The sequence below is a fragment of the Sturnira hondurensis genome, unplaced genomic scaffold, assembly GCF_014824575.4.
Source record: "Sturnira hondurensis isolate 20B ecotype Veracruz unplaced genomic scaffold, ASM1482457v3 Scaffold0014745, whole genome shotgun sequence".
Taxonomy (NCBI): domain Eukaryota; kingdom Metazoa; phylum Chordata; class Mammalia; order Chiroptera; family Phyllostomidae; genus Sturnira; species Sturnira hondurensis.
Genome location: NW_028087376.1, coordinates 5,356,487 through 5,428,575, shown reverse-complemented (window position 1 = coordinate 5,428,575; position 72,089 = coordinate 5,356,487). Strand labels below are relative to the sequence as shown.

General features: G+C 37.0%; 1 pseudogene; it reads right to left on the bottom strand.

The window, feature by feature from the left end:
• Nucleotides 1-21,703: 21,703 nt before the first annotated feature.
• LOC118999274 (60S ribosomal protein L15-like) lies at nt 21,704-33,669 on the bottom strand (annotated as a pseudogene).
• Between the last annotated feature and the right edge of the window lie 38,420 nt (nt 33,670-72,089).

Here is a 72,089-nt window from a genome sequence, read left to right as displayed (position 1 = left end):
CGTCTCTGTCTGAAAGAGGAATGGATTAAATAGAGGCAGCTATTCCAGGGGAGAATTGGAACCTTTCAAGAAGAGGCACTGAAATGCATGTAACTGATGCACAGATAAATACGAGACAACGGAATTCCCAAACAGTTTAATTGCAGGTTTCCTGGACTTCAGTGGGGAGGTCCCACTTTCTGCTGACCAGGAGAAAAGTGTTTGGAGATATTGTGAAGGCTTAGTTTAAGGTGTGTTAAAAATGATCAAGTGACAAATGATCATTTCAATAGATCAGCTTCAATGGGCACAATACGCCACCTTTCTTGTGTAGAAATTCATAAATACTGAAAAAATTATATGGCTTTTGTTTATGGAAAAATGGAAAAATGAGTAAAACACTCCTTAAAACACAATAACTAATATAGGGGAAAATGCTTAGAAACTTATGTCTTGGGAATATTACAGGAATCTGCAGCTCACACCGATTTTCACGGCGTGAATGCAAGTTTGGAAATACCTTTGAGAATTTCTTTTGCTGCTTGCCTGACTATTTACTTGCCAGCATTTTCTCAGTTCCTTTTATAAAGCAGTTTGAAAAATGTGATTTTGTGTCAAGATGCTTTCTGAAGTGCAACTTATTTATATGCTTCTCACCACATATGTTTTTATTAATGTGCAATTACTATTTAGCAAGATAACACCAGCACAAAATTTATTGTCTTAAATGAAGGGGAGGGGCTGTAAGTGGTTTAATTTTGAAACATATTTTTGGAGCTGGCTCTCAAATCATGCTTTTTTGTAGTCCGCGATTTATGACTGCTGTGGTCGAGCCAGGTGGAGCAAAAGCTGCAAAATGGCAGGACAATTACTATAAGGGAAGATCATGGAGGAGTCTTGTCAGTTTCCAATGTGAAATTCAATCAGGTTACATAGAGTGATGTGATGTATATTGTTAGCTCATATGAACTATTTTGAAAATGTAAATTATGAACCTCTCGAAATTTAAAACAGAGAGATTCAGCACTGCATAGGTTATCATCCAGATGTTTATTTTACTGCCATGAAGTTTTATATTAGCAAATTTACTTAATCAAGTCCATTCCATATTGTGTTGATATTGTACATGCAATTATGGTTGTTAGTTTTGTCCACTTATAAAGAATTTTATTTTAGCAAGTTTATTATGGTCAAATACTCTAGTCTCTATTGATATTTTTCTATCCTATCATAGTTGCCAAGGCCAACAACATATAATTATTCTTTTCCAGAACTAAAAAGCAAGTATAAAATGTTTATATACAACAAAGAAGCTCATCTTTGAGGGATATTTTGCCCTGTGCTATGAAAATTGCTATGCCCTTAATCTAAGCAAATCTTACAAAGCTATTTTTGTTGTGTCCTTTTGTTTTAAATGAACACTATTTACAAATCCTTGAATATTAAAAATTAAATATGATAACAAAATATATAAAGTACCCTTGAGCCTTCCAGATATTTAGAGGATTACAGTATTGGGTAGATTGGCTATTTTTCACTAGAAATTGAAGACTTTCAACCTGTGAAATTTGTGTCACAAATACTGATACAATTTAAAAGAATGATACTCTTTCTCTCTTCATTCTCACACACATACCCCCCATATGCATATATAAAATACATAACACCCTTTTTTACAAAAATATGTGTACTTTATTCCATGGCTTGTGAGGTATCCCTAATCAACTATTTATAAATTAGTACCTTTCCAAAATATGTTAACTTTTATGGTCTGTCAATTGCATCATTAATGCTATAAAAATCACATAGTTTGATTTGCCTTGTTCCTTCTAACACCTCGGGAACAATGCTTACAGAAAAAAGGGTGTGTGGCTTTTACATGATTGGAAATATCAAGTAATATTCCAATGTGTATATGTATGTACTATTAAGTAATCTTAATGCTTTGAGTTTCTAAATGACTCTCTTAGAATTTTTTAAGTATACATTGAATTATGAAAAAGTGTACTAAATATTTTTTTCTGTCATCTCGAGAAAACTCGATGTAACCAACTTCCACATTTGATTTGAAAAGCAGAAGCATTCAGTGCTGTGGTTACTCCTGTGTCTTGAGTCTGCATTGTACTGTTTTCTTGCCACCATACACAGCTGAGTGCAAAAAAAAACCCACAGTGTGAATGAACCCTGGTTTGTCAGCCATTCTGTATCTTTGTTGCTGTTAGTTAGAGTCTTAATTCTGCTTGAGTTTATAATATTAGCGTTTGCTCTTGTTACACCAAAAGAAATTCCTTGGAATGCATATTCACTTTCTCCCCATTCCTTTCATTTGCAGATGAAAGGCAAATGCAGATTTAAAAAAAATAAATAAATACGATGTGGTTAGGACCATTCATCACACTCCCTGTCTGCTGGGTCTTTGTTTCTGTTTCATGCTGCGTGCATTACATTACATTTCTGAACCTGTTGTGAGTTTTTTCCCCAGCATTTTTCTTTTGTAGTTTATTAAAATAAAAATATTTTCAGTCAGCAGAAATCCCATTGGTTCTTCTGTAAATCTTGCCCCACAGGCCTTTGCAGGGCAAGAACAGATTGTCTGGGGCCTAATTCTGAGCATTGTTTTTTATGAGGAAATCAAAAGTATAATTGTTAAGACCCAGTGTGTCCTTTTATGTCTGAAAAGGAGAATTAAATTGCTGGTGGCAAAGCAACAGGGGATAGAGAGAGAATGGATGTGAGGCAGGCCCTCTGGAATTGGGGGTTTGTTGTTGAAAGTAAAGGAAGAATACACTTCAGAGTGTACCCAAGCAAGTGTGCATTTGGCAAGTAGATCATGGGACCCACTGAGTATAATGCAATGGGGATTGAAAAGGAATAAATGTAATAAAATGGTCTCTTTGACCATTCAGTTTGCTGCTGTCAAATTCTTTCTTAAAACTCCCAATTTGCAAATGGTGGAGAAAACATTTTGATTGAAACTTAGACCACAGACTATCAAATACCAATTTTGGTTCTTTCTGGGATAAAAATCTTTATTTATTTTTTTAGAGCTTTTTACTTAGGCATGCACTTTTTCAGCATTATTCATAACTACTACTCTTGCTCTTTGACTTATGCTTTCATTTTTAATTCCAAGGAGACATAGGTTGAAATTTCTATTTCATTTGAGCAAATTTCACTTTCTGGATCTCATCATTTAATTCTATGTCTCGATTTGGGGTTTGTGGCCTAACTGTTCTAGATTCTTAAATTTTGTGAAGTTCTGAGACCATCATCCCCAGAGGTCTGTCTTTCATCGGAATATTCACACAATTTCAAGTGACATATAGCATGTCTGCATAGTTTAGGGTACACATGCAAGACAAAAGATTCCTTGAAAGTACTTTATTTTCCAAGTTTAATTGGGATGTAACAAAGTAGATTTTTAAAAAGAGTGCTGTGAATCCTGGCGAAGCCTTAGTGATACACTGTGGTGGACAAATGGTTAAAATGTACACTCATTGGAGTATGAAGGCAGTTCTTCTTGGCTGTCAGACAGTTTGACCAGTGTCAGGCTATCCTGACGCGTGCAGCATACCTTCATTGCATCATAAATAAAACAGACAAATTACTTTTTTTCTCCCTAGGATGGAATAAGGACCAGGAGAGGGGAGGGAAAAGGATTAAGGGGGGGGGGGTGTTTGGAAGGTCTGTGGTGGGGGGAGGTGAAGAATTAGAAGGGAAAGGAAAAAAGAGAGATCCTTTCAGCCCCTCTATGAATCTCAGAATGGCAGCCGAGAACAATGAGAAAACCAGGCAATTACCTAGAATCCTGTTCCCTTATCCAGACATAGAAAATATATTCTTGCACCAGCCTTCCTTCCATCCCCCACTCTCCCACTCCCTCCTCCCTTTCCCCGTCTATCTAATTCAGTTCTTTAGTAGAAGGCCCAGCAGATGTAACAAAGGGAAGGTTTTCTGATGATGGGCCACTCAGGACTCTAGGGCTCAGCCTTCCAGGTCTGCAGTGGGAAACATTTTTTTATATTCTGTGCCCTTACAGACTTTTGTAACCTCTGAAGCTGCAGCAGTGAAAAATGAACAGAAAGGTATTTTATAGCTTGAACTCTTTTCCTGATTCCCAGAAAATCAAGTGGTCAGGATGCTAAATCACCTGGCTCAAACACACCAAGTTGGCCACATCCCTTTGGCCTGTGGAAATTCAGCCCTAAAGTGTACTAGGAATTCTCGGCTCTGAAACAGTTCTACCAGAAACCTTCCTGAAATCCACTGAGGGGTCCTGCTTTATTTCTTATTTAAATCATTGTAGTCCTATAAGCAGTTGTTCATCCCCACTCCCCAACTTTTTCACTTCAATTGGTGCTTGTAATATTGGTGATGTAGGTGCTTGTAATATTGGTGATTTGAGAGGTTTTTGCCAAGAGTGACTAGAAAGTCTGCCCTTTCTTCACTCCCGTGCTTCCTTGGCCAGAGCTCTGAGGATATGGGTGGAGGGGTGAACTGTAAATGATTGCTCTCTCTCTCAGGCTTTTACAGTTGGAATATGTGGGTCCCATTATATGCTGAACAGGAACTTTAATGAGAATGTGCCTGAACCCCTGTCGTTTAGATTCCAAGATGTCATCTACAAGTTCCAAGACATATGTATGATTTTCTGTGTCCTCCATCCACCTTCTCCCACAATTGGCAAGACTTAGTTTGCATTGTTTTGAATGATGATAGTTTATATAATGCACCATCCACACATCTTGTCAAGACCAGCCCTTCATAAAGCTAGACAGCTGCCTGGAGTTAGGGTGTGGTTGGCAGCTGCTTACAAAAATTCCTCTATGCACTCTTTACAGTAGCTGTGCAATCACTATAAAAAATGGAATACCCAGACTTTCCCATGACAATGCTTACTTAAGATAGTGTCTGAAGGAGACTTAAGTATCTTCTTGGAAAAACAATTATCGAAATCTCAGAGGCCAGGAGATTGCCAAGACCACCTCTCTATATTAGCTAAATAACACTTGTTGGTATTCACTGGCTTGTTTAACCTTTTCCTTTAAGTAAAATTGCTTTACTGGAAATGCCATTGTTTCCAATGAAGTGGTGTTTAGTTTCAAAGTGGATGTAAAGTGCTTTTGTACCTCTTGTGCCTTAAAGTGTGACTTTATCTTATATTATGTAGTTTTCACTGTATTTATTTTTACAACTTGGTAGTGAGTTAGGAAGGGCTGGAACCCTGATTTAGACTTCCCTGCGTCATTCCATAGGACTGAAGGCTTCCAGTTGGAGTCTGGTATTCAGAATCCAGTTTTGCTTCTTGCTTGGTACGATGTCAGGAAAATTGATGACTCTTACTTAGGTTCAGACCCAACTTCCGTAGAAGACCAAAATTCACCAGCATTCTGGTGAGGTTTAATAAAATAAAGATATATCATATCACCTGGTAAACTACCACATGCCTAGAAGTGTTGGTTTTGACCACTCCAACATGTACTCATAAATATTTGTTAATTGAGGCTCCAGTTAAATAAAGATAAGCTTAGACTAAGCAGCTGCTTTCTTAAGAGTGTTGTATTGTTCAGGACAAACTCCTAAAAATAAAAGTCCTTTTGGGGAAATAGTAGAAAATATGTTGGAAGATGACAGTGTTCAACTTTTAAAAATATGTTACCAGAAACAGCTATATATTGCCAGATACAACTTTTCTTTTTCTTCTTAGAATTCACATCTGAATTTAACATAAGTTCTAAAACTCAGTGCTGAGACAAACCATAAAATAATCCAATTAGTGGGTCCCTAGTGCAATTTGTAAGCTCATAGCAGATTCATCATTAAAGAAAAAACTCTTGATATTCTTTATGAGTGATTTTTCTGATATTTAGACCAATTTAATTGGACCCTGTTGAATGCTTCTTTAGTGTCATCTTTCCAAGATTTATCTGCTGCTGTCTATTACAGATAATCCTTCAATAGGTGAGATGACCTAGTATCTCCAAATTTAATTTCTATAAACTTTGTGTTTTAATAAAAATTTACTGCAGTTGAGGTTTTTACTTGTTGAGATAATTGTTTACAACTTCACTGGTATTTTAATTCCACAATCCAATTCACTTGTATTATAGTCACTTTCACTCCCCGTTGTTGAAAGTGGGGGTGGCTGTGCATGTTGTGTAATACATCATAGTAGATAGAGCCCGCAGAGCTGATCAGAATGGCTTTTGTGTACAGAACTCATGTGTGAATAAAAATGTATGAAATCCTGAGAAATTCCACAAGTCCGATAGAATAAGACAAAATCTGGGTGATTTGTTGTACTCAAATGGCTCTCATCCACTTATTTGTGCCAGGGATAGAAGATGCCCTGGGGGGATTCCAGCCCACCAAAGACAGCTCAAGTCCTTAATTATGTGAGCTTAAATGATTATAAGACACTGATTTGGGTGAATAATTAAAAATATCTAAAACTATTAACCCATTTTTAAAAACAGTTATAGCATTTTTGTTTTTTAAAAAGGCATTTGACAAATCAAAGTTTTTTTGAAAGTATGGCTTTCACCTTGGGAGAAGTGCAGAAGCAGAAGGAAAGAATTAAAGATCACACATTATGTAAATATATATTACTCTCTTTAAGATGCTCCTTGGATGTTGAGATTTATTTTTTAAATGTTGGAGAATGAGAAGTAATTTTAGAGGAATATCAAGAAATACAGGATGCTATATCATATTAAGATCACAGTTTGGTGAATCTGCAGGACTTTTCTTTAATCTAATGTAAAAGGTTTGTAAGAACCTGTCATCTCACTGCTGCTCCTTGGCTACATTTTATGTAATGCTCTTCAGCATCATTGATACCAAGCTTGATGGCATTATTATTATTGCTATTTACAGTTGTAAGCTAGCAATGTTAAACACAAATGGAATTAATAAAGTAAATTGTGTGATAAAGATTTGAATGATATTAACAATCAGTAATACTTCTTGACAGCACCAGAAAAGGCATAGCATGCCATTAGCCATCCAAGATAGACTCTAAAGTCGATTTGTAAACATAAAGATTTTTGGTAATTCATGTTGATAAAGCTTACTTTCTTCAAGTGGCTTTCCACTTTGCTTTTATATTCTTTTCCTCCCTTTGCTTCCTTCTTCCATTCTTTCCCTTCCTCCTTCTTTTCCTTTCCCTTCTCTGACTTTGTCATTTCTTTGTGTATTCCTCATGATCTCCCATTTTACTGTATTGTGGTTATTAGTGTCTGGAAATTGACCATTGCCTAGCAATTGTGTGTGTGACTTGTGCCAATAAACCTGCTGGCTCATCCTGCTTTCCTCCCAGCTCTCTTTGCCTTCCTTAGCTAGTGCTTTCCTCACTCCCACTGTCTTCCAGCTTCTGCCTCAACACTCTTCATCCTCCCACAGATGCTTCCTGGGGTTCTTTTTGAAATGGATGCTAGTCTTTTGTTCCAGTCCCACTTTGAGCCGATAGGGTCAGGCAGCTAGCAGCCTCCCTGGGGCAGTGCTATGATGAATTTTGGCATGGCCAGGCTGTTTAACAACTCCATCGCAGAGTGCCAGCTTCCTCAAAGATTGAAAGGAGCTGTGATGAGCTTTTTCCAAAGGCTCCACTCATGTTTTGAAATGCCAAAGATTCCCGTGGATCTCTAAATTATGTGGTAATGTTTTGAACCACACCTTCCCAATAAAAATGAATTTTCTTTTCCAAGAAACATAGTTACTCTGTGATCTTATTAGTTAAGCACTCATTTTTTTTTCTTCTGGAATCTGTGTTGTTTGGATTTAGTAATTTTCTTCTCTAAAAATATTCAAGTCCTGCCAATCTTTTTATTGCTGATTGCCAATTATGTCTCTTCTTTGCTATCATTCACATGTTTTGCTTCTTTTTAAAGCCGTGATTGTTATAAATGACTCCTTCAAATAATTTTAAAAACCTTGGTCATTTTAGAAACATTTAGAAAGTTGTCCTAATTGAGTACAATTTTTAAACCAGGTAGAAACAGTGATTTCAGCCCAAATCATTTATCTAGTTCTGCATGTATATGAAAAAATTATTTAAATTAGAATACATTTTACTTTCTTTCATTGTATCAAAAGTTTACCTTTCAATTTAAAAAAATCTTTTAGTATTGACATGTTTGGACTGACCACTAAAGAGGCAAATAGTGATCTTTAATTGGGACTGCTTAAGCAATCAGATAAGGAGATACTGCTGGAGACCTTCTGATGTTAGCCATGAATGAAAACAAAGCTTGTGTACCCAAAGCAAGCCCACCACATGGCCTCTCTGCAAATCAGGTGTGCCTTTCAGTAGTACTCCGTTGTGATGACCACCCCCTGGTCCTATCCCCCACCTCCAGCCTTTTTTGGAACCAAGAATAGGGAAAAAAGTGCTTCAAGGTGTGTGTGTGTGTTTCCACTGAATGTGATGAGTGTTCTCAGGAAGGATAACTTGGGCTGAGTTAACAGCTCTGTGCCTGCCCTCCTTCTTATCCTTACTGGTATTCATTAAGTTAATATACTGTTGCCTGCATGAGACACCTTCTTTGATGGTGAGTACAGTTAAATGCCTATTTAGACATGTCATGGACTAACCAATCCAAGAAGGTGCTTGAGTGTGGCAGAGAGAGAGGGGGGCGGGGAGAGAGAGAGAGAGAGAGAGAGAGAGAGATGGGAGAGAAGCATTGCTATATATTTTTTAACTTAAAAATGCTTCTTCTTAACAATCCTTTGCAGCTGGCAGAAGGCTAAGGTTTCTCACACTATGAAAGGAAGTCAAACCATAAATAAGCCAGTCAAGCACACCTGGAATGAATAAAACGCCTTTCTAGACTTTGCACTGTGCTCAGAATGGATGCCAGCCTGATGAGTGCGTTCAAACAGTATGGAAGAATGTGTAAATGCCACATTAGTATAAAGCTAGGGAAATGTTTCCATTTTTAATTCTAACTTTAAAGTAATGGCTTATGGGAGAAAATATGGAAAGGCATTTTTCAAACTTTGATATCTTGCTGTCATGTTTGGGGCAATGGACCTCTTTCAAAAAGTAGTGACAGCATGAGACAGAAAGGGTATAGTACATTCAGAGGCAGATAGAGACTAACAAACATTGCAGAAGTTGTTACAGTCTTCACACTTATGGATCTAATTCAAAGAGCCATGATAAGTGATACATTTCTCATCTGATGTGCATAAAAGACCTAATGTGATCAAGTGATTATTAGCTCTTTTTACCTTATCCCCTTTCAGCTCATTACACAAGATTTTTTTTTATTGCTGCACTGTTTAGACATATAGTGGGACTGTACTTGGATTGGACATCGTGGATGCTTCTGCTTAGTCATTTGCTGTCAGTACTGCCTTTAAGTTGTATTTCTTCTGGCTTAAGTGTTTTCCAAATTTTGAGATAGGGTACTCAACCTCCCTAGAAGCTGGTCACAGATGAAACAAGTTAGCAAACTTATGGCTGTGTTACTTTTGTCTGAAAAGTGTGCTTTTGTGGCCTCCCTGATCTGTACAATAAATGGGATTCATGTCTAGGCCATGGGATGGAAGGGAAGAGGGAAGGGCATCAGTTGCCAGGCTGTGGGATAGATACTTCCTAGGTTAAAAAAAGAAAGTAAGATGGGCTTGTACAACCATTTCTTAATTCTACTAACTTTGTCTTCAGATTCTAAAGTCTAGATGGGAAAGAAAGCTTTCTCTTTGTTTGGTCTGTGTCAACTTTTACAGATTGATGCCAATAGCAAGTTGATTTTTAAATACATTTTGAAACATTTATGGCTATAGCAGCAAAGTATAAACAAGTATGTCTTCCCTTTTCCCCAAATTTATCTATCATTGCCTCCTTTTAATGTCAGACACATTGTTCGTGTGTCCCTTGCCTGTTCACTTCATTAGCACCCCCTGGTACAGAGGGAAACAGTGAGCAGAGGAGGGCTTCTGAGAGCCAGCAGAGTGGTTCCCTTGGAGAATATATTAATCTTCTTTACCTAGGTAGCTTCTTCCCAAAACATGGACTCTGCCTCCCACAGTGCAGCCAGAGGGGATGGGAAGAAATGAATAATTATTAAGTGCCTGTTATTTGACATGCATTGCCAGAACCAGATGGCATTCAGTTTTTCTTGAATCACTGTGATTGTGTGAAGGGTTTTCCTTGCTGGCTTTCAGACTTTTCGGGGAGTCCACATCTTTCTGAACCTTCATGAACTAAGACTTCTGATGACTGCCTTGTGCCAATGTCAAAGAATAGAATATCACATTAAATTATACAATTTGATATATTTGAGTGGTGGGAAGTCTTAACATGTGACTTTTAAAATATTAACTTAGCCCTTCAAAAAGAAGAGTAGGGAGGAAATAAATGATGAAAAGAGCTTATTGTCAGTTTATTTATTCTGTGGAAAAAAGTAGTTGCATGTTTTGATTTTTTATTCATTTTTTTCATTCAATAACTATGTACTGGGCAACTCCTTTTTCAAGACATTGTTCATGGTGCAATGGTGGAATGAAAGAACCATATGAGTCATGGTCCTTATCCTAGAAAATATGTGCCTTAATTGCATCATTTACAGGGGTGTCTTGTAAATATAAGTTAACCATTGAAATTTCTGAGTCAAGATTTTATTTTGACAAAGGAGTCAAGAAACAAATGAAAATACTTGTTTCCTTTTTTTCAGAGTAATGATAATTCTTGCTGATCTTAAGTTTTAAAAAAGGCCTTTTACTTTGAATTTTTTAGAATGTTTTTGTTCCATTAATTTAAAAATAAAATTGGTGTGTTGAATATGCTTAGAAAGATTCTAAAAGAATAGATATCTTAGCTGTAAGACTAGAAACTTAACTCGATAATTTACATGAATAGTAATTGAAGTCCAAGGTCCATTTTAATACAAGTTTGTAGGTCAAATGCTGAGAAGATGGAATTCACTCTTCATAAAGTTACTATATTTTAAAAAAAGAGTAGTATTTTTATAGTAATGTGCTGCTAATATCTGAAGTGTTGCTTTTCTGATATTATTGCTTAAAATTTCCAGTGGTGTAAATTAGATCCTCTAATCCTTGTCTCTGCAGTAAGCAATAATTGAGGATATTTGATGGTTTTTATCCACATGGGAGAATGTACCACATAATTCACAGGCAACAAATCTCTGCATTCAGTTTATTTATATTGCATTTTTTAATTTCAATATTTTGAAGAAAGAAGGAATGGTTAAATAATAATAATATTTTCTTAGGTGACCAATAACAGATATAAATTTAATAAAAAATAAATGGGGATTATCTACATTAATTTACATTTCTTGTATGTGAGGTCAGTATATGTTCTCTTTCAGCAACTGTTTTTCTGCTCTTTATAAGACTCTTGGTTGATTTTGGAAGCATGTGTTATCTTCCTGAATTTATGATCTATTTACTTCTATGTTTTTTAATATTGAAGCATTTTTGTTTATCATCTTTTAGTTCTTTTTTTGGTTTAGAGTTTTATGGAGAAGCCAAATATGAGAGTAAAGTGGGAAATATTCAATATTATTAGTTAGGAACGTCACCTATCACATGTGGGTAGTATATATGTTGGTGTTATATATAAATCTTTTTACTGTGTTTATAACTTGACTATCAGAATTAACCTGAGGCTGACACTCTGTAGGTAAATCTTAACTGAAGGGAGATTTACAAAACCCAACCTTAAAGAAAACACCAGACAGTATTTTTAATTTTTCTTAGCACATTTTTTATGTTTGTATTCCTTCTAATATGGCATTATGATTTTTAATACTAAATTTGACAGGCAGTAAAGCTAATTGTTACTGAGCAATGAAGAAATGTATATAAGAGAGCTGGCATCTAAATATTTTACTTTCACATTCATGGATTATTTGTTAACAAAGTTTCATAAGGATTTAAAAATTATTACATATCACAGTTATACCTCTAATAAACTAATTATATATGTTGTTTCTACTCTGTAATTAGGTATAATTACACTAATTGCATAAACAGATCATAATCAACCTGAAATTACTTTATAAAACAAGAACATTTACACAACAATAATGTCATTAAAAAACATAAGCCCCCAAGAATGAGACAAAGCTAGCACCACCAGGAAATTCAGTCAGGGATTAAGTGTCTAGCACTGTAGGTATAATAGGGACGCTGTCACCTTCCCATTACCCTAATGCACTCCATTCCTCTTAGATATAGTATGTTTAAATCCTGAGCTGTGAATTTCTAGGCCTTTGTGCCTTTGTCTCACCACCTTAACATTTTTAATGTAGTTTTTGTTGTGTAAATCTATATAAGTGCCATCACCCGTCAGCAGTGACATTTGATGGCATGAGGCCGACCCAGTCTGCATGTATTAGGGCTTTTTGTGTTTGTGCAGTGGAACCCACTTAAACAAATTCCAGTTGAAGGAATAAACCTGTAAAAGGAATACATTTTCTCTGATCTGAAACAATAGCTCAGTGTTGAATGGATGCCCATGAAAAGAATAAATCACGTAGAAGGATAAAGTTCTTTTCCTCCAAAAGGCGAGAGGAAGGTAATGATGATTTTGACCTACTGAAGAAATAAATCTCTCGATTTATCAGTTTAATGTGGAGACCAATCTAGAACGTATACCGGGAAGCCTCCTTGAAATTATTGCTCAATTTTGGATTATCCTAAAAGAATTTCAAATAACAAAAACAACATCATGAATTCAACATTTTCACAGAAAAATGTTGAAAACTCAGACTGGGCAGGGGCACTTCTGACATTCCTTGAATAACTTTTCAATATTTAGTAATTCTATCAGTGCTAGACACCAGTAAACCGAATACCTGAAGTGCTGTGGTTAGAGGTAAAATCAGCCTCCCTTAAAATGTGGCGTTCACATCACAACTGACCTTCTGTGTTATCTGTGAATGATACTTTAGGAACTCTAGATCTGTTATTATATATACTTTGGGTAGAATTTTCTGTGAATTTGTGCTTTCAAAATGTGTAGATTCTTGAGCCTTCATCTCCTAATATTTGAGGTATCCATGCCATGTAAAAATTCAGTTCCCATTATTACCTTAATTTGTAGCAGAGTGATTGGAGTATTGTTAAGAGGATTTAGGACTTGAGATGCCAACTCAGGTTCAATTTGAGACCTTGAGGTGCTAATTTATATTTTGGTTTCTCTGGCAATTAAAATATGTGGTTGGCAAAATAATATAATTTTCACAACTGCCAGGTGCTGATAAAAAGTAAACAAATACTCAATAACTATTTACTGAACAAATACATGAATATAAGGAAAAAAAGAAAATATAATATTTGGTGGTTTTCTCCAAGAGAAAAGATAGAATGTGAGCTGTGTTTTGCCTGAAAGCTTGGGAATGTTACTTACATTTTTAAATAATAACACTTTGTATTCTGTGATTACGAGATAATGTTTACTATAAAAACTTTGGAAACTACAGATAGATACAAAAGAAGTTATGGAAAGGCTTTGAGGTCTGTGCTGCCTTATTGATCTCCAGAAAGCTTCCATTCCTGCTAGAATAGGTATAAGAATGCCGTTTCCCCATATCTTACCAGTATTTGGTGTTTTAATTTTAAAATCTATTAATTTTATGCACAAAGTATTATTTTTATGCATCATTTTCAATTCTAGAAAACTTCTGTTGGTTTCTGTTTCCATTTGGTTCTCTTGGATATAGTTGGTGTTTTGACAAATATTTGAATTCCTTTTCTGTCTTAGAAGAATATGCAATGTTTTGAGTCATAAGGACCGCCTGCTGTCCACCATAAAAACTATCAAGTTCTAAATTTTTCTTACTATGAGAATACAGGTCTGTCTAACAGGTTCTAACTTATTGATTCAGAGGTAACTATGAGGAATGCTTCTTTGTGACAGTTCCTAGGGAGTAGTGGTAACTGTGCTGGTATTTATATTCAGTGTCCACAGATGGGACCATCTGCAGTAGGTTTGCACTGTCTGGTGCTCAGCAGGGGCATCAGTGATGTCTGCCCAAAACTCCACCGCTGGGCTTGTCAGCATTTTACCTCTAGCTCTATGACTCTGAACCCCTACCTTCACTACAACTTTCACTACAATTCTGTGAGCCAGACAATATTCTTTCAATAAGCATCATTTTTCGTAAATAAGACAACATGGGTTTTTATTACTTGTGACACAAGATATTAATTGGTGGATAAAAGGATGCTAGGACTGGTTGCTTCTAATATGTTTACAGTTTGAAGAAAAGAACAATAAACCCAAAGTTCTAAATTCTTGATTCTAGAAAGGGATTTTCTATTACAAAACAAATATCTTCCCTCTTGTAGCCACAGAGCTGAGGTAATTCAGTGGAAAGGATGATTGACCCCTATGGTTGTTGAATTACTAAGTCAGTTGAAATCACTCTTGGTGTAGAAGTGTGTTGATGGAAAGGACTGAAACCTCAGAATTGAGGTAGAGATATAGGGAAGGATTTAAATGATTCAGAATATGATGTGCTCCCAACCCCATGACTTTTTCATTGTGGGCTGAGGCAGCCTTCTTGCCCTGTCTTGCTTGAAAATCCTGGAATCACCTCCTTGCAAAGGGAATCCAGTTGTCCTTATGGTCTGTTCTCAACATAATACACCATCCCCAACCCTGTATCTAGAGACAGATCCCTGTATGCCCTGGGATACCAATTACAGAGTCAAAACTGCAAGATTTTATTATTTTTTATTTGCAAAATCTGATGTATATAAATGGATTGTGAAGGTACAAGAACAAGAAAGAAGGAATATAATTTTAAATTTGGCTGAGTTAATTGATATGGATATATTCCATACAGATTCTGGACTAGAGATAGTAGCTTAAGTGAAAATGCTCAATATCAACACTAGGTATTCAGCTGCTCAGGATGTTAAAAATGTTGAATTGGATTTATCATGTTCACCTAACTCTAAACACGTCCTCTAAGTGGATTCAGAAGATAGTGTCTTTAGGCATTTAGACATAGATTAATGAGAGCATTCCGGGTCTTGGAAGAGTACAAAAATGGCTGTTCTCTATAAGGCAAGGATACTGGTGGGAGACACAGTAGGGTTCCATGAATTCATTGAGGTTACATGGAACCCAGGGTGACAGAGACTAAGTAGCAGCTCAAAACCATTAGAGACAAGGTTTCTATTGTTATCATAATATGCATCAGAGCTAGTATGATAATAGTTTGACCAACTATAGTGTTTGGTAGTAACTAGGATTAGAAGAGATGGGTGACCCAATTGAGTTTTATTTAATATACATAACAGAACAAATGCATACTTGAAACTAAGGCCTGACTTGAACCACCAAACCTGTATAAGTTTACAGTTTCAGAATTCTTAAATGAGGGGGAGACCAGATACCCTTGAGAGGGAGACATCTACAGTTACATCTCAATTAGGGTATATAAATCTTCTTAACCTTTTCACAAATGGATCTGAGCCATCCACCAGGGTAATGGGGCACTTGCAGCAAAGGCAAATACCTAGATCTTTCAGAAAGTATTAGATAACACTAAGTCCCAGGGCCAGAAAACAATGTGGTTATTCTGTTAGAATATGGAATTTATGGAATTGAGATGATAGAAATTTGAGCCAACTGTTTCATAGCAGGCCCAGTGGGACCCTAAATGCATCCCTCATATTTACTTATTTAATTCATTAATTTGTTGTTGGAATGTACATCATCAGCTATAGAAGAATCCTGCAATGGCCTCTGATATGTTAGAAAGGACCAAATGAAAACCACTGGAATTCATCTCACAAACAAGAGAATAAATGAAAAACAATACCACATCCCTAGGAACTTCAGAGATAAATGTCATCATCAAAAGGCTAGGATGTTGAGTCTTATTTCTTATTTATTTATTTATTAAAGATTTTATTTATTTATCTTTAGAGGGGAAGGGAAGGAGAGAGGGAGAAAAATATCAATGTATGGTTGCCTCTTGTGCATCCCCTGCTGGGAACTTGCCTGCAACCCAGGCATGTGCCCTGACTGGAAATCGAATCGCAATTGTTTGGTCCATAGGCCCATGCTCAATCTACTGAGCTACACCAGCCAGGGCTTTTTTTTCTTTTTCTTTTTTTAAACTTTTTGTTTATTGTTGACACTGCTACAAATGTCGCTGCACCCTTCCCCCCTTTGCCCACCTCCACCTATCTCCCACCCCCTCTTCCCTGTGGCCATCACCACATTGTTGTCTGTGCCTATGTGTCATGCATATATGTTTGGCTAATCCCTCTACCTTCTTCATCCAGTCCCCCCACCATGAACCAAATCTGTCTTCTTGACATAGTACTCTGTAGTATAGATAATCTTGGTGAATGCTAGCAAATTATCATCATAGCTTAAAAGATGGTAACTTCAGTTAAATCAAGAACTCCAGATGTGGTATCTTTACTGACGTAAGTGAATACAGTCCTAACTACTAACCTTCTGATTTTTTTCTATTTCAATATATGTGGAACACCAATAACATATTTCTTACACTTAGCATGATTAGCAATATACTTATACTTTTACTACTTTGCCCCTAAGTTATATAAACTCTCTGATCTTGAGCCATAACTTAATCTCTGGCAAACTTGATCATCTCATTATCCCAAAGGACATCAAGCTAGGCCATGACAATGATTTTATTCTGATATGATCTGATATGAAGTAGTAGACACTCTTTATTCTACTTCTGATATGAAGTAGTAGACACTCTAGATACATGCATACCAGGAAGTGGGCATGATATCCATAAAAATACTAGGACTGAGTTGCTCAATGAAGTGTGTTGAGGGTCCAGTGGTTTGAAAATATAAGAATATCTACTGAAGTTTGAATCCTTTACCATCAAGAAAGAAACACTGAACTTAGTGGGTCTGTTTTCATTTTAAAGTCAATATATAGCATACTTGCTATATAATTGGTCTGAAGCCACTTACTAGTTGTAGCAGATGCTGGGAGGACCTCACCCATGTTCCCTTATTTTTACCCTCATCATTGCTTTAAGAAAACTTAAAACTGCCAGCACCTGCATTCTTTTTTCCTGAGGGATTTCTCCGGCTGCCAGAGCATTCCTTCTTGCCCATTACTAAAAGTGTGTGACAACTTGGGATACTATGTGAAGACTGTATTATTTCTCATTAGGGGAAGCATAGCAAATGCCTTTGGGGCTTGTGATTAAGACCATGCTTTCCTAGTCAAGTAACTAGTCTTGAGAAATAGCTCTCACTTTGCTTTAAGGCACTTATAAAGACTCAGTGTTTTACATTGGCATACCAGATAACTATTCAGCCTGAGCTGCCCATGATGTGTGTTATAATTCACCTACATTTATAAGCACACCTATATATTGGGGTGTGCTAAGCTGCAATACGTTTTCATATGGTGGTGGTATACAGTGGATCTAACTCAGATAGGTTTTTCTCAGACTTATGGTCTCAGGGAGAGGTTCTTGTGGCCACTTGATTAAGGGGGAAAGAAAAATGGAGGCTTAATTACCACCGATTCTGCATAAGTTAATACCAACCAGAAGTAGACTGTTTTAGTTTTACAAATATACCTAGGGAGAGCCTGGACTCAGTTCTTAAACTTCATCTCATCAAGGCTGACTCGATTACTGTCATTGCTGAATGCCCAATGTGCGAGCTGCAGCCCACAAACAGTACCATACTCAAGAGAGATTAGCCAGACACCTAAATGTATTAGACATTTGTATGATACCATCATGGAGCAAAAATAATTTTAAATTTATATTTTCTTTCATTAACTGTCATGTATTAGCCAGCCCCACCATCCTTAGATTCACTCAGGCTTTACTTTGTATCATGGTGTCCTACACCACATAGTTTCTGAACATGAATTCACATCAAAAGAAGTGAGGCAGTATATGTAGCATATCAGATTCATACAATGTCATAGAAACTGCAATGGAGTTTGTGAAATATAATTTTTTGATTTCCAGCTTCTGGAGTTCAGGGAAGCACATAGAAAGTAAAAATGAATGCTAAGGATCAATCAACCATTTTTTAAAATGTATGCTATTATCTAGAAAGCTGCAATAGCCTATTGAAGACTCTGTTAGAGCTTCAGCTCAGACACTACTTTGTGAGGTCCTGTGGGATACGATGTATGCTTTGAACTGGTGATCAGAATGTGATTCTGTGTCTCGTGTGTGTGTGTGTGTGTGTGTGTGTGTGTGTGTGTGTGATTCTTATATATATGAGAATATATAAGTTTGGGAACCAATGGGAAGGAAAAGGGAATGGTACATCTCAGAGGTACAGCTAATGACCAACTCAAGTGTTTTACTTCCCGTATCACTCAGGGTTCAGTGCAGCAAACAAAAATCGCTTCAGGTATTTTAGGCAGAAAGGGCTTTAATATAGGGAATTAGGTACTTATGGAAACATTGGAAGGCTGGAGGAGTGAGAATTAGGAGTCACTTTAGGAACATTAAAGTTTTAGAAACCCCCCTGTAGCCACAATTCTGCAGTTCTTGAAATGAAGAATTGGTCGGAATGGTGAATGCCAATCAACTGTAGCAGGTCCTCAAATACGTTTGTTTCAGCCTTCAAGGTTTTGTTAGAACATTGATGAGATGCCATAGGAACTTAGCTCTTATTTATATCAATTAGCCAACAGTAAAAGTGGTTTTGTTATACATTGTGTCACTGCAGACCAACAACTCAACAACATTAAGTGAGGACTTAATGTATATCTGGAACATTTCTCATCTCAGAAACTCTGGTATCTTCCACTTTAGAGGCTTTGTACCCAAAGAAAGATGGCTTCCATCAGGGGAACAGCAGTTAACTCTACTGAACTCAGGCTGATTCAATCACCCAGGCATTTCAGACTTCTCATGACATTTGACAGATATGTGAAAAAGGGTTTTCAGTGTTGGCATGGGAGGTTGTTCCTGTCAATATGGTTACTGCTAATATGATAACAGCATGAGGAGTTGGGAACCCAGGGGATGCTCTGGGGTAGATTCTTATACTGCTCTAGTGATAAGACTTAATAAAAGACTAGATCAGTATCTTGAATCTCCATGAACAAAGGTTTAGGTCCTCACACTGGGCAAAGAAACCTGGCACAGAATGAAACTGAACCTGGAAGGAGGTGTGGAGGAGGGAAGCCAAAAGTACCAGTGATAACATCATGTCCATTTTCATACAACTGTAGCATCTGCCCATGGTTTTGTACCTGCTATGATACCTCATGAATGTTTATATATTTTAAAATTTCTTCTCTTTTTCTTTCCCTTCTCCCTATGATCATTCATATTTATATATATTTCTATACCTATGTCTTATATTTTGTATGCTAGTGATTATTAACTTTATAGTTTAGTCCATAGATTTGAGAGTATTGAATAGTGGCAGTACTAAAGGAGATTGTGGACTTGGAGCTGGATGCATTAACTAAAAGGTCTTTGGGTTGTCCACTATTGGAGGAGAGAAGTCATGCTTTTAGATTAGATAAGGATGCTTGTATTTGGGGAAGAAAAAAATATGAGGAAGAAAAATGTATCTCAATGTGGAGCAAAGTGGTCTTTCACGGAACATGTATCATCTGCTTTGGCCACTCAATATCTAAACCTCCTTTCCATGTCTTGGGTTCTTGCTCATTCTATGAGCTTTGTTGCAGGCACTACCTACCTCTGACTGAGAAAGCTGAAAATGCCAGTTATTGGGTTTTCTTCCCCCACATCCTCTTTGGCTGTCTTGCAGCAGGAGTGCATGCACATAATCTAGACTCCAGGAACAACTATCTTAGAGTGACAGGAAAGGTACACCCTCAGGATATCTTCCTGGTAGGGGCAGTGGCTGAAGAAGGATTGAATTCCTGGGACAGCAGTGGTGCTGCATCATGAGAGCATCCTGTGTTCCGTTCTGCTTGTATTCAGCAGTGACAGTAGTATCTTCTCTGTCTACTTGTTCTGATGATGTCATTTCAGGAGTCTTTTCGTCTCTGTGTCCCAAATGTAGCTCTCCAGCCTTTCTGGGAGTTCTGTGCATTAGCCACTATCCCTTCTCTATTTTTCATCATCATGTTTGATTTCTGTTTCTTGCCACGGAGAAAACCAACCTATTCAATGACATAATAGAAGGAGCTCTAGATTTGTGGGCAAGAACCTGGATTGGGCACATGGGGGCTGACACCTTGTGGCCATGTTGCCTGGGGCATTGTATTTAATTCCTTGGAGCCACAGTGTCCTTATCTATAAAATGGGAGTAAAAATGCCCACCTCAACTGTTTGGCACAAAAACCACATGAGCGAATATTTGCAAAGGTTCTTAGACATGTGCCTGTCACATCTTGATTTTATTATTGTTGGTGTTTTTAAACAAGCAATGCAATGGAAAGATCCAGTGTTGAGCATAGAGCATCTGTGCTCTTATTACAGTATATGACTATATTTAATATTGCTTTTATTAAAATGTCCTGGAAAAATATGTTTTCTTGCTTGCTCCTGAGAGTGAACAAGTAATGAAGTTGTGGTTGCCAGTTCTGAATGCAAGTGTTTTTTACTTTTTTTTTAAGTTCTGCCATATGACATAGTTCAAATTTCTGAGGGTCATCTTGGGAACTGCAGAATAGCAAGATGTACTTTTATATCTATTACTGTAAGAAAGTTCAATAAAGTTGGTGAATATATTAATAAGTATGACATTTTTAGTGAAAGAAGTTTGTTTATTGTCAATTAAATTTTTTTCCTCTTACAAAGGAATAGAATATAGAGAAAGTATAAATAATAATTAAATCAACAACTTTATACCCACCACTCAACTGAGGCCTCTAGTGTAATTCTTCTTTTCTTTGCCTTCCTTCTAGTAGTAGGTACAATAAACTGTTAGCAGAAGCAGGAACATGGGGTGCTTTCCCTTTCTTATTTCTTTGTCATTTGTATTTTTTAAGGACGGGGTATTTCTTCATTTAGGAAAATAATACATTAAAAAAAAAGAAAAAGAACAACCATATTAATTGTATTGGAACAATAGAAATTAGCTAAACATAAATACACTAGGCTTGCTGAAATAAATACGTGGAATTTCAAAAGCATATTAGCAATGTTTATTTATAATTTTGGACTGTTTTAAATTGTTTACTAGGTAGGAATTTTATAAACATTACTTATATTAGCAGTGACAGTGGAGCTAGAGAGTGTAGGAGACCGTTCTGTGTGGCATGGGCCCAGCTCCCACTCAGAGATGCATAGGACACATACCCATGGATAGGTTCTCCCGTAGGGAATCAGGCCTGCACTGTACCTAGACTGCTACGAAACTCGCTTTTGCTAAAACTCTTTCACCCTGAATTGAGGTAGAAACACTCACTGCAAAGTAACTTCCTAAAATTCATGCTAAACCTTCCAAGGATGAGTGTAACCTGTTCAATTACTTTCCCCTTTTCATTTGCAAATATCCTTCTTCCGTAATGTGATTAGTGGCATCTGCTTCTTTGTTTTCTGTAAAAAATAACCACCTAAAGTGAACCTGTGTATAATAAATAAGGACCATCATATAATGTGCTAAGAAAAAAAGAAATAAAGGCCTGTCATGGCAGAGGCCGAGGCTTTTTCTCCCCTTGAGAGAAAAGCCATGCCGTTCCTTTTCCTCCACAGAACTCGGTAGTCCGTGTGAATTTCTTGTGCCTCATCCACCATGTGGCAGACCCCACGAGCTGGGGTCCACACTGGGATAGTATTGTGTCTTATCCCTGCTTGGGGGCAAGAGCCACTAATATTATGGGGGGACTGTGGCCCTTTCCAAGGCCACAGCTCCCAGCCTGCAGGTGTCAGCCCTCACATCTCCTTGTGCTTGTGGACTGGTTTGGTGATGCGTTGGGTGTCAGGATTCCTTCTGATAGCCTTATGGAATGGATTGATGAGGGTAACCTCAAAGAATTTGTATGTGGAATCTTCACCAAGCCAGTAAGAACCCAGTTCACTCCTGGGCAACAGACTAAAGGCTTCCAGCGAACTTTAGCTGGTTAACATCATGATGGACATGTTTGCAGTAGGACACACCTTTAAGGAACAGGGTGTTTGCAGCCACCATGGCACACAAATCTGACATATGACATAATATTGCTTGGCTTTGTATCCCAGCCTGAGTGCTTTGTTGGGCCAGATGGGGCAGGAGACCCCTGTGGAGTGCAGAGAGCTGTTGGTACTACCAGCAGCACACCCTGAGAAGGAAGCACATTACTTTGGACTGCTTCTTTCTCCACAGCTTTTGGATGTACTTGTAGAGCCCATCTTGGCTTACATATTGGCTGCAGACGGATGGAAAGGAAGAGCCTAGGTAACAATTATTTAGACAATAATTTATTTTTCTGGTTTAATTGCTCCTTGAAATTTGTAGTAATTAGAAGGGTAGACCCTGGAGTCAGTGTGTGTAGTTTCAAACTCAGCTCCAACATTTACAAATTGTGTGGCCTTGAGCAAGCCACTAATGTATAAATTCTTTGTGCCTCAGTTTCCTCACCTATAAACTGTGGATAGTTATCGAATTATTCTCATAAGATGATTGTGAGGATTAGATGAATAATTAGAACAGTGATACATAAATAGTATGTATATATGTGTATACATATGTGTGTGGCTATATAGATGGCTGTTTACACACACACACACACACACACACACACACACAAGAAATGGAATTCTGGGAAATGTAGTTCAGCCTAGTCAAATTGAGACATTGCAAAGCCATCACACTCCTCTATTTTCTCCGTTTGCTCTTTTAAACTCTTAGGAGGCGGAGAATTTTTCCTGGCCTCCTTATTTTCTCATTCAGTTTTCAGTAATTTATATTCAGCTCTTCACTGACTTTACTGAACACCCCACCCTCTTTACTTCCTCTCTCCCTTTCTCCTTCAATCTTTCTCTCATCCCCTCTCCTTTTCTTTCTCTAAATTTCAAAGAATTCATTCTTGTTCTCGGGTAGTTTTCTTTCCATCCCTGCCCCACCCTCCTCCTTCCTTTTTTATATTTTATTCTTGTTTCATTGATGAAATAGCTTCTTTAATCCCCTTGAGGCTACAAGTGAAATATCTTCTACTGTTTCCTGAATTAACATTAGGTCTACTTCCTCTGACTTCTCAGTTGTTTCCCCTCTTCAGTTTGCTCATAATCTCCATGTGTTTAGTGACTTTTCATTATTGTTCATTACTTAAAAATTAAGATATATATCTAGTAGTTCCCAGAAGTGTCTATACCTTAAACTCACCAGAAGGCTTTACCAAAAATACAGACTCCAAAATCTTATCACTGGGGATTCTTATTTGGATGATCTGGGGCAAGACCCAGGAATTCTGGTTTAAAAAATAAACTTCAAATACTCTGACACTACTAGTTTGTAAAGATCAGTGTTTGGGAACCCTTCATCTAGATTGCTCAGATTTATAGCTATTACAATTTCTTGCTGACTGCAGTTGTATATTCTGTTTAATTTTTTTGTAGAGTTGTCTCTAGACATGTAAGTTGGTACATTATTGATGGGCCAGGTCTTCCTTTCCCAACCCACAAAGAGTACACAGGAGCCAAAATCTGTGAGCATTTCTCTGTGAGTATAGAAGTTAATTATAATGGCCTTCTTTAATAGTATAGCATATACATGAAATGCTGTTTTTATTCATTATTGTTTAATAAGCTAAGAGTTAAGGCTATTGATTTGCCTGTGGACATAGCTTTATGTACACCTGATAAGTGTGGCTGTAGTAGTATTATCATTGTAGTTATTTTCTAAATAATCTGTGAGTGCTTTTATTTGGTGTTCAAGGTGTTGAAGGTTTTCATTTTATTTTGTTTATGCTTAAAGATTTGTTATATTATGGACAGATAATAAAATATAATGCATCCTTTTTAGAATTTGGAGTTTAATCAGCATTTCTTTGTTGGTGATATATGGTAAAATAATATTAATATTCTTTGGGTACTTTGGGTTTGCTTTGTGTGGAGGTAATCATGGATTGTTAATTATATTTTGACTAATCTGTCTAACTTACACTCTGCTATTTCCTGTATTTTTGTTACTTTTTCCTTTGCTGCTTCTAGTTTTATTTCTCTGTTTCAAGGCAATGTTATTCTATGTATAAAAGTTAGTGATTGGCCCTGGCTGGTGTAGCTCAGTGGATTGAGCATGGGCCTGTGAACCAGGCAATCACGGTTCAATTCCCAGTCAGGGCACATGCCTGGGTTGCAGGCCAGTTCCCCGCTGGGGCCAGTTCCCATCAGGGGATGCAGGAGAAGCAACCATGCATTGATGTTTCTCTTCCTCCCTCCTTCCATTCCCCTCTAAAGACAAATAAATAAAATATTTTTAAAAAAGTTAGTGATTGTTATAGATTTATTATATATTGTACCTTTTATCAATTTAATAATATCTTCTTTTTTCATATAATGCTTTGTCATTATTTATGCTTTTACTGATACTAATACTAATATAGGTACTAATTACCACTTTCTTTTGGTTTATGTTAGTCAGTCTATTATTATATCTTTGTCTACCCTTTTACTTTTCAACTTTCTGTGTCACATTGTAAGTGCTTAAGCAAATTTTGTTGCTTTTAGAAATCCAATCTAAGAATTTTTGCCCTTAATAAGCATGGTATACTCATTTATATTTATTATTATAACTAGGAGGCTGATCTATATTACTCTTGTTGCTTTCAAAGCTTCCTTCTTATAATTTACTTTTGTTGTCTTCTCTTTTTTTAAACCATGAACTGTGTATTCTTTGCATCTATTTTTGTCAGTAGAAGTTATATATCTAGACTTTAATCCAAGAAATGGTAACTGTGTTCTTTAAAAAATATTTATTACTAAATATGTTACTTTAAAATATTTTTCAAAGCTGAACGAAATAATAGCTTAAACAAAACTCTAATTGGCAGCATTCTCTGGCTCCTATTACTAAGACGTTAATGAGTAAAAGAAAGGAAACTTTCCCCATCTTGACTCTTGCCAGTTAATACAGGAGCCAGCAGAAAAAACAACACCCACTGCTGCTGCTGAGAATAGTGGCAGGAAACAATTTGAGTTTTTGTGCAGATGTGTACATAGGACTTGTCATACTTTTTAGCATATGAGAATATATCTATTTTAAGATCATAATGTATCTGCTCCTAGAATAGCCATCTCATGTTGTTTTGCTGTAATGAAATAAAAATGTATGGAGCTAGAAAATATTCAGGGAAAGAAAATGAAAATTAAAAGCAGTTGAGAAGCTTCTATATGAAGAGGAATTTTAAAATAATAGATTTATAGTTCTAATGACAGAACTCTGAACAAAGAAAGCTGCCTCAGCATGAAATTTTAATTGTTTTTAATGTAATAATTTTCTTTTCAGAATGTTGTTAATTTTTCAAGAAATCATTACATGCATATCTCTTTGACCCCTAGAAAAATGGGATATAGAGATTATTATTGCTTCTTTGACCAGAGAGACAAAGATGAGCTGAAGTCATTTTTTATTGTTGTTTGCTTTGAATCATGCCTGGCTAAATACCTGATTTAGAGATAGTTCTTTGAGTTAGAAGTAATCAGAAATGGTTCAGTCTTCACCAAACCTATCATCATTTGAGTTTAATACACTTTAAAGTTTTGAGATTATTGTTTATGTGTTTCTCAGATATTCAAAGTCCACATTTCTGCCTTGGAGGTGCTATGGAATAACACAAATAAAGACATAGAGCAAAAGAGAGAAAAAATTTTAAAGGAACTCACTGAAAAAAGCAAAAGAAATGAAGAACTGATTAGCTAACAATAGGACTGTTGGTCATTTTGGTATGGCTTATTGTGGGAATTCTATAGGTGACAGTCATTTTTCTGTAACTTTTCAGTAAGCCAGAGAGATAAGTGATAGGGTTGACTTGCTGGTTTTGGTAAGCAAAATGTGTAATATCAAAATGTATGTTTAAGCCCTGGCTGGTGTGGCTCAGTGAATTGAGTGCTGGCCTGTGAACCAAAGGGTCACAGGTTCGATTCCCAGTCATGGGCACATGCCTGGGTTCCAGGCCAGGTCCCCGATATGAGGTGTGGTAGAGGCAACCACACATTAGTGTTTCTCTCCCTCTCTTTCTCCCTCCCTTCTTCCCCTCTCTAAAAATAAATAAATAAAATGTTTAAACAAATGAATGTTTGAAGCCCTGGCTGGTGTAGCTCAGTGGATTGAGCACAGGCCTGTGAACCACACAATTGCGGTTCGATTCCCAGTCAGGGCACAGGCCTGGGTTACAGGCCAATTCCCAGCAGGGAACTCACAAGAGGCAACCATACATTGATATTTCTCTCCTTCTCTCCTTCCCTTCCTCTCTAAAGATAAATAAATAAAATCTTTAAAGAAATGAATGTTTATTGCAGGGCCATAATTTACCATGATTTTTTGCATCTAGATCAGTGATTTTCAACCAGTGTGCCACAGCATACTGATGTGTCATGAGAACTTTTAATTTTTAATTTTTTATTGTCACCCAAGGACATGCTTGTTGATTTTAGAGAGAGAGGGGAAGGGAGGGAAAATGAGGTGAGAAACATCAATGATAGAAACATCGATTGGTTGCCTTTTCTAGGAGCCCCAGCTAAGACCAAACCAGGACCAAATCCAGAACCTAGGTATGTGCCCTGGTCAGGAATGAAACCCAGGACTTTTTGGTTTTTGAGACAACACCCAACCAAGTTAGCCATGCCAGTCAGGGCTATTGCAAGAAATTTTAAAACATGCAATACCTGGCTATTTATTTAGTCAGGGGCACTGACCTCTTTTCCCTTAGACTGTCAAACAAAAAAATGACAACAGCCAACACAACAGTAGTTGGCCAGTGTGAATGCCTTGTCTTTCTTTTTCTTTTTAAAAAGGTTTTATTTGTTTATTTTTAGAGAGAGAGAGTGGGAGAAAGTGGGAGAGAAACTGATGTGCAAGAGAGATTTTGATCAGTTGCCTTTTGTATATCCCCAAGTGGGGACCTGGCCTGCAACCCAGGCATGTGCCCTGACTGGGGATTGGGCCCATGACCTTTCAGTTCCCAGGCTGGCACCCAATCCACTGAGCCACACCAGCCAGGAGAATGCCTTTTCATGAACCATAAATATATAGATTATATAATTGAGTTGTATCTTATTGGTCACATTGTATAATAAGGTTGTGTCTGATTGGTTAATTCTTTGTACCAGAAATCCTTATATATACAAGTATAGTCACCTGAATTTTTTGAAAGATTTTTAAAAAAGATTTTCTTTATTTCTTTTTAGAGAGAGGAAGGGAGGGAGAAACAGAGAAACAGCAGTGTGGGGTTGCCTTTTGAGCGCCCCCCTACTGGGGACCTGTCCTACAACCTGGCATGTGCCCTGACTGTGAATTGAATCTGTGACCCTTGGATTCACAGGTTGGCACTCAATCCACTGAGCCATGCCAGCCAGGGCTGACTTTTTAAAAAAAGTTACTTTGAGCCTGGCTGGTGTAGCTCAGTGGATTGAAAGTGGGCTGCAAACCAAAGGGTCGCTAGTTCCATTCCCAGTCAGGGCACATGCCTGGGTTGCGGGCCTGGTCCCTGGTTTGGGGCATGCGAGAGGCAACCACACATTGATGTTTCTCTCCTTCTCTTTCTCCTTCCCTTCTCCTCTCTAAAAATAAATAAATAAAATCTTTTTAAAAAAGTTAGTTTGAAGCAAATAGGGTAGATAATTACTATTATTATTATAAATTAATCAGAATTACACCTATTTTTGTCAGATCAGCAAAAATATAACGTTTTTTGGTGTGCTGCAGAATTTTAGTAATTAGTCTATGTGTGCTATGAAATGAAAAAGGTTGAAAATTACTGGTCTAGTTCATGACCTAGTGGAAGGCCTCGATTCTGTAATTTACTCACATTTTTCACCCTCAAGGGAATATTTTATGAGTTTATTAAAAAGGAAGTTTATGTCAAGCATTTTGTCAATAGTACAATATTTGTAGCTGTGGGACAATGTTACTAGATTGTTTTTATTGTTAAGTGGTGTATTCTTTAAAAAGTGCTTGTTTTCCAACACCAGTAGGTGGAAATATTCTGATGAGAGTGACTCTTCAAAGTACATCTTAAATCAGAAATTTCCTGGCCATGGAATTCAGAATATTGATGAATTCATTTGAAAGCAATTATTTGAAGCATATGCACATTAGTCACTGTGAAGAAAACCATTTACAAAAGGTACTCAGCAATAGTTTTTCATATTTTAAAGAAAAACATGGAACTGCTTTGGAATGTAGCCCAGTAGAAGGAAAGCAGACATATGGAAGACAGTTTCAGTACATTTATTTATTCCCCGTTCACAAACAACACATTTTTCCAAGTTAAAAAGGTCTGAATATGTCTTTGTATTTTTTGGCATCTTCAACTTTTTCCTAGTAGTCGACGAGTTATATAATTTCCTTCTGCTCTGGTTCTGTAACAGGAAGGGTGTAGCATGAACATGGGATTGTCGTTCCCAGATATGGATATCAGTTCCTGAGGGAAACAACCACATGCCAGGCAGCTTTGAAGGTTAAGTTGTACTATGTCCATTCTTTCTTTTTTTCTTGCCCAGTTGGCTACCTATTTATAAAGACAAATAGGTTTTGTGGTAACTTACCATGGTTGTCATTGGTGTACTGTGTTTTGTTCAGTCTTAAGATAATCAAGAAAGCCACTCCAACAGAATTCAACAATTTAGAAAAGACTAATATATTTTTAAAAATTGAATTGTGATTTTTCTGGGGGCTGTAATAGCAAGAGATACCTGTTCCTGAAAAAATATTGAGAGACAAAGAGGGTTTTTAAGCAACAAAATGAGCGTGAATTTAAAGTAAATGAAAAGAGGGAAAACCAAAATGACTGCTAGTGTTTTGCTTGTCTCAGAACATGCACACTTATTAGGTTCCATTGTTTGTGACATAGCATGTGATGTCACCCAGTACTGGTCCCTGGAGGGGGGCCTAAGTGTGTCCAATGTTAACCATAGAGCAGTGGACTTTGCCAAAAGTTTAAAGAGAAACACATGATTTCTGGATTGCTGCAATATCTAATTAGATACTGAGTAGTGGGAGAATGTTGAATAATAAGAACAGGAAAAAAATCTGGCATGTCTTTTGTTGAAATTCAATCCCCTTGTTCCCCCCACCCCACACATTCTCTGCAACAGTCTGAAAACTTTTCAATCACTTTTTTTAAGGATGCAGTGAATTTTATCACAATTTTGTCTATCAAAACCACATGTGCTTGCTCCACTGATGACAGAGAATAACAAAATCATATTTGTTAAGACCAAAACTCAGGTAATAAATAACTGGAATGAAATGTGAAATCTAATGTTCTTTAAAAGAAACAATGAACGTTGCCGAAAAATTTAATTCAGAGAATAAAATTAACTTTTTGAAGAGAAAACCATATGAAAGGTCACCATAAGAAAGTGACCTTTCTTTCCCGATCAGACTAATTCTGTTTTTCTGTCTTGAGAACATAATAAGAACTCTCCTGCCAACTGCCCAGTGTTAGTGTGCTCTAGATTGAGCTCTGTAAGTGTAGGTTATAGTGATGACCATGTTTTAGAGCAGAGATGAGCAAAGATTTGCAAGATCTTCAGGCAAATCTTGTCCAATGTTTGTTTTGTGTGTGTGAATAAAGATTTATTAGAACACATCCACATCCATTCATTGACATGCCATCTGTGACTGTCTTCATGGTACAATGGTGGTGTTGAGTAGCTGCAAGAGACTGAATGGCCCACAGAACCTAAGAGTATTTACTATTTTACCTTTTACCAACATAGTGTATTAGTCCTGTCTTTTTTTAAGTGATCAAGAATATTCAGACAGAGTACAATGAAAACAGCTGACTTCTAGGGAGCAAGGATTGAGAAGGGTTGTGGTAATTTAAGAAAATTTTCCTGCTGATTCTTGGGCTATGACATCATTTTATTTTGTTTTGTTTTGTTAGTAGTATAAGGAAGACTAATCCTATGTACGTGACAAAGGCCATCAGCAGCCACTCAAAAACCTCTATTCTGTAATAGTGAAATTATTTGCTCTTGGGTTTGGCTTTGGCAAGTAACCAGAACTTCTTGGTCTACCCCCTTAGTGAGGAGGGCCTGGCTATAATCTAAATGCATAGTAGCTGCTTTAGGAGTGTGGAAGCTTCAAGTTCCTCCTTTGGCATCACCACCATAGAATGATTTGTCCTAGCATGTGTGTCCTAGAATAGTTAAGAGCCAGTCATAGACTTGCCTTTACAAAGTGATGAATGTTAGGGTGTCATTTGTCTGTTTTTATTTTTAGCTTTGGAACCCATTTGATTTTAGGAATGCTATCAATTTTAATATGATTGTGCAGAGAGAACAAAAGAATGTAATCATATCTTGAACAAGATCTTTGATCACTTAATTGATGAATTAAAGACTCTCAAAGGCCGTGCACCAGGCGGAATGCTTCGGATTTACCAGTAATTTTAGAAGCACTTTGTTATTAGTTCCGTATTTCCAGCCATCCTGCAAAAGGTATTTCAAAATGTATATTAAAGTCAAAGCCAAGCTGCCTCTCTTCTTCAACAGCTACAGAGCTCCAGGGACTTTTCTAGGAAGGCAATGTCAGGATATTTGGAAAGGTTAATTCATCTCTAGGTGATAGGAACCAGGTTTTGTCCATTTAGAGGAAAAGAATAGAAAGGGGAGGGGGATAAAAAGAGACACTAGGAAAAATAATAAAGGCTACATAACTAGAAAAAGTAACCATGAAATGTGTAAGGCCTGTGGGCGTTTGATTAAAATAAATCAGGCTGATGGCAGTTAAGAATTTGAATGGTAATAGAAAAGGTCTCACTCTCATTTGGTATTTTTAGGTGGTTAATGCTCTCTGCTGTCTACTGCATCATTGTTGGTAAGTATGAAGATGGTAACAGACTCTTTTGATTTTATGTGTTGCTTATCTAACATAGCAGAGATAGCAAGTGAGTCCTGAACTGCGTCTTCTAGCTCTTTCTTGTATACTTGAATTGTAGAACATCTTTCCAACTTACCCCTGCCACTCAGAAAACAAGCTAGTGTGTTTTGTCCAGGGAAATCCCCGGACCATGGGGACTCCTGGTACCTTTGTGTTTTGAAACTCAAAGAATGAAGAGGAAATAAACTAGTGAGCCATCATGCATCTTGGAGGCAGGATAATAAAAATAGTTTTGCATAGTGTGTATAGTATAGTCCCCCTTTATCTGTGGTTTTGCTTTCAGTGGTTTAAGTTATCTGTGGTCAACTGCAGTTTGAAAATATTAACTATAAAGTTCCAGCAGTAAACAATTCATAAGTTTTAAATTGCTCACCATTGTGAGTAGCATGATGAAATTTTGTTGCACCCAGGAAGTGAATCATCCGTTTTCCAGCATACCCACATTGTATATGCTACCCACCCAGTAGTCATTCAGTAACTGTGTCAGTTGTCATGTTAACTGTCATGGTATTGAAGTGCTATGCTCAAGTAACCCTAATTTTATTTAATAATGGTTCCAGAGCACAAGAGTAGTGAAGCTGGCAATCAGATATGCCAAAGTACTTCCTTTAAGTGAAAAGGTACATATGTATAGGGAAAAAAACATAGTACACATAGGGTTTGGTACTATTTGCAGGCATCATTGGAAGTCTTAGAACATATCCCCCGTAAGGGGGTACTACTGTATTCCCTATGGCTGACATGTTGAAATATTTTCTACTTGGGGACCAAAGTTTAACCGGGGACATCACCTGATTTTAGGGAGGAAATAAAAAGAGCACTGAATAGTGAGCCGGAGACTAATATAAGTCCATATTCAGAAACTGTCTTTAATTGTTGATATACCGTGTAAATTAATTTACCAGTGGCAGAGACAGTGATTATTAGACCACTTTCTCAGGAAATTTTGTGAATAGGCTATTTTGATATTGAAAAGGAGAGAATTGGGTAAATGTGGCATGCCTAGACCTCTCTGAAAGGGTTAGGCCTCATCTGGAAATTTGATTTTAGTTTTTGGGACTACATCTTAAAAGGTATATTACACATTAGAATATGCCCAGGATGGTGAGAGAACTTGAAACCACATATTCATTCTAGCAAATTTTTTTCTTGATACATGAGTATTTATCATGTACCAAGTACTGTACCAGCCACTAGAAATATAACAGTTAACAGACAAGTATGGAATCCACCTTTATAGAGCTCACAGCTAAAGGGGAGACTAGAATAAAGAAACACACACACATCAGCTAGCTAGCTAACAAGTTATGAGTGAACTGTGATAAATTGGGAGTGGGGAGTAAATCTGAACTTGAAAGATTGTCAGTGACAGTATCTCTAAGGAAATAATATTTAAACTGATGACTAAAGGATGAGAAGGAACAGAATGAAGAGCATTCTGGAAGAGTGCAATGGTCTGGAGATGGGAAAAAATTTAATGTGTGCCAGGAAATAAAAACAGGTAGTTGCCATTCTAATGCAATGAATGAGGGGAAGGGGGAACATGAGGTAGCATCAGAGAGGAGGAGTTGGGTCAGATCCCCCAAGGTCTTAAGGAGCATGTATGGGAGATTGGAATTTTTTCTGGCTGTCATAGGAAGCCATGGACAGTTTCAGGCAAGAGGGTAACATGATCTAGTTCATATTCTAGAAAACTGCTCTTGGCTCCCATATGAAGAATGGCACAAAGAGGGCTAAGCATGGAAGGGGGAACACAGGAATTAGGAGACAGCATTAGCTCAGGCTTGAAATGATTATAGCAGCCAAAGTGAAGAAACATGTATGGATTCATGTACATTTAAAAGAAAAATTAGCAGCTTTTGTTGGGTTGGAGGCGAGCACAAGGGATAGTGAGGAATCAAACATGATTGTTACGTGACTACCATTTGATTAGATGGGGGAATGCAGGGTGAAATCAAGAGGCATGACTGGTGATGTTTAGTTTGGAGGGGTTAAAACTCTGAGAGAAAAGACATGCTTCATAGTCACCTTTAAGGCAATGGTTCTTTAAAATATGGGAAGCCACAGATTATCTTGGAATCTAATGACAGCTAAGGACCCTTTCTACAAAAGAAAGAATTATATATCTAATACTGAATGCATTTTTAAGAGCTCCATGGACCAATAGTTGATCCATGGATTGTTTATGGACCCCAGCCTAAGAACTCTTCCTTTAAATATATAAAGGGTTGCCTATGGAAAAGAAATCGGCATAGTATCATCATTGTTCATTAGACAGTCTGGATTAAAGTCTAAATTTGCTGAGTCTCAGCTTCCCAATTGTTAGATGAGATTTAAAAAAATTTTTTTTCTAGATTTTATTTATTTATCTTTAGAGGGGAAAGGAAGGAGAGAGAGAGAGAAATATCAATGTATGGTTGCCTCTGGTGTGTCCCCTACCCAGAACTGGCCCGCAACCCAGGCATGTGCCCTGACTGGGAATCGAACCACGATCGTGTGGTTCGCAGGCCCGCACTCAATCCAGATGAGATTAATAGTATTTATTTTATCAATTTGGATAGCTATTCTGAGGTTTAAATGAGATGGCATGTTCTTTTACATTTTTAAAACAATCTTTTATTGTTGTTCAATTACAGTTGTCCCAATTTTTCCCCCAATACTCTCCCCTGACCTATCTACCCCCACCTCTCACATCCAGTCCTCCTCCATGTTGTCTTTGTCCATGGTTCTTTATACAGGTCCCTTGACCCTTCCCCTTCTCTTTCTCCTGTTATCCTCCTCCCCCTTCCCCTCTGGTCACCATCAGTTTGTTCTTTATTTCCATGTCTTTGGTTCTGTTTTGCTCACTGGTTTGTTTTGTTGATTAGGTTCCACTTACAGGTGAGATCATATGGTATCTGTCTTTTACCACCTGGCTTATTTCACTTAGCATAGTACTCTCCAGTTCCATCCATACTGTCATGAAGGGTTAGGAGTTCCTTCTTTCTTTCTGCTGCATAGTATTCCGTTGTGTAAATGTACCACAGTTTTTTTGATTCACTCATTTACTGGATACTTAGGCTGTTTCCAGCACTTGACTATTGTATATAATGCTTCTGTGAACATTGATTGGGGTGCATAGATTCTTTTCCATTGGTGTTTCAGGATTCTTAGGGTATAATTCCAGCAGAGGAATTGCCAGGTCAAGAGGCAGTTCCATTTTTAGTTTTTTGAGGAAATTTCATACTGTTTTCCACCATGGCTGCACTAGTATGCATTCCCATCAACAATATACTAGGGTTCCCTTTTCCCCACAACATCCCTAGTACTTGTTTATTGATTTGTTTATGATGACCATTGTGACCCATGGGAAGTGGCATCTCATTGTGGTTTTGATTTGCATCTCTCTGATGGCCAGTGATGCTGAGCATCCTTTCATGTGTCTATGGGCCCTCTGTATGTCCTCCTTGGAGAAGTGTCTGTTCAAGTTTTTTGCCCATTTTTTAATTGGATTGTTTGTCTTCCTGGTGTGGAGTCATCTGAGTTCTTCATATATTTTGGAGATAAAACCCATGTCCAAGGTATCATTGGCAAATGTATATTCCCATACAGTTGGTTCCCTTTTCATTTTGATGATGTTTTCTTTATCCATGCAGAAGCTTTTTAATTTGATGAAATCCCATTTGTTTATACTTTCCTTGATGTCCCTTGCTTTAGGGAACATATCAGTAAAAATATTGCTGTGTGGAATATCTGAAATTTTTCTACCTATATTCTCCTCTAGGAGTTTTGTGGTGTTATGACTTATATTTAAGTCTTGTATCCATCTTGAGTTTATTTTTGTGTATTTATATTGTGTGTTTATATGGTATATTGTGATCCCTCCTACTTTGGTTTTCTTTCTCAAAATTGCTGAGGCTATTCAGAGTCATTTATTGTCCCTTATAAATTTTTGAAGTGTTTGTTCTATATCTGTGAAATATATCATTGGTATTTTAATAGGGATTACATTGAATCTACAAATTGCTTTGGGTAGTATGGACATTTTAATGATGCTAATTCTTCCAGTCCATGAACATAGTATATGCTTCAGTTTATCTGTATCTTCCTTAATTTCTTTTTTCAGCATTGTGTAGTTTTCTCAGTACAGGTCTTTTATCTCCTTGGCTAGGTTTATTCCTAGGTACTTATTTTTCTTGTTCCTATAGCAAATGGAATTCTCCCCCTAATTTCTGATTCTGACATTTCATTTTTGGTGTACAAAAATGCCTTCAATTTCTAAATATTGACTTTGCATCCTGCTGTTTTGCCATATTCACCTATTAGCTTGAGTAGTTTTTTGGTGAGTATAGGGTTTTCTGTGTACAGTATCATGTCATCTGCAAACAAAGACAATTTTGCTTCCTCCTTTCCAAGTTGGATGCCTTTTATTTCTTGTCTGATCACTGTAGCTAGAACCTTCAATACTGTGTTAAATAGAAGTGGTGAAAACAGACATTGTTTCTGATCTTAGTGGGAAAGCTTTTAGTTTTTGCCCATTGAGTATGATGTTGGCTATAAGTTTCTTATATATAGCCTTTATTATGTTGAGATATGCTCCCTCTACTCCCACTTTGCTGAGTGTTTTTATCATAAATGGGTGCTGTACTTTACCAAATGCTTTTTCCACATCTATTGATATGATCATGTGATTTTTGTCTTTCCTTTTGTTTATGTGATATAATACATTTATTGATTTGTGAATATTGTACCATCCTTGCATCCCTGGGATGAATCCCACTTGATCATGGTGTGTGATTTTTTAATGTATTGCTGGATGTGATTTGCCAATATTTTATTGAGGGTTTTAGCACCTATGGGCTTCATCAGCGATATTGTCCTGTTTTTTTTTTACACTTTTAGTTGTATTTTTTCATTACCATTTGTCTTTCTAGAGATGGTGCTTTCTTAATTAACATGACCCTCTGACTATTAATACTTTAGCTAAAATGAACTGATAGGGAGGTAGATAGGGCTTGAATGAAGAGGAATTTTTGATGATTCTGTGGCCAGAATACACTCCCTGGTGAGATAGTGATTCATGAAATTGTTCAAGCTGAATCAGAATGCTGTCTTGTCCATAATAAAGTAGTAAGTGTTGGACTAGATCTCTAAAACCCTACCCAATGGGTGGTCTTCACCAAAGTCTAACTACACATAAATTTGTAAGATTTAACAGGGCAATAATCTGTGCTAGGCAGTGTTAAATAAAATTCTTTTTTTAAAGATTTTATTTATCTTTAGAGTGGAAGGGAAGGAGAGAAGGAGAGAAATGTCAATGTATGGTTGCCTTTTGTGGGTGCCTTGACTGGGAATCAAACCATGATCCCTTGGTTCACGGGCCCGTGCTCAATCCACTGAGCTACACCAGCTGGGCAAAAATTCTTAATAAATAATTGCTATGGTGGAAGACAATGCTGGGTGGTTGCTACAATCCTAATTCACAGACCTGTTTCCTGTAGTTGCAAAAAGTGGCAGATGTAAAGGGTAAGCATATTTTGAACTTTGTTCTTTAATGTTTGCCATTTTTGTCCCAGAATATGAAAGTGATGCCAAGAAATGAAGCAGCCATCTTGTGATCTTGAAATAACAGCCATGAGGCAAAGGTTAAGAGATTTGTAGAGATATTTTCATTTCTCTTGGGTATATACCTAGGAGTGGAGTGGCTGAGTCATTTGGTAACTCTCTGTTACAATTTCTGAGGAGCTGCACACTGGTTTCCACAGTGGCTGTACCATTTTACATCCTGCCAGCAATGTATGAAGCCTCAATTTTTCCATGTGCTCTCCAAAACTTATTGTCTCCTTTTTGAATATAGTCATTCTAGTGAGTGTGAAATGGTCTCTAATTGTGGTTTTAATTTACATTTCCTTGATGAATAATGATGTGGAAAGCATCATTTTATGTGCTTATGGGCCATCTGTATATCTTTATTAGAGATGTCTGTTTAGGTCCTTTGCCCATTTTTTAAAATTTTATTTACTTATCTTTAGAGGGGAAGAAAAGGAGAGAGGGCAAGAAATATCAATATATGGTTGCCTCTTGCATGCCCTATACTGGGGACCTGGCCCACAACCCAGGCATGTGCCCAGACTGAGAATCAAACCAGCGAACCTTTGGTTCACAGGCCCACAATCCACTGAGATCCGCCAGACAGGGCTTCTTTTCACTTTCCTGATGGTGTTATTTCCAGCACAAGAATTTAAAATTTTGATGTGGTCTAGTTTGTCTGTTTTTTAGCTTTTTCACTTGTACTTTTGTTGTATCCAAGAAGTCTCTGTCTACTCCAACGTCATGAAGATTTACTCCTGTTTTTATCTGATAGTTTTATAGTTTAGCTCTTATATTTAGATCTGTGATACATTTTGAGTTATTTTTGTATGTGTGTGTCTGGTGTGAGGTAGAGATCCAACTTCATTCTTTCTTTTTATGTGGCTGTCCCTTTGTTCCAGCACCATTTGTTGAAAAGACCATTATTTCCCCCATTGAATTGTCTTTACACTCTTGTGAGAATCAATTGACCATAAATGTCAGGGTTTATTTTTGGTTTCAATTCCATCCCATTGAGTTATATGTCTGTCTTTCTGTCAGTACCATGCAATATTGATTACTATTACACTGTAGTAAGTTTGAAATGAGGAGTCCCCAACTTTGCTCTTTTTTTCAAGACTGTTTGCCTATTTGGGTTCTTTGCTTTTCCATAGGGATTTGAAGATCAATTGTCAATTTCTATAAAAAAGTAAATGAGATTTTTATAGAGATTGTGTTTAATCCATAGATCAATTTGGTGAGTACTACCTACCTATTAATATTGTCTTCAATTCATGAATGCTGAATAATTTTATTTAAGTTTTCTTTCAGCAATGTATTGTAGTTTTTCATCTATATACTCTGTACTTCCATTTAATTTATTTCTAAATATTTTATTCTTTTTGATACTAAATAAATAGAATTATTTATTTTTATACTATTTATAGAATAAATTCTATAAATAGAATTATTTTCTTAATTTCATTTTCATAGTATTCATTTCAAGTGCATGGGAATACAATTAATTTTCTTATATTGTATTCTGCAGTCTTGCTGAACTTGTTTATGTATTTTTAGTGGTTACCTCAGCATTTTCCGTATACAATTCATATTATCTGTGAGTAGAGATGGCCCTACTACTTCCTTTAATCTGCATGTCTTTTATAGATTAATTTTTTTCTTGCCTAATTGCCCTGGCTACACCCTCCATTACAAAGCTGAATAGAAGTAGTGAGAGTAGACATCCTTGTTTTTTACCTCATCTTAGGGGGAAAACATTGTCTTTCATTGTTAAGTAGGGTGTTAACTGTGGGATTTTCATAGATGCTTTTTATTGGGTTGATAAATCTAATTCTACTTTGTTGAATATTCTTATCATGAAAGGGTGTTGGATTTTATAAATGTTTTTTCTTCTTATATTGAGGTAAATTTTTATCCTTTATTCTGTTATTATGATATATTGCATTATTGATTTTGGATTTTGTATCAACCTTGTGTTCTTGGGGTAAATCCCACTTGGTTATGATGTATATTCCTTTTTATATGTTGCTGGATTTATTTTGCAGGATTTTGATGAGAATTTTTGTATCTGTTTCATAACAAATACTGGTCTATAGTAATTTTTTTCTTTTTCTTGTGATATCTTTGTGTGGTTTTGGCATCAGAGCAGTAATGGTCTCATTAAATTAGCTGGAATGTATTCCTTTCTTTTTTTATTTTTGGGAGAGTTTGTGAAAAATTGGTATCAAGTTGTTTTTAAATATTTGGTAGAATTAACCAGTAGTATCATGTGGGTCTGGATTTTAGTTTGTAGGAAGTCTTACTATTACTAATATTCTTTCTTTACTTTTTAGGTTGTGTAGATTACTTTGTCAATATTTTCTTCTTTTCTCCCTTCCAGGATTCCCAAACCCTATCTTTCTACCCACCAATTTTTTTCCTTCCTGATTGTTGATCATTTAAAAAAATTGTCATGAAATATACGTAACATAAAATTTACACTGTAACCATTTTAAGTGTATAATTCAGTGGTACTAAGTACATTTATGTTGTAATGCAACCATTTACTGTATTGATTTCCAGAATGTTTTCATCATCCCAAATAGAAATTTTGTATCCATTAAATAATAACTTTCCATTCCCACCTCCCAGTCCCTGGTAACCTCTATTATACTTTCTGTGTAATTTCTATGTAATTGAACTTATATGAGGTACCTAGAAGTTCATATCTAATATCTAATAGTGTCTGATAAATAATATGTAATTTCTAAGTATGTCATATAAGTGGAATCACACAATATTTTTGCTTTTGTGCATGGCTTACTTCACTTAGTATAATGACTTCAAGGTTCATGCACACTGTAGCATGTATCAGATTTTCATTTCTTTTTAAGACTGAATAATATTCCATTATATGTACATATCACATTTTGTTTATCTGTTAATCTTTTGATGGGTCGTTTTTGGCTGTGGTGAACAATGCTGCAGTGAACATTGGCTTAAAAGTGTTCAAGTTCCTGTTTGCAGTTTGTTGGGATATATGCTGGACTGGAATTCTTGGGGCACAGGGTAATTTTATTTCTAGCTTTTGAAGAATCTCTGAACTGTTTTCCACAGCAACTACACCATTTACATTCCCACCAGCAACACACAAGTGTTCCACTTTCTCTGTTTCCTCAGAAACACTTGTTTTTTTTCATGTAGCAATATTTATTTAATTTTTTATTTAATTCTTATTCAAGTACAGTTTTCTGCTTTATATTCCCTGCCCTGCCCCCCCAGTGCTCCCCACTTCCCTCCCATTTCTGCCCCCCACCTTAATTATTGTCCATGTGTCCTTTATACTTATTCACGTGAGTCCCTCCCCTTTTCCCCTTTGCCAATGATACCTCAGACAAAGGTTTAATCTCCAAAATATACAAAGAACTCGCTCGACTCCACTCAAAGAAGATGATCAACCCAATTAAAAAATGGGCAAAGGACTTGAACAGACACTTCTCCAAGGAGGACATACAGAGGATCCAGCGACACATGAAAAGATGCTCAATATCGCTAGCTATCAGAAAGATGCAAATTAAAACCACAATGAGATACCACTTTACACCAGTCAGAATGGCTATGATAAACAAAGAAACACTTGTTTTGATAATAGCCATCCTAATGGGTGTGAAGTGTTCTGCCCACTTTTAATTACTTTTTCCTCTACTGCTGCCAGGGGGTGAATTCCTTTTATTTTATTATATAAAGCAAATTCTCTAATGGGACAGGAAGAAACTATCAATTATAAATTTGTCTGTTTTTCTATTGTAAAACATTTCTAATGTACAGAAATGTATGAGAAGTCATAAACACCTATTTTAAAATCAGATTTATTAGATCTTGTCATTTTGCTATATTCATCCCATGGTTTATCTTTTATAGGTTTTTTCTTTTTTCTTTTTTTGCCTTGAGGTGGGCTTTCTACCTTATCAATGATTACCTGTCTATAAACTAAATGAAAGAAAATATTTTTTTTCCACCAGGTCCAGAGCAAGTCCCCCACTATCAAGATATGTTTTGTTGTTTGTTGTTCTGCTTTAAATTCCTGCCCTGTCCTCTTTGTATCCAAAGGCATTTTCCATATTCAGAGTGAAGCTTTTCTTTACATTTTAGCAGATCCATTTGCAATGAGTCTCTTCACATTTCCTAAATTGCTTTCTAAAATATTTTCACTATAGTTTCCTAATAGGTATATCTTAGAAGCCCTACTTTTTATGTGAAGAAACTGAGATTTGGAGGATAGAGGAAATTTAAATCAACAGATGGAAGATATTAGCATTAAAAGGAAGCATGAGAATATGACAGTCACTCTCCTGAGAAGTAATACTCAGTATTCTCTTTTTTTTTGGTGGGGGAGACTTGTAATGCAGCCATTCCTCCATTTCTTAATTTATTGTAATTTATTTGTTCAGGAAAGTGGATTCTTTGTCCTGAAGAGTTTCCTGCTATATGTTGTTAATTTTTCATTGAGAAGTACACAAAATCAGGCTGTCTATTTTAGAATGTTTATCACCCAGCATTGGTGATCAATACCAAGATAAATTAATTCATTAAGGGTTGAGAAATGGTGATATTCTAATTCTAACATCCCTTTTTTATTTATTAGCTAGAATACTTTTATAGAGTGTACAGCTTCCTTATATCTAGTATTTGATTACCATGTATTCTAATGTATGTAGGATATGCATGAGTTCTTCTCTTTACCATGTTTCAAATTAATAAGTTGTTTACCAGCATCTTCAATAGTGGCCAATGTTTACCCTTTAGCTTAATTATAAACTCATGGATTCAAGTATACAGGGTAGGGGAAAAGTAGGTCCACAGTTGTTCATACAGAAAATAATACAAGAATAAGCTGTGGTCTTGGCTGGTGTGACTCAGTGGATTGAGCACCAGCCTATGAATTGAAAGGTCATGTGTTCAATTGCCAGTAAGTGCTCTTGCCTGGGTTGCGGGCCAGGTCCCTGGATGGGGGCATGTGAGAGGCAGCCAGTTGATGTTTCACTCACATATCATTGTTTCTCTCCCTCTTTTCCTCCCTCGCTTCCCCTCGTTCTCTCTTAAAAAAAAAAGAATAAACTGTTTTGTATACTCACATCTGTAAACCTACTTTTGCATACTTTTGTCCCACCCTTTGTTTGATAGATTTCAAACCAGTGCAGCTAATGTTTTCACTGATACTGTAACTGTCCCATCTCTGACCATTGGGACTATTCAATATGGCTTCTGAGTCCTTTTGACATAGTATTAATGTTTTCTATCTTATATCTTCTCACTTTGCTAACAGTTTTTGACATACAAAGCTTAAAAAATTTTTATGTAATTTACCTACCCTTTTTGCTAATGTTTTCTGAGTCATAGTTATCTCAATATCATTTGTTAACAAGTTCCTATTTTCCTCTCAGTGTTGAGGCAGTTCTTTTATTTTAAACTAAATTTGTATTGTAACTGGGTCTATTTCCAGATTTTTTTTTTAAATTTTATTTATTTATTTATCTTTAGAGGGGAAGGAGAGAGGGAGAGAGACATCAATGTATGGTTGCCTTTCGTGCGTCCCCTGCTGGGAGTTGGCCTGCAGGGAACTGGCCTGCAACCCAGGCGTGTGCCCTGACTGGGAATTGAACCGCGACCCTCTGGTTCGCAGGCCTGTGCTCAATCCACTGAGCTATGCCAGCCAGGGCCTATTTCCAGATTTTTTATTCTGTTATGGATTTATCTTGTTTTATAAGAGGCTTTATGGTATATTTTATTTTCAGGTGGGGCTAGTGCCACCCCATCTGGGCTTTTATTTTTTTCAGGTTTTCTTACACATTCTTACTGTTTTTTCTTCCAAATTGACTTTGTAACTATTAATTACAGTTTTTTAAAAAGATTTTCTTTTTAGAGAGGGGGACTTTTTGCATACTAACACTTGAATTCCAGTAAATCTTGTCACTATCATCTTTAGCATTTAAAGAAATCCTGTGAGATTATACTTGTTTACATGACAGATAGTTCTGGTATTTTCTCAGGACTTGAAACTACAGAGAAAGTCAGAGTAGCAAAATGTAAGGAGACAAGCCCTGACAGGTGTGGCTGAGCTAGTTGAACATCATCCCACAAATCAAAAGGCCACAGATTCGATTCCTGGTTAGGGTACAGGCCTGGGTTTCAGGCCCAGTCCCTGGTTGGAATGTGTGCTAGAGGAAACTGATCCATGTTTCTCTCACCCATTGGTGTTTCTCTCCCTCTCTTTCTCTTTCTTCCCCTCATTCTCTAAGAATAATTAAATAAAATGTTTTAAAAATGTGAGGGGGCAAAAACAAATATGGAGGAGAACTACAGACAACAGGGTTGATAGATTTTTTGGGAAAAGTGATACACTAAAATGTTGGAAGGAAATACCATGCTTAGCTTTAAAGATGATGCCAAAATAAAGAAGAGAAAGACCTAAGGTGATAATGGTGATTGAAGAAATGAAAAATACATTAAAAGTTTTTCAGCTGAGGAAATTAATACTTCATATTTATTTTTCTGTGGTTTATAAATATAATCATTATCTGATTTTATTATTACAATTGCTTTGAAAAATGGTTTTTCTGAAACCCATTTCATAGATTTTTTTAAAGGAAGGGTGCTACTTTTCATTGATCAGTTGCTATGTGTTGGTCCCTTTACAGTCTTAATCTCTGTAATCATCACAGCAACCAGGTGAATAGATATTATTATTGCCATTTTACAAATTAAGAGACTAGGATCACACATGCTAAGTGATCAGCCCATATTTATACAGAGAAAAGCAGAGTAGGGGTTCAAATTCAATTCCCTTTCTACCAGTAGTGTTGACTTTCAGAAATTCTTTATCTGAAACTATAAATCTGTATTGTGTATTATGGTATCCTATTGGCCACAGGTGGCTATTTAAATTTAAATTAATTAAAAATAAAAATAACTAAAATAAAATAATATATAAAAATTATTTAGCATGTGTCCACTGGCTACCATACTAGACAGTGCAGCTGTGGAACACTTCCATCATTGTCGAGGTTCTGTTGAACAGAGCTGCTAGAAAGGCTGTACCAAATGTCTAATATTTTTGTTACATGTGCATATGCCAAAGAATGAACAAAAAATGCGAAGTCAAGAAAATAAGCTAGCAGAACCCAAAGCAGTACCAATGAACCCATTACTTGTTTTGTTTATTTGAGGGGCGAAGCGAATTATTCTTGAGTGTGTATACAGCAGGCAAGAAGAAATAAAAGATCCTTTCATCTCAGTGTATGGAAAGTAGCAGAGGTTGTAGGGAGGAAATATTGGTAAAGGTGGTAGTTAGTGAATAAGTATTTGAGTGTCCATAGGATGCTTAGTTCTAAACTAGGTGCTGGAGGGTACATATTAAAAATAGACGTGGTCTAGTGCACAGTTTGTGGATCCTATGATTTTCAGAACTCCCAGAAAAGCTGACAAAGAATTGCCTCATGCACTGCACAAGAAACATACAGATAAAACCATTCATACCGTCAACACAGTCATACAGAATATTGGCTATTATTTTCTTTCTCAACAAATGTGGGAGATAGATTGCCTTAGGCAAAATAGTATTTTACACATGGTTTCCCAAAAGCCCTGTGCATATTTAGAGCTCTTCTCAAAATGTTTGCATTTGTTCTTCCAAAAAGAAATTTGCATGACATTTTAGAATTGCATTCTGTCTAGAAAGCAAATCCTAGCTTTTCATATTTAAATTCAAAGCTTTCTGATGTAAAATCTGCCAGGAAAATGTATGTTCCAAATTACGTTCTTCTCAGAGCATGGCAGACTTTTTTTCATCATTAAAATAATTTTGGGGAAAAATTCCTAACATCATGCTATCCTTTCTTGGTTGAGAAAAGCATTGATGGTGACTCAAGGATCTGCCTAGTCTTCTACTTTTAGAAAATTGAGGCTGGATTCCATTTTGATGGGGCCTTCCAGAGACAGAGTCATGTGCTGTTACTGGCTAGCCACTTACATTACAGTTGTTCCATGTAAAAACATTCTTTACTGTCAGAGTAGTTGATGGTCGATATTATTAACAAAGATTGGTGAATTACTCAGGTTGAATGAAAGGACTCTTGGTAATCCCTCGAATTCACCTTCCAAATTGACTTCAGGGCATGATCATCAATGGTTTATAGCCACAATCCTTCGAATTTTTCATTTTGGGGCACAATTTCCCTTATTCGGGTATCAGTGAACAATTGTTCAGCATCCTTCCCTTTTAAACTCTGCAGCAAGTTAAAAATATTCTAGTTCTTTTTAGTCTTTTAATATATTTTTACATAATGTACATTGTAGAGTATTTGCTATAACAAATTCTAATGTAACTGGGCTCAAGAAACACTTATGGTCTGGTGGCAGAGAAAAAATTGGTGGGACCACAAGCAGTATGATTACTTGGTGTGGTAGATTGTTGCAGTAATATCCCCACCTCCTTTTAGCCAAACCCATATTGATGCTGCACTTGGTCACGTAACTTGCTTTGATCAATGGGACAATAGCATATGTAGCACAGCAACAACTTGTAAAATGCTGGTGTGTATTTGGGCTTTCCCCTGTCTTGATACTCTTTGGAATTCTGAGGCCACCCTGAGAAGAAGCCTGGTCTAGAGGAGGATAGATAGACAGTATGGAGCAGACACCAGCAGGCCCAGCTGAGGTCCCTTTAGACAACTAAGATGGTAGCCACTACACATGTGAGTGAGGCCAGGTGACTTCAAAGATCAGCCAAGTTGCCCCAGGGTAGCTGCACCATTTGTTTAACCCAAAGAACCTTTAGATTTGATTGATGTATTTGTTTTATGTTACCTAATTTCTGCTTTTATCTGTACTGCTTCTTTCCTCCTATTCTCTTTGGCTTCTTCTTTTCTACCTTCTTGCATTGGATGCTTATCTTATTCATTTTTAGTATTTTAAAGAGGTTGAGAAAACTTGCTTGAGCACTGGGGGGGTGGGGCAGGGCTGGGAATATAAGACAGAAAACTATACTTGAACAAGAATTAAATTTAAAAAAAGTAGAATTGAAAGGACTTGGTGGTAAATTGGATGTTGGAACTGAGGGAGACAGAAGCATCATGAAAGACTGTCAGCTTTGGAATGCATTTAGATCGGCATTTCCTTTGCGGTAAAAATTCCAGGTAGGTTGATCTTGTTGTGTCAGTTCATGTGTAACAGAGTATCTCTGTTAAATCCTCAGATGGTACTACAGATGGTAGTAGCTTTTGTTATCCCTCTGTAAGTATAACAATAGTACTGATCTTAACAGGATCGGTTGAGAATTAAATGAGATAATATGTGTAGAGCATTGACATGCATACTAAGTGTTAGCTTTATTATTATTATTATTATTATTATTATTCAGACATAATGCAGATCCCAGCATGGACATTCTTTTATTGAGTACCATGATTTATCTTGCAAGGTATCCCACCAAAGTAAGGAAACTGAGGCTTGGTGTTGAGTTAAGTGAAATGCATCTCCAACTACTACAAGCTTGCAGAATTCATGTTCTTGTTTCATTGCTTGTTTTTATTTTATATTTAAGCCATATCCTTACTGTGTTCATTAGATCTTATCAATCATTATCACTGTTTAATAGTTCTTTTTTTAAAAAAGATTTTTATTAGTTTTAGAGAGAAGGAGAGAAAAGAGGGAGAAAACATTGATGTGGGAGAGAAGCATTGATCATTTGCCTCTTGTACACACCCTGACCTGATGCAGGGACTGAATGTGCATCCCAGGCTGGTGCTTTGACCAGGTATCAAACTGATAACCTTTTGCTTTGCAGGATGATGGATGCTCAACCAATTGAGCTACACCAGGCAGGGTCTGTACAATGGTTCTTCATGATTCCATTCTATTCAGAGTGTGAAGAAATGGGGATACCATGGATTCTGCAGTTAATGATGACATTGAAGTTAAAAATCTCTATTCTGCATTATTAAGGCTTAAGCTTTGAATACTTGATTTATACTGAAAAATTTCCAAGTCACTGAAAATGTGAAGTGATTTTTATAAAATTGTCCCTTTATTTTCAGTAGGCAGGGTTTGGCCTGTGTCCTTTTAGACTGATTTTGTCCATCACACATGTCCTCTCCAATTGGAAACTGGGGTCTCCGTGGCAAAGGCAGGATGCTGAGTCTTTTCTTCTGAGTTTGTGGCATCTGCAGCTTTGTCCAGGACCAGGCTTCTTGACTCTTTGTAATAGAAATTCATTTCCCCTCAATTCTGTTAAATTGTAACAGAGAGTTACTCCTCTTTCTGTTGTAGGTAACTATTTCCCTTTTCCCACTGGGCTCTCTCAATAATTACAATTCTTTATTTTAACACATTGCACAAGCATGAGGTCTTGTATTTGCACCAACCCTTGGCTCTTTTTATTAACTTCTATGCTGCTTCCAACAGGAATGCCCTTAATTCTTTTTGAGGTAGATGGAAGGTATGCCTTGCTTCAGGCCCTATGACTGCAACAGTGTATTGGACGGTGCCGGGTGCCCTCATGGTGCCCAGCAAATAGGCTCTAACGCTGATGAGAATGAACAGGCAAGGGAGAGCCATCCATCAACTCTCCATCATATAGTATTGAAGTGGAGTGACTGTAGTGTAGAAGGCAAACCAGTGCAATCTCTGTAGAAGTCTGGGTAGTGAACTAGCCCCAGACTGTGTCAGTTAAACCTTGCTGCAAGTAAAGTACCATGACACCGCACCTTTGATTAACGTACCTGATTATTGCTGACCAAAAGAACACAGATCATCTATCTCACTGACCTGTTACAGATTTCCAGTTTGGTTTGTTGCTCCCTTATATACCACAGAAAAGGTGGGTGGCAGGGATACCTCTACCCTGTAACATAAAGGCCTCCCTGATCTCATGTCACTTTTGGTACATATGCTTTGTAGATGATGAAACAGACCTTGCCTCTAGTAAGATCTCTGCTGGCAGAGCAAAGTTGAAATACAGAAATATTCAGTGATTTATTTATCTCTTTGAGTCTATGAATAGCAAACCAACAACCAACACAGGAGATGCTAAACCATCTCATCAACATTTTTGCCTGAATATGGCCTCTGGAACTGAGTTTCTTTTCCCGGTTTTGCAGATTTCTTCATCTTCTGCTGTTCTCTTGGTAAAACTATAAGTCATCTTAAATTAAATAAGGTAACTCATTTTCTTTTATTTCTAAAAAATTTAGTTTTTTTTTTAATTTCACCTCTTAAAAGTGCCCCCACGTGCCACTCTCACAAAGCCTTTTGAGTTGAATGGTAGCTACTCTGAGCACCATCTTTTAACAGAGAAGACCGTGTTTTATCATAATAGTAACTGCTGCCTCTGAAATAATTTTGAGATGCCATAGGCAGCTTTCAGTCTCAGGTGCCATAAATACAAGAGCCTTATTCTTCAAGTGCTTTAAGGAAAAATTGTGATTACAGTTTCTTCTATGGCTGCCTCGATTTAGAGCCTGAAATTCTTTAAAAGCACCTTCCAGATTTGATCGGTGGAGAGAAATTCCATCTGGGCAGTTCTTCTGTGCAGGATCTGGGAGTGGTGCTAATGGGAAAGGGGGCTGGGAGCGGAGATTCTTGCAGTTGGAAGAAATAACTACTTAAAGCAAATGCTAATGATTTAAAATGTTATTCCTTCTGTGCTTTTAGAAAAAAAATAAAATTAAAGTAATAAAGGCTCACAGCCTGTACCTCATCTCCAGTCACTCCACTGAAATTCCCAAGAGGGCCTTGGCTCCCCTCTCCTTCCTTTAAAAATGGTGGACCTGGAACCACTTACAGAAGAGGTTTAATAAGAGGCAAATGTGTTTTATATTTTGTATCTTGTTAAGTGAAAAAAGATGGATTCTTGCAAGTAGTCTCTTGGTGCAGATTTGAGTGGTCTGTGCATGCAAACATGGGACGCTTCGCCAGCTAGCATCCCTGTCCTGGTCCCCCTTGGCTACTTAAGATCAGCCCCCCACCCCCAATGCCACATCCCCACCCCAGAGCCAGCAGAGATGAAATGGCTTCATTTGTAGAATGGATCTGCAGATCCAGGGAAGTTGTTTCTATGTGATTTGTTGATAATTTACTCCTCATTTGATTTTGGGGGGATGGAAAAACAGTGGGGGGAAACCCAGTCTTAGTTACCTAACCCTTTCTTGAGGAAAGAGGGATTGATGTGCAGGTTGCAGGAAATCATGATTGAAAGCAAGTGAAAAATTAATAAAGATTTACACAAAGTTTGCACATTTATTAGCAGAAAAGCAGGAAAACCTTGCACCTGTGACAAAGTGACAAAAAAATTCTTCACTTAAGTAGCTCATTGGAAACTGGGAGAGGAAGAATGGTTTAATAAATATACATTTTATCTTAGATATATAATTTTGCAATGAGACACATTCTTTTTCTGGCAATTTTTTTATGACCTTTGGGTGCCAGATAGCGCCATTCCTGCTGTCTGCTTTTGCTATTCAGCGTTGAGGAAGCCCATTATATCTGTCTTTGATCCGGAGATCAGGATTGCTAAAACTGATGGCCACAATTAAAGACAGTCCTGTTGAAAAGCTGACCTCTGTCTGCTCTCAACTGCATGTAAACTTTTCAATATGGATGTAATTTGGTATTAAATTACCCATGCTTTATTGCTTTTTAGTACAGCCCTGTCTGTTGGCTTTTAAAGATAAAGGTAACATAAAAGAAAAATTGTGGTGTCTGCATAATTATGTAATTATAAACTTGTTTTCCTACATTCAGAAAACTCTTTGTGTGCATGCGCATCTATTGAAAAGTAATAGACTGGTAGGATTGGAGAAGAAGCCTTTATATATATATTTTTCTCCTGATCCATTCAACTTAGACATACACTATGCAAGATAGGTCACTGTATTTAACTATTTTAATCCTGGCTTTCAGAGGGTATTCTTGATTTAGAAGTGAGATAGATTTGTAAAAAGATGTTGCTATGTTTATTCTTTAGAATTGGCCAAACTAGAGTGGAGTTTATGCCAGAGCTCTGAGGCAAAACCTACCTGTTCCACCAAAGATTGGTCCTAATCCTAGCAATGTAATAATATCCCAAATGTCTGGAATAAGCTCTTGGATGATTTAAACTTCACTATGCTTGAAATTTAAAAAGACAGCTTGGGTTTTCTCTTTTAACATTATTTTTTGGGAGGAATTCTGCTGAGGGGAACTGAGAAAAGCTGGGAAGACTGGAGCAGATTTCCCTTTTGTATTACAGAGCTGCCTGCTCCTCTCAGTTTTACTAGCTACTGCTGTTACTTCAGCCATGGAAAGTGTAAGCCATCCTTAGAGTTTGATATAGGTTTCTAGAATTGCATTTTCTGAATAGAGATACAATATCTGTTTGGAAGGATGGTTGAAATCACAATCCTATCATAAAACTTGGAGGAAGACATACTCTTAGACCTCTGGAAATGTGCAATAATTTTGTGTGTAAATGGACATTTTTGAGCTCGCTTCTTCTTCTTGTTAAATGTTCCATGGCAAGATTTTCCAGTAGAACTGCATAAAAAGCAGATAAAAAACTGATATCAAAACAAACAACCCAAGGAAAGCCAAACAGGCTGCTCCAGATACCTTAAAACATAATAAAGCAAAGGTTTCAAGTTGGAGAAAAGTGTCTGCAGAGTGGTGGCCAGTCTATCTCTCCCTCCTTGTCAAACCTCCATTGAGTTATGTGTCTAGTCTGCTGCCCCCTCCCACACCTCACCCCGGCCTGATCCTCTGGACACACTGAAGAATTGTATCCTGACCAATGTTGTAATTCATCTGCTTGTGCTATAAAAATTGCATCCTGTGGAAAACATATGCTACGTACACATTTATTGGCTCTCCTGCAAACAGGTAATTCCAGAATATCGAGGAAGTGTTGAAAATAGATTCCATGCTAGATTTAATTTGCCGCCCCCGTCAACCTCCCTGCCCCCAACGTAGCGGGCTTTAGGGACTGAGACCAAAGAGAAGGCTCAGCTTCAAGTAACCTTTTGTCAAGCTACTGTTTGAGTAGGGCTCACCCTTTTTCTTTCTTTCCTCTGCAATGGATCTTCTTTCCTCTGAGGTTGCTGGTAGTAATGATGAAATGGCTGGGACCTTAGATACAGTGGGGGTTAAAGGACAATGGGGCTAAATTTGAGCTGTCCAAGTTGGTAGTCATTAGCCCCATGTGGCTATTGGTATTTAAATTAATTAAAATTATTAAAATTAATTCCTCAGTCAAACCCACTACATTTCAAATGGTCAATGGCTACATAGGACTAATGGCTACCAACCTGGAAAGTACAGATGCAGAACATTTCCATTTTCATTGCAGAAAATTCTATCGGAAAGAAATGGGCTAGTTAGACTTGAAACATCAGCTTCACTCTCACCTTGACTAAGTCATTGCACCTAAGTTTACTCACCTGTAAATGGGAATATTAACAGTATTGACTTCTTTAGGTGATTATTGGGGGAATTAAATGAGGTAGTACATGTGCTAGAACTTGGTACAGTGATGGAAATGATCTACATCTGCATTGTCCAATGTGGTAGCCATTAGCTACATATGGCTGGCTACTGAGCACTTAAAATGTAGCTAGTGTGATTTAAAAAAAACTCCAAAAGTAAAGTTCTAATTTTTATTTACTTTTAATTAATTAAAATGTAAATATGCACATGGAACTACTGTACTACTCATTTTGGATCTAGAATAGAATACTTGCTTAGTAAACAGCTTTTGTTTCATTGGTTCTTCCACCCTTGTGGCTTAAATGAGAGAATTTTTCATGAAAGCACTAAATAAATACTACATATTTAACATATTTTTCACCATGCATTAAATTTATTTATAAATGTAAGGCTTGTTTAAACAGAAGAGTGATTAATAAAAATCACAAGGCATTATGAAATAGTAAAGAACCAAGTGATGAATTTGTCTTCTGTTTAAATGCTCCAGTAAGTTTGAATTCTAAGAAGGTTAAAATACATAAGTTAATTCAGAAGAGTAATGAGAGGATCAATATTTTTCTCTTTTGTCTCCCTTAATTTTATTTGTTACCATTAGTATATAGTCCAAATTTGGTATTTTTTAAAAGGCCATTGGATCAGCTACATTATTTTCTAGCATGAATAATTTACCATCTAGCAGTATTTTTATTTAATTTTGTGTGTTGCCACAAGTTTGGGGAAAAACAGAATCCTTTCTTTATAAATGCTGAAGCTGTACAGTGGAAGAGTCTCAGTGGTGCTAAAGTGAAGGGTTTTAGCCGCATCTGCAAAGCAAGCAGACCTGCTTTTGATTTTCTTACTTGCTGAGTTAGTTTAGAGCAGTATATACAAAAATTCACGTATTTGATTGCAAGCTCTCTTGTATTGTTTTATGGGAGTTTGTCCCACTTTCTCAATGAAATCATAAGCTTCCTGAAGGCAAAGCCCCAATACAGAAATAACCTGACCTTTTTAATCTTAGGAAAACTATTCCATTTTATCCTGAAACATTTGGTAAAAATTAAAAAATGTCTATTTAAAAATATTTTCAAATAAAATTAGATATGCAAAAGAGGCTCCAATTTGAGATAACTTTGAATATACCATTTTGTAAAAGATCTGAGAATAATTTAGGTCCTTCTACTAAAACATTCCACTGGATATCATGGTCTATATCCAGTTTAGCATTACTTTAGCATAAAAAAACATTTTTTGAAATTTACAAGAAAAGCCAATTGTAAGAGAAATGTGCCCACTCAAATAAGCTTAGACCTGAACATAGAATTTTAGAACTGAAAGGGACCTCAGAGCTCACATGGTCTGGTTCTGCAGAGGTTAATTGACTAATGATTACACAGAACAGATCAGGTTCACATTGACTCTAAACGGTCCACTTTACTTGCCAGTGTAGACCCAAGACATGATTCACTTAAATAAAAATACATCATGAGCTCAGTGCCAGTTTAACCCCGATTGTTATAATTGTGCTACCTTGTGGGCCCTGTGGTACATTTTTATTAATCCCTAACTCCTCATTGAGATTACTTTATTTAAATGTCATCACCCAGCTCTAAAATATACTTTCAAAATAACGGTGGTGTATTGAGAGAAGAAAAGGAAGCAGTAGAAGCCAACTTCTGTTTGATATGTAGACACGTTTCAGTCCACTGGGCCCCTGGTGGTGGTACTGAGGCAGGCTTTACAACCAGGCCCGGACATCCCAGCTGTCAGAGGGGGACTGCCATCACCACTGGCAGGGTTGTGCCTTTGGAGGCATTTGGGTCATCGGTAGAGTAGGATCAGAGAAAAGTATAAAAAATGAGATGAAGCAAAGGGGTCTATAAACTAGTCTTATGATGCAAGGTGGGGTGGAGGAAGCCCCTGGCATTAGACAGAGAGAAGATCAGAGTCAGTTAATAAGTTTGGGGTGCTGGTGACTGAAACCAGATCACTGGTGGCTGTCAGCTGGAGAGGGGTGTTATCCCAGGTGGATGGTGACCTGGTCATCTCTGCTACAGCATGTGCCTTAGTATTCATTTCTTTTCACTCCTGCTCACTTTTTTTCAATCCTTTGTGGAAAGACAGTGAAGGGTTGGCCTTTTCTCCCCCCATGCTGGTACAGGTAAAGGCAGAGACTGATGGTGCCAGCCTTAATTCCCCAAAGAAAAGGAGATCCAGATTTATGTGAATACCTTTAGTTCTGAAACAAGAAAAGATAAAACAGGTTACATTCATGTATTCATGAATCAGGCAGTGTATGTTATTGGAGAATTCTGTACAAATTCACATATTGTTCCATCCCTCTTATTTCTGAAGACCCTGTGCTCATTTTTCCTCAATAACATAAAAGCAGTTTTAGCACAGCTGAATTTTCAGGTTTAAAATGAGGTATCCACAGTTCAAAAATGCCCTTTATGCATGTGTTTATATGCAACAAGTTGATTAGAAGATCAGTGTGGTTCCACTGGGAACAGAAGTTTTTTCTGGTTTACAAGTTTTTTGTTTTGTTTTTGTTTTTAATCAGTAAAACCAAAGGACAACTTCCAGCTAGGAGAACTGTGGTCATGGGTCAGAATTTTGACATCATAAAGATGCTTTGACAAGCAGCCAATTTTCTTTTCTTGGTCTGTATCACTTGTCTTGCTTTTCCAATGATAGATGCTCTATCTTTGATAGCTGGAATGACAACTCCTTAGGGGACTGGGGGAAAACTGGGTCTAGGAACAGTGGTCCTCAAATGTTCGAATGTCCATAAATCATCCAGGGAACTTGTTGAAAAAAAAGAAGTGGATCGTGATTCAGTGGGGCTGGAATGCAACCCACGAATCCCTAATTTATACAAGTAGCCCAAGTGATTCTAATCTGTAGCCACACTTTGAGATGTATTAGTCTAAGACAGGGGTGAGCAAACTATAGCCTGTGGGTCAAATCTAGCCCCTTGCCTGTTTGTGTAAATAAAGTTTTATGGGAACTCAGTTACCCTCATTTATTTTTGTGTTGTTTATGAATACATTTGCACTGTGTTGGTAAAATTGAGTAGTTGTAACAAAGACTTTACAGCCCACAAAGCTTAAAATATTTCCTACTTGTCCCTTTACAGGAAGTATTTGCTGACCTCTCATCTAGGAGAAGAGAAAAAATTTCAATTTGTTTGTGAAAGTCAACATAGGTATATGTGTGTTTCCATGTAATATGTGTATACATGTATGTGTATAGTAAACATATGATATTTTAAGTGCCTAGTATTTATTCATATAAAAGGTATATAAAGGGGTAGATGATTTGGCTCAAGGGCTAGACATTGGGTGTGATGCTGTCTCAGTAATTTAATAGGAGTGCAATAGCATAGGAGTTAGTAGAGTCATCTCTGGTTACACAGACAATGATCCAAGAGCTGGCTCTGTTATATATTGGGCTTGTGACCTTGGACAAGGTTCTTCAGCTCTCTATCCTCAATTTCCTAATCTGTGAAAAGGGGATGATAGTATTATAGTGCCTAGTCATAGGATTGTAAGGATTAAGAAAAGGTAATGTTAGTGAAGTATGTGAGATTGTCTCTGGAACATGTTAAGTACTCAGTGAATGCTGGCTCTCTGAATCAGTACTGTCCAACATTTTTGTGTCTCTGGAAGAAGAGTTGTCTTGAGCCACACATTAAAAACATTGTAACACATAGCCACAAAACAATCTCATAATGTTTTAGGTAAATTTACGATTTTGTGTTGGGCCGCATTCATAGCCATCTTGAGCCACATGTGGCCCACAGGCCACAGGTTGGACACCCCTGACTGTCATCCTCACCCAGTGTTGCATGTTGCTACTGAGCTGTGGGTATTATGGTCAGCAGATTGGCTATAGTGCCTGTTTCAGGTGCCTGGGGTGAAAATGAGGGCCAAAGCTTAGGACTCTGGATAGCCCAGACCCTGAATCTGTTGATTTTGAACCAGGAATTTTTAGAGACGTGATCTTCTCTTATTAAATGTCATTGCCAATTTTCTCCTTGCAAACACAGTTTCAAGGAGGTGCTTATAACTTTGGAAGTGATTATTCCAGCCTCCTGGAAAATATTACTTAATTGTAGCCATGAAAACTTATTTTCCATCAAAGTTCCATCAAACAACAGCCAATAAATGGTAAATTAAGATAAGTGCTGTGAAGACCCTGTGTACTTTATTATAATTTCTTCAATCTACAGTGAATCACTGATAGTGGATATGATACAAATGCCCATTTCATATGCAATTGTGAAAATATCTGCCTGTTATCCAACAGCTATTTTCTTTCTGCTCTGCTTATTAACTGTAAGCTAAGTGGTTAGTTAAAACCACACACACACACACACACACGCATGCACGCACGCACGCGCGCGTCCTGAAAACACAAGATTCAGGTTAAATACTGTGTCTGCCTGTTTAGAAAAGAGAATGAATTTGTCCTTGAATGAGGAAAGAACAGATAAAAATATCATCATCATCATCACAAATTTCTCCTCTGTCTTGCGACCATGGGTGGTTATCTAGGATCACCCCTGCACCTTATTTTATGTAAATCAGTGGTTCTCAATGGGATACAATTTTGCCTTCCCACTGGGGATGTTTTTGATTGTCCACCTACAGGGTGTGGGGAGGAAATGAGACAGGCATCTAGTGAGCAGAGGCCAGGGATGCTGCTAAACACCCTGTAGAGCACTTGACAGCACCATCCTGACCCCACTAGACTTATCTAGTCCAAGCTGTCAGTAGTGCCACTGTTGAGAAAACCTGCTCTCTGGGGAGAGAAATGCAGGTCCTCTAGTTTCTGGTCCAGCTACCCCATGATTAGTCATTATAACTCATTCCTTTTTAGAGATTTTATTTTATCTATTTTATTTTATTTTTAGAGAGAGGGGAAAAGATGGAGAAAGAGAGGGAGAGAAACATCAATTGGTTGCCTCTTGAATGTCCCCAACTCGGGACCTGGCCCGAATCCCAGACATGTGCCCTGACTGGGAATCAAACCAGCGACCTTTCAGTTCCAGGCAGGTGCTCAATCTATTGAACCATACCACGCAGGGCAAACTCTTCTTTCTTTTTAGCCTTTCTGCTAATTGACTGCTTTGTTACCTAGATAGAATACTTCCCATTTAAAAGCAGATAACCAAAGTAAACTGTATTCACCTGAGAGAAGGTTACAACAGAGAAGTAAAAATTCAATCAGGATGTGGTCCACAGATTTTTGGAGGTGAATAAGTTCTTACATTCATAGTCATCAGTCCTGCTCACCAACACTGGGGTATATTGTTGCCACCATCTTTGGAAAAATAATCTGCCATAAGCGCCATACATACAGGGTTGTGCAAAAGTAGGTTTACAGTTGTGAGTATAGGAAACACAGTTTATTCTTATATTACTGTTTATTAATTATTAATTTCTATACAAACAACTGGAAACTTACATACCCATTAAAACACATAGCTAGTTTGTAGCTGAAACAAAGTTAAAGCAGTTTAGTGGGCCAGAGATGACATTCTTTAACAGGTTGTCAAGTTCGCAGGGATTCTTTTTACATTCTCTCTTGTTCCCTCACCAAGACGATTGCCTCCCCTCCCCCTGGGACCATTCATTGTGCAGTTGGAGAGGGGGTCCAGATACTTCTTAGAAACAAAGAGCCTCTTCTTACATCTTCCCAAAGTGTCACTAACACTGAGGCACCTTAGTTAGAGGCTATTTTTTTCTTTTTCAGTCAAAGCAGCTTGATTTCTTTTATCTTTATTTTATTTTTTAAAATTTAAATTTCCTCCCTTTTTATTGATCATCTGGATGGTATTATGGGTCTGAAGGAGTTATTGAAATTAGCCAAGGAAAATGTTATGTATACTACAGGATCAAACTTGTATAGCTGTGATATCCATCTGTATCTAAAGATAAAATGAACTTAGTAAACTGGTTGATTGGCAATTGTTGAAGCAAAAGGAAGGAGTGTCTGATATAAAAATGGCATAAAGTATGCCTCATGTAATGTTTTGGAAGCTTATTTTAGAGGAAGTAGTGTTGTATCCTTTTCAGTTCTGAAAAATTGGAAACTGTAGACCAACCATCAATTGCATAGATTTGTAGGTTAGCAGCTTAATTTCTTTTAGGCACATCTAGAGGTAAAAATTATTCCTAATGCAGAGATAATTGTGTTGACCATGTTTTCTTGAATCTTTAAAATGTTTCAAAGTTTTTAATAGTTAAATGTTTCAACTAAAATATAAAAATAATACTCATAATCTACTACTTAGCTTTAACAAATCTTTGTAATATTTGTTATATTTATTGTTTCACTTAAAAAAGTACGATATTCCAGATACCCAAATTTCCTTTCTCCTACTCTAGAGGTAACTGCTATTTTAATTTTGTTTATATCAGTCCTAAGGATGTTTTCATTTTTGCTTCAACTATATATGTGTATATGTATGTATACAAAACATATGTAGCTAGAAATAATCTAATGTTTTAAATACAGTCATGCACTACTTAACGACAGAAATACAGTCTGAGAATTGTGTTGTTAGGCAGTTTCATACTAGTGCAAACAGCATAGAGTGTATTTATACAAACCTTTATGGTCTAGCCTACTAGATACCTAGGCTATGTGTTTGCTGGCCAAAACATTGTTATGCAGGGCATGACTGTATAAATTCCTATATTTTGTTTAACATTATAACTTTGAATTTATCCATGTTTCAACTTTTAGAAATAATCTGTTCTTTTATCTGCATAGTATCCCACTGAATGAATAAATTAGTTTATTCATTCCTGTTAATTTCTTTCCAATTTTGTTTGTTGTGAGGAGTATGCTGGCATATATATCATTACATGACTTGTAGAGCATATGCAAATATTTCTCTAGGATTGAACATGAGAAGTAGAGTGTACACAGCTTCATTTTTATGGGAATTGCCCAAGCCCCCCACATTTCTTATATATAAAAGTTCTAATTTCCTCCTTTACTTACTGACACTTGGTGTTCCTATGCATAGTTATTATTTTAACTAATGTGATAGCCTTTAGATGACATTTTAGTATGTTTTAATTTACATTTCTGTGGTTACTAGTGAGCTTGAATATCTTTTCATAAATTTACAGCTCATTTGGAGTTTTTCTGTTGTCTATTCATTTCCTCAGCTCACTTTTTATTGTTTCTTTTTCTTATATAAGAATTTTTTATATGTTTGATCAGAATACTGTGATAATTAAATGTGTGGACAATATCTCCATCTGCTCTGTGGCTTGTCTTTTTACTTTGTTCCTTGTGTGTTTTGTAAGGCTTTAAATTTTAGTACAACCAAGATTATCAGCCTTTTATGGTTTGTGCTTTTTTTGCCTTGTTTAAGAAATTATTCCCTACTGGGATGTTATAAAGATATTCTCCCATGTTTGATTCAAGTTGAATGATTTTGCCTTCTCAAGTTTAAATGTTTAATCTATGTACAATATAGTTTTCTATTTTGTGAGAAAGTAATCTAATTTTCTACTCACTAAGTGGATGGTTGATTGTCTTAACACTTTGTTGAAAAGTCCATCATTTCTCTCTTGGTTTGCAATGCAGCTCTGTTGTCTACCAGGTTCCCATATGTCTACGAGAGTGTTTTAAGTTGTCCATGTCTGTCTCTATGCTAATATTAATGGTTGTAATTATTGTAGCTTTATAATAAGCTTTGCTAGGTGGTGAGGTGAGACTCCCCTCTCTTTAATAATCTAATTTTTCTAAAACTTGCCTTAGCTATTCTTGACTTTTTGCTTCCCCATGAATTTTAGAATAAGTTTTTCACTGCTAAGAAACCCTTCTGGGCATTTGATTCATACTGTGTTTAGTTTGTAGATTATTTTAAGGTGAATTTCCATTTTAAAATAGGTCCTCACTGTCCATGAACAAAGTATAGCTCTCCACATACTCAGGCCTTTTATGCATCTTCAGGCCTTTCTTTTCTGGCTCCTGTGTGTAGGGATCAGTCAAACATGCTTTTCTAGAAGCTCATGCTGGCTTCTCCTATCTTCTGAGCCCAGCAAAAGGCCTGGCATGTCAATGGTGATGATGGATAGAGTCGCTTTCATAGCCATGGACAAGGGCACTGTGAATGTAGGACCCACACCCACCTTCTGATCAGCCCATTGGCTAGTGGAGTCTGGCTGCTATGATGAGGGTAGGGTAGCATGTCTGAGGGAGAGGTCTGAGGAAGAGGCCTGAGGGCCTCTGTCACTATGACTGCACAGTTATTTCTTGGGCCTAGTTGCTTTCTGTGTTCTAGTGACAATGTATCTGTACTTTGGAACATAGTCTTTGAACAAAACTGCTTGTATTAAAATCCCATCTCCACCACTTACTAGCCTGTTTAAATCCCTAGTATACCAGTTTCTTCATTTGTTAAGTAGGGAACCTTGTAGGGTTTTTTGGGGGAGTAAAAGAGGTTCTATCAGTAAGTCTGATACAGTACTCGGCTCTTTGGGGTTACCTGCTTCTCCATTACCATGTTAGTAGTCTTATTATCAAATTGCATGATCTTGGTTTCAAATTGATATTTTCCTACGTGTGCATTCTCTTGAAATGAACTTCCTGTGACAGTCTGTCTAACTTACTGGAGGTCGATGGTGTCCATTAGTATACTCAAGGTTCTTAAAATGTTTGTATTAAAAAGATGGGTTTTTTAGCTGTTTAATCTTATTTAAGCCAATATTTCCCAAACCTACTTGTCTAGTGAACTCTTCATTTTCCCGAAGAGTGCCTATTAATATCAATGTAATTAGTATTCCATATAAGACAATTTAAGAATAGTCCCCAGGGCATTACTCGTAAAAAATTACCTTTATTTTGGCATATAGTAAGTACAAAAAGACATCCCAAGAAGATAAATTCTTAGTGTGGGTTTTGAAAACAGAAGTTGGACTGGCAGGCTCTTTGATCAGTAAAATATCCTTTAAGTATATGAAAAAAAATCTGTATCAAACATTAGTCAAACAGCACCCACTGATTACAAACATATTCCCATTTTAAAAAAGTGTCTTCGTGTGGGAGAGTGGTGTATGATTTTAAAGGAAAAGTAAAACTGTTGTATTTTTGGTACCTATATTGCAGGCTGGTGCAGAGGTAAAATTTGATTATTTTTGCACAAGTCCGGTTGGACTTTCTCCTGAAGTTAGGAAGGCCAGTTTATTGGCATTATTCACGGTTCATTTACTTTTTGTTTTTGTTTCTTCAAAGAACCCCACTTGCAATTGGGAATGGCATTTTGGGAATGTTGGGAATGCTACTGAGATGTACACTGACTCCTCTACCCCTTGGCTGTATTTTGGTGTTTCCTTAGTTATATTCCCTGTGAAAATGACTGGTTAATTGCTCCAAATCAGGAACAAAATGCGAAGGCAAAGTGAAGAGGAGGCAGCTCAGTGCTTCCTCTTCCTGTCACTGTTCTGCCAACTTCTCTCCCTGGGCTTAACTTTCTCTTAACCTATCTGAGGGAGAAGTTAATTTTGCTGGCGTTTAATCTAAACAATTAGCTCTTTATCAAGAAAAGCAAAGCAAAACCAATTGCACATACAATTTCCTTTCCTTTTCTTTTGTTTCCTGAAAGATCTTTTCTTAGAAAGCTTCCCTCAACCACTCTCTATTTTCCCTTCATGGCATTTTTTACAGCAAGGGGTACCACATTGTGCGCCATGGATAAGTTTGAAAGCTGCTGGTGTCAGGGCCTGGTTGGGGCAGTCTGACTAGAGAGAACTAGAATTGAGAAGTAAACTCATGTGCAGGGCTACTGGTCTGCTCTATTATTCACCACTGATTCTCTGTAATGTAGATTCCTCCTGTTACAATTCACATCTGTTAGGGTAAAATGTCTAGTTTTAGGTCTAGGAGCTTTTAGAATCTTAAAAACAATTACTTTATAGCCTTGGTTTTCGAGGTTTGTGTTTAGTTCTTTCAGCACACTCATGCTAAGTAAGATGTCTTGGGTTAACTCAAATTAGGAACATTTTGTTATTTTACAGTTTTATGAATGAAGTTTTATAGATGTTTTTGTTTTATATATTTCTTTTCAAACAAACTTCATATAAGTACTCTATGAATTACTCAGAAATCAAGTTAAAGTAATAACTTTTGGCTTATCTGTCAAAGATGTAATATTTTCATGGGACTTAATCACCACTGTACTTAAACAGAAACATTAAAATGCAAAATGAGACTTGTTTTTCATTAAAAAAGAAAAGAACTGGTAACACTTTCAATATGTAAACATCGTTGCCTGGTAAATTATAATCAGATTGTCATTGGGTCATACATTACATTGTGCTAATGCTAAAAGACTGGTCCCCAGTGATGTCATTGTGGGCTTTGAATGGACAGGATCTGTTACTGTTAAAAAATGCTATGCTAACAATTTGCAGGGGAGGAAGGAGTAATTTGATTGGGGTAGGATTGGATAGAATTGTAAAGAGTCATTTTTATTGAGAAAAAAATTTCAAATGTTAGATTTTAACTCTGTCTGGGGTAAGATCCATTAGACATAGACCATTTTATTTATTAAAAAAATATCTTCCATGCCACTAAAGTCATTTCTTTGTGTACAGTTTACTTTACAATAGGATCAAATGAAGGAGATGTTGAGGCTTGCAGAAGAAAGTTTTTCTCTTTGTACGTGCCTCTGTTATCATTGCAGGTAAAATAAGAAGTGAATGGTCACATAAATGGTTTTTAAAGTAAATGCTTTTTATTTTTTACTCTTTTCTGATTTTTACTCCATGAAGACAGGATGCATCTATGATTCTAGTATGTCCACTAGTGGGCACTGTAGGGCTTCCAACTTTCTGTATATTTTTATCTGGGAGCAGTATAAAAATAATCATAAAGCGAATAGTGAGTTTTCCTTAAGAGCTACTGTCCTGTCAAGAAAGACACCAAAAATACATTTGAAAGATTATATCTACTGAAATTATTTGCTAAAATTTAAGAATAGAATAATGTGCTTGAGATACTAGTCAGTTTTTGCTGGCATTCTAAATGTTTGTAGATTGTCACATTTATTTTTATTTGATAGGTGTATACACTGAAGTCCACATTATGCAGAAAAGGAAAAGTACTTAATGCCATAGTACAAATTAACAATATTTATTAGGAGAAAATGCTGCCTATGTCTATTAGAGAAACATTTAACATGTTTGGTTGGTATAATTTTGAGCATGAAGTAGTGTGGTTATAGCTAAGATGTCTATTCGATATTTAGGAAAGAATTTGATGCTTTAATAAGGGAATCCTCTGTCTCCCTCATCCATCATCCACCATCCTCATCCATCCAAACACCACTGTAAATTTGTCAGAGCCTTTTCCATATTCAGTACTTGTATAAATAATGGCTGCTGTGATTTGAAAAAAGGGAAATGTGCACTTTCTGGTTATATATCTGATCACAGTCATGGCGACATCTCATAGTTTTTGTTTTGCATTGCTGAGCCTCTGTGCATATAATTTAAGCCCCAGAGCCAAAGGACATTTTTCTGTGTTGACCCTATTGTGGTTAGTTCTTGCTGAAATGAAATTAGTTTGGGGGGGGGGAGGCTTTTCTACAGCAAACGGAACACAGCCTCTGCTCCATTACCGTGCTTTTATCATTGTCCATCGCCTCTCCTTCTCTCCTTTACTATCTTAGGGATTATGCAGGTTCTCTGCAATATTCTGGAATTAATCAAAGCAAGCAAAACCCCATGCCCTATTATCCATCACAGGAAGAGAGTGGTTTCCACAATTCAGACAGCTTTGTGATGTTGTCCAGTTGTGTAACTAGAATTTTATTATCTTAAAAAAAAGGGTTCTGGTTTTCACACAATGAAACCTTTTCATATTAAACATCTATGAGCAATGGATGGCTCCATGTGAGTGTGACAAAGGATCTGAATTTAACTGATAGGCTGTTTCTCTTATTTAAATAAGGAGCTGATCTGTGAACAATATCCATTTCTTTCTTTGATTTTTAGCTTAGCAGAATAGCTGTATGCCCTTAATGCCGTTTGGGTCAGAGAAGCTTTATATGCAATGAGATAGGAGCAAACTTATAGGATGCTTATCCAGTCTGGATCTTGTGTTCTATCTCATCTTTTTATAATCATGCACTACAAATGATTTTTTCCACTAAATTAGTGGCCATTGTACAGATTGCAGACACTTAGGTTGATTGAAAGTAATAAAAGGAGATTATCCATTGAGTTGGTTGAGTGAAGGTTCTGATTTGACCCACTGCCTGGAGAGTAAAGAATTAATCTTATAAACCCGACTCACTTCTGCCATGCTTTGAAAAACTGCCAGGAATGCATTAGATCCCTTTTGTCTCAAGTCCAGTGAGAGCTAAAGGTGGAGTGGGACAGATTCAACACGTGAAGCAAAAAGGCAGTGCTTTGAGTGGTATGATGTGAGCTTTCTCTTGCTCTCTGAGTAAAGTCCTACCACCACAATCTTTGAGTTTGAGGAGGAGGAAGAGAAGGAAAAGAAGAAGGTGAATGATTTTTATGTACTGTGTATATTCTTTGTGCCAGGCACAGTTTTAGATTCTAAGTTTAGATTATATATATATGTTTTTGTACCTTATCTTCATGAAATAGATTATTATTGCCAACTTCATGGGAATGGAAACAGGTACAAAGAGCTGAAGTGTGAGTGATTTGAGATTCAAATCCAAGGTTTTTTTTCCCCTTTTCAAAGTGCTTGCTTGTAAACACCATGCTCTCCTCCCTCCTCTGACATAGCAAAGATGGAAGCATTAGCTCTGGGAGACCAGGGTGAATGCAGCATGCCCAATATCAGGCTGGCACAGGGAAGCACTTTGGTGGATGAAAAAGTACATCACTGATACTGAGGGGAAAACTTTTGTCCGCTTTAGATGATAGCATGGTGAACTAGAAAGGTTACAGGCTTTGGAGCCAGCTAGACTTGGTTGTATGTATCTGACTGTTGTTTTTCTTGTCACTGGTAGCACACCACTAACCTCTCTGAGCTTCTGTTTCTGTCTCCATAACATACCTCATAGATCTTGGGGAGTGTGGGGGAGATGGCCTAGGGAGCGTAGGATGGCAGATACTTGCATGAAGGTCTGTTGGAAAATGTGATGAACTGCCTTGGGTGGGAGGGTGGAGGTTGGAGGTTGAGGGTGGTATTTAGCACCGTGAAGGTGGCAGGGGAAACTTTCTGTATGCTATATTGGAAGAAAGAATCTAAATCAAATGGAGAATCCCAACTCAGAGGTGATAAATAGCAGGACTCAAACCTACCTCCATAAACTTTGAACTCTAAAAAGACTACTCTTCCCACAGAGCTTTGGACAAAATGGTAGTGTCAACACTGACCATTATTTTAGCTGTGTAATTTCCAGGGAGCATGTGGAATGCCACTGAACAGTAAATACCAGCCCTGATGCCTTCTGTTTATGGTTGCAGCCACAAGGCTCTCATGTATCCACTCTCTCTTCCTTTGTATGTTGATTTCTGTCTTGTTGGGGGAATAAGAGTGAGAGAAATGAAGAGAAAACAAAAAACAACAACAAAAAAACATTGAGTAAAAGAAGTAGTTTCTTTTACTCAAATTCTTCAGGTCATTTGGTTTATCTGAGAGTGTTTTCCTCTGAGCTTCAGCCCTTTGTTCTTGTTTTTGTTGATGATTGCATTACATTTTCCCAAATTGCCTCCTTTTTTAGCTTTGAGATCTGGCAGAACAGAATGAAGAAGAGAAAAGTAAAGTGTAAATGATAAGGTGATTGAAGGGAGAACTGATGTGGGCTCAGGCTGGTGGTCATGTTAGGATGTCTCTCACCATTCAGGTCAGTGTGCTGAGGGGCTGCTCTGTGGGCTGGACCAAGATGGTTGGAGGGAGGTGGCTGTGGGACAGACCTATTGAAGCCTGGTGTGCATATGCATTGTTTTCTGTGTGTGTATGCTCAGGGTTCAGTGAGTCTCTTCTTTCCTGTATTTAGGGATTCCTTTATTACCGTATCTTGTCTACCTGATTGCAAAGTTAGTAGGACTAGTCTCACATTTTTGACGTTGTTGTTCAGGTATTATTAACCTGAAGAAACCAGTCTTCTGCTGTTTCTTTGGCAGAGAGGGAATGTACTCTGTCTAACCCGGGGCTTTAGATATAAGCGAACTGACAACTGGGAGACCAGTCAAGGCCTGAGTCTGTTTTTCTTTCCTTCCTTAGCCTAAAGGATTTTGTCTAATGTCTGGACAAACTTCGGGGGGCTCAGGATCATGGGTACAGGTAGTTATTCAACGCCCTCTTGATTTCTGAACTTGAGGGCCATGGGGGTGGCTCTTCCTGTCCCTGTCCCTCTTGAGGTGGGGGTAAAACATGAACACTGTAGAGTCCCGTGAGTGTCTGGTTATGGTTTGACCTGCCAGCCATGAGAGCCTTCTTGATGCATGAAAACTTGATCTGTTTCTCCCATTGTTGTCCCTTCTGAGAGAAGGAATTAGACAAGGCAGGCATAAGTGGGGAATCCCTGGAGTTAGGCTATAGCCCTTCTCCCTGTTCACTCTTGCTTTTGTCTCGGGCAGAGTCAAGCTCCTGTTCTGCAAGTTGTTCCACAGATGGCTCAGCAGCAGACACCCAGCTGGGCTGATTGAACCCACAGAGTGTTTGTGTTTGTGTTTGACAGCCAAGACAGGGAGCAGGAAAACTGTTTTCATTGGGATCAGCCTCAGTTATTTCTCCAAAAGCAGTTGGTTGAACTGCTGTACTGTTTCTGAAGCCATTATACCATGAAGTGAAGTTTGGATGAAGGACAGATGTATTATCTAGGAAGGAATCCTGGTTCTTCTTCCAGAAAATGTTCAGTTATTGTCTGTGCCAACAAATGAAACTGTTCTCTCATGTTCTGTTTATGCAGAGACTATTTCAGGGAGGAAAAAAACCTATGACATTAATCCTCCTTTGATCTGAAGCAAGTAAGTAGCAAGCGTTGGTTAATATTCATTTTATAGATGAGGAAATAGAGACACTGAGAAATTAAATAGATCAGTGCTCCTCAAATTTGCACATATCCTAAACTGCCCAAGGATCTTGCTGCAAATGAAGATTTTGATTCAGTCTGAAGAGGAGACATGAGAGCCTGTGTTTTTTACATGCCTCATAGAGATGCAGATGCTGCTCATCTGTGATCATACTTTGAGTTTCAAAGACATAACTTACCTAGGCATGTAGTGAGTGAGCAACTTATCAGATAGGGCTGCTTGCCTATGTCCCAGGAGGCAAAACAATACAGTCTTCTAATTAATACTGTATCTAGTTATTTCAAAATAGTTAAAATATAAAGCATACCACTTACTGGATATTGTGACCATGATGCATAAGACAACCAGATTAACAGGTTTGGTTTTTGAAGAATTAGCAAGTTAGTTTGGTTTCATGCAGTTGTGACTATAGCCTGCTTTATATAACATAAGCATAAGACATTGTATCCAAGCTTTAGGAACTTAGTGGTGCTTTGAATGCAAGGCTTATAAATTCACTTTTTTTTTCACAACTAAAGTGCATAAATGGTGTGTGTGTGTGTAGGTCCAGTGTTACTGTTTCTAACTGCACTCCTGTACTCTATTTTCTTATAACATGCTATCAGAGCAGAGCTGGCATCTGTAAAAGACAATCTTTCCCATGTGCTACTACTCACAAGGATTTCACAATTTGTTGATGACTCACACATCTGTGTGGAAATATACACTGCTGCCTTCAGCTGCAGTAGTTTATGCCTTTCCCCCTCTGGAATATGATTACCCAGAAGTATGTAATAGTCATTTAATGGGGAGCAGGTGTAAGAAGAAACAGTCATTTTAAACAAAAGGATCAGATGTAAATTGCAGCATGAAGGATTTAGGTTAGACATCCACATGTAGAGAAATTCTCTCCTGCCAGTGAGAGCAGTGATACATTGGAACATAGAATCAAAGCTGAGTTGTGGCACATTTTCAGGGCATTTGAAAGAAAAGGGCAGGTGGTTTTATCTCAATGCTTTCTGTATAGCTTCTCTCAGAGGGAGGCAAATGAATTCTGCAGTTGCTGGAAATCATTTTTAGCTTTGTGATTCATGAGAGATGAATTCTGGGGACATCTGATTAAAAAGCATGTCAAAGAGCCACATATTCTAGCAGTCCTTTCTGATCATCCTAATTGATACTGGATGTCATTTTTTGGCATGAGAATGGGAATCTAACATGTATTTGTTCAGACCAGTTTCATGTAATGCCTTTTACTTTGGCTGATTTTCACCTATACCTTCAATGATAATAAAAATTGTCTCCCTAAGGGCTAATGAGATATTGTAAGTGCAGTATCATCTGGAATATTTAAGGGATCCAAAGGTCATCAGAAATTCTTCCTCCTAGTATTATTTGGAATCTTCCAAATTTTAATCATCTGTACAGTAGTCCTTCATTTTCTTTTCTAATTGGAATTTCAACTAGAGATGCCTACAGGCATTGATTTTCCTCACGTTGAATGATTTGGTGTCCAAGGTAGGCAATGATGAGGAATGCCCACACACTGGTCCAAAAGCACCACGCTGCTATCATTTTTGGCATTATACCATATAAAAGCCAATGTGTCAGGAGAGAGTGACAGTGCCTAAAAATAGTGGAGATTAAACTTCACCAGCTTTTCAGAGAATCCTGAAAATAAAATACTATGTGTCTTCTAAGTGACTAATGGCACCTTGTTATAAACAGCATCATAAGATACCACACATTCATGCACACTTGCATGCACAATCACATAAAGATGAGAAATAGGCATTTGAGTTTCTAGTGAATATTTTCTAGGTCCATTATATATGGGGTCAGCTGCAGTGTACATTCAATAAAATTCATAGCAGGCAAATAGGAATGTGGAGAAATTCTATACACCTTTTGGATCTGGATAACCCAAACAGTAAGAAGGTCAGAAAACTGGCAGTTTTTGTGAACAAGAATTAGGAAAATGTAAAAAAGAGGATGGGGAAGCTAATAGTCAGGAGTGACAGGCCTATATTTTAAAGATTGCTTATGTGGGGGGATTTAAGGCATCTGAATTCCATACTTTTTTTGTTGTTTTTTATCCCAATCATAGAACATAGAACATACCCACTGAATGAGCTGATCCATCAATCAGGCAGGGTCTAGACAAGAAAACTGAATTCTGGGATGGTTGGTTTTGGTTATTAAATTCAAGTTAGCTAAAGCTAAGCCAACACAAAAATTCGTTGTCATCACCTTGTTAGATTACTAGACCACTGAAGTTAATTAGCATTTTTAAAGAAAAGAGGTGGAATGTACGCTAGTACATTTTTCTTATTCCATAAAAATCCCAGAAATTTGGACTTCATAGATAATTAAATTTAAGAATTTCGCCAGTTTTGTCTAAGAAAGATGCTTCCAAATTAAAAAAAAAAACTCAACAAACAGAACACAAAACAACCATCTATCATTTAATATAACCATTATTTCATAAAAGGAAAGGCATTTGAACATTGAAAACGTGGGAGAGAGATATTCTAGAATAAAGAAGTGCCTGTGTGTTAAGTAAATTTAGCTTTATGATAACTCAGTGAAGAACAGTGAAAATCTTATGGACCAACACCAACCAACTGCTTAGGATTTGCAAACCACTCTAGCAAAAACGAGCTGCTTGTTTAGAAGTTCATCTGCTTGTGGACAGGGTGACTTTTGGAGGCCCATTGCACCCTGGCTATTGATCATCTTCACTGATGAAATAGATATGCCATAAAAATTAGAAACATTAGCATATGTTTACAAAAATTTCTTTATAAATTAAAACACATAATTTTGACTCAGCCAGGCTTAAAGATTTTCCCAATACCAAATTTATCTTTGATTGTTTCCCTAAGATTTAGCAATTCTTATGGCCCTTTACAAATAGAAAAAGATATAGCCAGGTGGTGAAAGACAAATACCATATGATATCACCGTTAACAGGGATCTAAACAAAACAAACAAGCAAGCAAAATATGACCAATGACACTCAATTGCGGAACAGGCTGACAGGATCCAGAGGGGAGAGGGGAGAGAATCATAGGGGAAAAGGGGATGGACTCACATGAACAAGTATAAAGGACACATGGACAACAACTAAGGGTGGGGGTGGAAATAGGGGGGAGGCGGGGAGCATGGGGCGGAGGGCGGGCAGGGTTGGGAATATAAGACAGAAAGCTGTACTTGAACAAGAATTAAATAAAAAATATTAAAAAAATAATTTAAAAAAACTTGCTTTTTTGAGGAAATTACAACTACATCTAAGTAAACTCTGCTTTGTTTTCCACTCTTTCAAACATATGATGACTTAGCAATTTCACTGCTGAAACTTATGCGTTACAATTTTTGAATTGAGAAATCTTTCTGTCATTATTATAACTTTTGGTTATGCCTCTTAACTCCTCTTACTATTGTGTTATATGTAAAGCTTTCTTAACCAAAAAGACTTGATTGAGAGGAAATGAAATGAACACCAGTGCTTGGGGACTAAAAACCAGTTATGAATGCCTAGGTTAGTCCAAGCATTGTATGTACCTGTGCCTGTTTACCATTTTGTACCTTACATAGGTATAATACTCCATGTTTTGCACCCATGTTTTGTGTCAGGGAAACAAATGCTGGGGATGAGGAAAGTGTCCCAGGACAAGCTCTCTTTCAAAGTTATAACCATTTGTATCAATTGTTTTACATAAGAATGTCTGGTGCTGACTTGTTAGTAATCACTTAGAATGGTACAGCAGGAGAGTCTTGAATGATGCTTTATTTTATAGATGAGGGAGGGGTAGAAAGGGTCCTGGAAGGGATTCAAATTGAAATGCAGATGTCTGAGAAAGGGAATAACAGGACCCAGAAGTGGAAAATTGAAGAGGATGACAGAGTTGAAAGGTACAACAGTATTTCAGATAAACTTTACGGATTCCTTCCAGCAGTATGTGGATTGCAGTTGGAGCTAAGTGAATGATTTTGTGTATAATGTGTTTCACAGCTGTTAGGAGATGCCAGATGTGTGTGTGTATTATGTTCTTTGGATAGACTGTGCTAACAAGAGTCTGCACATGGTCACTTATCTATATTTGCAATCAGTGACAGCTTTCAAAGATCATAAGGGCATCTTCTGGGTTCACTGCAATGGGGGCTTCCCATTTTGTGCTGTGACAATAATTTTGGCTAAAGTGGATGTTTCTTAAAACATTTGCTTATTTAAATATTACATGGGCATTACACACAGGGAGTCTGCTCCAGTTTTAGGGTCTCTGGAAATTATTTTCTTTCTTGATTCAACCCTTCAGCATGGACTGATTTGGCTTAAAGGAAAATTTACAAGTCAAGTGTCACTCAGTTGACCTTAAGTAAACAATGTAAACATCACAGTATAGTCCTTTTATTAAACTCATTTTTGTTTGCATTTTCTTTTTGGCCAGCTATACCAATTACCTAGGTCTTGAAAAAACTGTTCCTTTCCTCCCCTTGTGTTAATACATATATTAAATCTAATAGTATCTACTTAGCATAAACAAGAAGATAAAAATGATTCCTGTGATTGAAATGTTTGTTATTTAGCATTAAGCATCTTCTTGCTCCCATGCGTTTTGCATTTTAATCCACTCAGTGCTTGGTTTGGGGATTGCTAGATTAGTTTTAATCCCCTGTCTAATAGTAGAGTGGTGGTGAGATTTATTACACAGGCAGGGTTTGGTTCTTGGATTTAAGAGGGCTCACGTGCGCTCTTCATGCATATTACATTTGGGAAACCACCGGTTCAGTATAAAAGGTTAGGGAGATATCCTTTATCTCAGAGTGGTTCTCTTTAGGAACACAAAGTACAGACAGCATTTATTACATTAATGAAAAGAAAATTGATTATAAGTGTTTCTCTCTTTTGAGGTCAGACTAATGTTCTCGTAATGTTTTTTTTTTCCTTTTGAAATGTGTTCTACCATCATTTCAAAGCATTCTGATGTTTATTTTTAAAATTTTTTTTGGAGGCCACCTCAAGGGGTGAGATAAATAATTTGTTATTTAATGGGTTCTTCCTAAGAAAAATGGGAAAGGTTGAGTACTACCAAACTGGGGGAATAAATATTTTCAGAAATCACAGAAAAATAGGAGAGCTCACTATTCCTAGAGAACCTAATCACTGACAAATTTTCTCCAGATTGGTATAAAAACCTGCTATTTTGAATATTAGAGGTTTATTGTTATTATTATTTTAATATTTGCTGTTTCACATGCTGTAAAAAGACTCTGGTTAATGGAAAACTTCAAAGTAATACTGGAACCAAAACTGTAGTGGTAGTTTTTTTCTTCCTTTGTTTCTCTTAAGTAATTTCACCTTAAAGGAAAAAATGGAATGTATTATGTAGTTAAGTGGTGAATAGGCAGGTGCTGGGAACTACTTGGATTATTGTGTGGAAAAAAAGTTTTTTATGGTGTAAAAATACCATCTAATATTTTAAATGAATCTTATCCACAGAACTTAAATTTGCATCCAATGAACTTAACCTGTGACCCAGAAAATCTTACTTAGTCTTTCAGGGTTGCTTTTGTTCCCATTAAGGTTTGATCTTTTAAAGGAAGATGACAAATATGTGTAATGGTTAGTGGTCTCCTAAGAGGATAAAGAGGAGCTCAAATGGAGGGATACAGTTCTGCTTACTTAAGAGCCATATTTAAAATTTACAAAACAACTATTTCTCTTCATGATTTGAGAGTTCAAAGGAACTCTTCTGTGTTCTTCAGTTCTCCTTCAAATTTTGACTTTTGATTTTGTTTCCAAATTTATATTTTATTCATTAGTTTTGGTGCTGGCTTGAATATGAGTAACTGAAAGTTGGTTTTCTTGGGAGACCAGAATGAGATAGAAATAGTTTTCTTGGAATGTTAATGATGCTATGGTTTTAAATCTTTTCAACATGACTTTTAATATATATATTTGATAATATAAGTATTATATATATAAGTATATATATAATATATATTTGATAATATAAGTAATATTTCGTATTACTTCATAGTAATACCAAATTTGGATCCCTGGTCCAACTTTTT